Source organism: Rhopilema esculentum, chromosome 15 (genome assembly GCF_057945365.1).
Source record: "Rhopilema esculentum isolate cy_ngs chromosome 15, ASM5794536v1, whole genome shotgun sequence".
Taxonomy (NCBI): domain Eukaryota; kingdom Metazoa; phylum Cnidaria; class Scyphozoa; order Rhizostomeae; family Rhizostomatidae; genus Rhopilema; species Rhopilema esculentum.
Genome location: NC_142829.1, coordinates 10,392,441 through 10,464,529, shown reverse-complemented (window position 1 = coordinate 10,464,529; position 72,089 = coordinate 10,392,441). Strand labels below are relative to the sequence as shown.

Sequence of the window (72,089 nt, the reverse complement as noted above, 5' to 3'; positions counted from 1 at the left end):
ATTGGTATATACAATAAATTGATTAAAGCCGTAGAAGTAGATAAATGTGACGTAAAATCATTCATTTTGATTGTTCTGAAAGGTATATACAATAAATTGATTAAAGCCGTAGAAGTGGATAAATGTGACGTAAAATCATTCATTTTGATTGTGATGATTGGTATATACAATAAATTGATTAAAGCCGTAAAAGTAGATAAATGTGACGTAAAATCATTCATTTTGATTGTTCTGATCGGTATATACAATAAATTGATTAAAGCCGTAGAAGTAGATAAATGTGACGTAAAATCATTCATTTTGATTGTTCTGATTTGTATATACAATAAATTGATTAAAGCTGCGGAAGTAGATAAATGTGACGTAAAATCATTCATTTTGATTGTTCTGATAGGTATATACAATAAATTGATTAAAGCTGCGGAAATAGATAAATGTGACGTAAAATCATTCATTTTGATTGTTCTGATAGGTATATACAATAAATTGATTAAAGCCGTAGAAGTAGATAAATGTGACGTAAAATCATTCATTTTGATTGTGATGATTGGTATATACAATAAATTGATTAAAGCCGTAGAAGTAGATAAATGTGACGTAAAATCATTCATTTTGATTGTGATGATTGGTATATACAATAAATTGATTAAAGCCGTAAAAGTAGATAAATGTGACGTAAAATCATTCATTTTGATTGTTCCGATAGGTATATACAATAAATTGATTAAAGCCGTAGAAGTAGATAAATGTGACGTAAAATCATTCATTTTGATTGTTCTGATTTGTATATACAATAAATTGATTAAAGCTGCGGAAGTAGATAAATGTGACGTAAAATCATTCATTTTGATTGTTCTGATCGGTATATACAATAAATTGATTAAAGCTGCGGAAGTAGATAAATGTGACGTAAAATCATTCATTTTGATTGTTCTGATAGGTATATACAATAAATTGATTAAAGCCGTAGAAGTAGATAAATGTGACGTAAAATCATTCATTTTGATTGTGATGATTGGTATATACAATAAATTGATTAAAGCCGTAGAAGTAGATAAATGTGACGTAAAATCATTCATTTTGATTGTGATGATTGGTATATACAATAAAATCATTAAAGCCATAGAAGTAGATAAATGTGACGTAAAATCATTCATTTTGATTCTTCTGATAGGTATATACAATAAAATCATTAAAGCTGCGGAAGTAGATAAATGTGACGTAAAATCATTCATTTTGATTGTTCTGATAGGTATATACAATAAAATCATTAAAGCTGCGGAAGTAGATAAATGTGACGTAAAATCATTCATTTTGATTGTTCTGATCGGTATATACAATAAATTGATTAAAGCCGTTGAAGTAGATAAATGTGACGTAAAATCATTCATTTTGATTGTTCTGATTGGTATATACAATAAATTGATTAAAGTCGTGGAAGTAGATAAATGTGACATAAAATCGTTCATTTTGATTGTTCTGATTGGTATATGCAATAAATTGATTAAAGCCGTTGAAGTAGATAAATGTGACGTAAAATCATTCATTTTGATTGTTCTGATTGGTATATGCAATAAATTGATTAAAGCCGTTGAAGTAGATAAATGTGACGTAAAATCATTCATTTTGATTGTTCTGATAGGTTTATACAATAAAATCATTAAAGCTGCGGAAGTAGATAAATGTGACGTAAAATCATTCATTTTGATTGTGATGATTGAAAATCATTAAAGCTGCGGAAGTAGATAAATGTGACGTAAAATCATTCATTTTGATTGTTCTGATTGGTATCTACAATAAATTGATTAAAGCCGTAGAAGTAGATAAATGTGACGTAAAATCATTCATTTTGATTGTTCTGATAGGTATATACAATAAAATCATTAAAGCTGCGGAAGTAGATAAATGTGACGTAAAATCATTCATTTTGATTGTGATGATTGGTATATACAATAAATTGATTAAAGTCGTGGAAGTAGATAAATGTGACGTAAAATCATTCATTTTGATTGTTCTGATTGGTATATACAATAAATTGATTAAAGCCGTAGAAGTAGATAAATGTGACGTAAAATCATTCATTTTGATTGTGATGATTGGTATATACAATAAAATCATTAAAGCTGCGGAAGTAGATAAATGTGACGTAAAATCATTCATTTTGATTGTGATGATTGGTATATACAATAAAATCATTAAAGCTGCGGAAGTAGATAAATGTGACGTAAAATCATTCATTTTGATTGTTCTGATTGGTATAAACAATAAATTGATTTAAAGCCGTAGAAGTAGATAAATGTGACGTAAAATCATTCATTTTGATTGTTCTGATTGGTATATGCAATAAATTGATTAAAGCCGTTGAAGTAGATAAATGTGACGTAAAATCATTCATTTTGATTGTTCTGATAGGTATATACAATAAAATCATTAAAGCTGCGGAAGTAGATAAATGTGACGTAAAATCATTCATTTTGATTGTGATGATTGAAAATCATTAAAGCTGCGGAAGTAGATAAATGTGACGTAAAATCATTCATTTTGATTGTTCTGATTGGTATCTACAATAAATTGATTAAAGCCGTAGAAGTAGATAAATGTGACGTAAAATCATTCATTTTGATTGTTCTGATAGGTATATACAATAAAATCATTAAAGCTGCGGAAGTAGATAAATGTGACGTAAAATCATTCATTTTGATTGTGATGATTGGTATATACAATAAATTGATTAAAGTCGTGGAAGTAGATAAATGTGACGTAAAATCATTCATTTTGATTGTTCTGATTGGTATATACAATAAATTGATTAAAGCCGTAGAAGTAGATAAATGTGACGTAAAATCATTCATTTTGATTGTGATGATTGGTATATACAATAAAATCATTAAAGCTGCGGAAGTAGATAAATGTGACGTAAAATCATTCATTTTGATTGTGATGATTGGTATATACAATAAAATCATTAAAGCTGCGGAAGTAGATAAATGTGACGTAAAATCATTCATTTTGATTGTTCTGATTGGTATAAACAATAAATTGATTTAAAGCCGTAGAAGTAGATAAATGTGACGTAAAATCATTCATTTTGATTGTGATGATTGGTATATACAATAAATTGATTAAAGCCGTAGAAGTAGATAAATGTGACGTAAAATCATTCATTTTGATTGTTCTGATTGGTATATACAATAAATTGATTAAAGCCGTAGAAGTAGATAAATGTGACGTAAAATCATTCATTTTGATTGTTCTGATAGATATATCAATAAAATCATTAAAGCTGCGGAAGTAGATAAATGTGACGTAAAATCATTCATTTTGATTGTGATGATTGGTATATACAATAAATTGATTAAAGCTGCGGAAGTAGATAAATGTGACGTAAAATCATTCATTTTGATTGTTCTGATTGGTATATACAATAAATTGATTAAAGCCGTAGAAGTAGATAAATGTGACGTAAAATCATTCATTTTGATTGTTCTGATTGGTATATACAATAAATTGATTAAAGCCGTAGAAGTAGATAAATGTGACGTAAAATCATTCATTTTGATTGTTCTGATAGATATATCAATAAAATCATTAAAGCTGCGGAAGTAGATAAATGTGACGTAAAATCATTCATTTTGATTGTGATGATTGGTATATACAATAAAATCATTAAAGCTGCGGAAGTAGATAAATGTGACGTAAAATCATTCATTTTGATTGTTCTGATTGGTATATACAATAAATTGATTAAAGCCGTAGAAGTAGATAAATGTGACGTAAAATCATTCATTTTGATTGTTCTGATTGGTATATACAATAAATTGATTAAAGCCGTAGAAGTAGATAAATGTGACGTAAAATCATTCATTTTGATTGTTCTGATTGGTATATACAATAAATTGATTAAAGCTGCGGAAGTAAATAAATGTGACGTAAAATCATTCATTTTGATTGTTCTGATAGGTATATACAATAAAATCATTAAAGCTGCGGAAGTAGATAGATGTGACGTAAAATCATTCATTTTGATTGTGATGATTGGTATATACAATAAAATCATTAAAGCTGCGGAAGTAGATAAATGTGACGTAAAATCATTCATTTTGATTGTTCTGATTGGTATATACAATAAATTGATTAAAGCCGTAGAAGTAGATAAATGTGACGTAAAATCATTCATTTTGATTGTTCTGATTGGTATATACAATAAATTGATTAAAGCCGTAGAAGTAGATAAATGTGACGTAAAATCATTCATTTTGATTGTTCTGATTGGTATATACAATAAATTGATTAAAGCCGTAGAAGTAGATAAATGTGACGTAAAATCATTCATTTTGATTGTTCTGATTGGTATATACAATAAATTGATTAAAGCCGTAGAAGTAGATAAATGTGACGTAAAATCATTCATTTTGATTGTTCTGATTGGTATATACAATAAATTGATTAAAGCCGTAGAAGTAGATAAATGTGACGTAAAATCATTCATTTTGATTGTTCTGATTGGTATATACAATAAATTGATTAAAGCTGCGGAAGTAAATAAATGTGACGTAAAATCATTCATTTTGATTGTTCTGATAGGTATATACAATAAAATCATTAAAGCTGCGGAAGTAGATAGATGTGACGTAAAATCATTCATTTTGATTGTGATGATTGGTATATACAATAAAATCATTAAAGCTGCGGAAGTAGATAAATGTGACGTAAAATCATTCATTTTGATTGTTCTGATTGGTATATACAATAATTTGATTAAAGCCGTGGAAGTAGATGAATGTGACGTAAAATCATTCATTTTGATTGTGATGATTGGTATATACAATAAAATCATTAAAGCTGCGGAAGTAGATAAATGTGACGTAAAATCATTCATTTTGATTGTTCTGATTGGTATATACAATAAATTGATTAAAGCCGTGGAAGTAGATAAATGTGACCTAAAATCACTCATTTTGATTGTGATGATTGGTTTATACAATAAAATCATTAAAGCTGCGGAAGTAGATAAATGTGACGTAAAATCATTCATTTTGATTGTTCTGATTGGTATATACAATAAATTGATTAAAGCCGTGGAAGTAGATAAATGTGACGTAAAATCATTCATTTTGATTGTGATGATTGGTATATACAATAAAATCATTAAAGCTGCGGAAGTAGATAAATGTGACGTAAAATCATTCATTTTGATTGTGATGATTGGTATATACAATAAATTGATTAAAGCCGGTGAAGTAGATAAATGTGAAGTAAAATCAATCATTTTGATTGTTCTGATAGGTATATACAATAAAATCATTAAAGCTGCGGAAGTAGATAAATGTGACGTAAAATCATTCATTTTGATTGTTCTGATTGGTATATACAATAAATTGATTAAAGCCGTTGAAGTAGATAAATGTGACGTGAAATCATTCATTTTGATTGTTCTGATCGGTATATACAATAAAATCATTAAAGCTGCGGAAATAGATAAATGTGACGTAAAAAAATTCATTTATATTGTGATGATTGGTATATACAATAAATTGATTAAAGCCGTGGAAGTAGATAAATGTGACGTAAAATCATTCATTTTGATTGTGATTATTGGTATATACAATAAAATCATTAAAGCTGCGGAAGTAGATAAATGTGACGTAAAATCATTCATTTTGATTGTTCTGATTGGTATATACAATAAATTGATTAAAGCCGTGGAAGTAGATAAATGTGACGTAAAATCATTCATTTTGATTGTAATGATTGGTATATACAATAAAATCATTAAAGCTGCGAAAGTAGATAAATGTGACGTAAAATCATTCATTTTGATTGTGATGATTGGTATATACAATAAATTGATTAAAGCCGCTGAAGTAGATAAATGTGAAGTAAAATCAATCATTTTGATTGTTCTGATAGGTATATAAAATAAAATCATTAAAGCTGCGGAAGTAGATAAATGTGACGTAAAATCATTCATTTTGATTGTTCTGATTGGTATATACAATAAATTGATTAAAGCTGCGGAAGTAGATAAATGTGAAGTAAAATCATTCATTTTGATTGTGATGATTGGTATATACAATAAAATCATTAAAGCCGCGGAAGTATATAAATGTGACGTAAAATCATTCATTTAGATTGTGACGATTGGTACATACAATAAATTGATTAAAGCCGCGGAAGTAGATAAATGTGACGTAATATCCTTCATTTTGATTGTGATGATTGGTATTTACAATAAATTGATTAAAGCCGTTGAAGTAGATAAATGTGACGTGAAATCATTCATTTTGATTGTTCTGATTGGTATATACAATAAATTGATTAAAGTCGTGGAAGTAGATAAATGTGACGTAAAATCATTCATTTTGATTGTTCTGATTGGTATATACAATAAATTGATTAAAGCCATAGAAGTAGATAAATGTGACGTAAAATCATTCATTTTGAGTGTTTGGATTGGTATATACAATAAATTGATTAAAGCTGCGGAAGTAGATAAATGTGACGTAAAATAATTCATTTTGATTGTTCTGATCGGTATATACAATAAAATCATTAAGGCTGCGGAAGTAGATAAATGTGACGTAAAATCATTCATTTTGATTGTGATGATTGGTTTATACAATAAATTGATTAAAGCCATAGAAGTAGATAAATGTTACGTAAAATCATTCATTTTGATTGTTCTGATCGGTATATACAATAAAATCATTAAAGCTGCGGAAGTAGATAAATGTGACGTAAAATCATTCATTTTGATTGTGATGATTGGTTTATACAATAAATTGATTAAAGCCATAGAAGTAGATAAATGTTACGTAAAATCATTCATTTTGATTGTTCTGATCGGTATATACAATAAAATCATTAAAGCTGCGGAAATAGATAAATGTGACGTAAAAAAATTCATTTATATTGTGATGATTAGTATGTACAATAAATCGATTACAGCTGCGGAAGTAGATAAATAAGACGTAAAATCATTCATTTTGATTGTTCTGATCGGTATATACAATAAAATCATTAAAGCTGCGGAAGTAGATAAATGTGACGTAAAAAAATTCATTGATATTGTGATGATTGGTATGTACAATAAATCGATTAAAGCTGCGGAAGTAGACAAATGTGACGTTAAATCATTCATTTTGATTGTGATGATTGGTTTATACAATAAATTGATTAAAGCCGTAGAAGTAGATAAATGTGACGTAAAATCATTCATTTTGATTGTTCTGATTGGCACATACAATAAATTGATTAAAGCCGTGGAAGTAGATAAATGTGACGTAAAATAATTCATTTTCATTGTGATGATTGGTTTTTACAATAAATTGATTAATGCCGCGGAAGTAGACAAATGTGACGTTAAATCATTCATTTTGATTGTGATGATTGGTTTATACAATAAATTGATTAAAGCCGTAGAAGTAGATAAATATGACGTAAAATCATTCATTTTGATTGTTCTGATTGGCATATACAATAAATTGATTAAAGCCGTGGAAGTAGATAAATGTGACGTAAAATAATTCATTTTCATTGTGATGATTGGTTTTTACAATAAATTGATTACAGCTGCGCAAGTAGATTAATGTGACGTAAAATCATTCATTTTGATTGTGATGATTGGTTTATACAATAAATTGATTAAAGCCGTAGAAGTGGATAAATGTGACGTAAAATCATTCATTTTGATTGTTCTGATCGGTATATACAATAAAATCATTAAAGCTGCAGAAGTAGATAAATGTGACGTAAAATCATTCATTTTGATTGTGATGATTGGTTTATACAATAAATTGATTAAAGCCATAGAAGTAGATAAATGTGACGTAAAATCATTCATTTTCATTGTTCTGATCGATATATACAATAAAATGATAAAGCGGCAGAAGTAGATAAATGTGACGTAAAATCATTCATTTTCTTTGTTCTGATCGGTATATACAATAAAATCATTAAAGCTGCGGAAGTAGATAAATGTGACGTAAAATAATTCATTTACATTGTGATGATTGGTATCTACAATAAAATCATTAAAGCGGCGGAAGTAGATAAATGTGACGTAAAATCATTCATTTTCATTGTTCTGATCGATATATACAATAAAATCATTAAAGCTGCGGAAGTAGATAAATGTGACGTAAAATCATTCATTTTGATTGTTCTGATAGGTATATACAATAAAATCATTAAAGCTGCGGAAGTAGATAAATGTGACGTAAAATAATTCATTTACATTGTGATGATTGGTATCTACAATAAAATCATTAAAGCCGTAGAAGTAGATAAATGTGACGTAAAATCATTCATTTTCATTGTTCTGATCGATATATACAATAAAATCATTAAAGCGGCGGAAGTAGATAAATTTGACGTAAAATCATTCATTTTCATTGTGATGATCGATATCTACAATAAAATCATTAAAGCGGCGGAAGTAGATAAATGTGACGTAAAATCATTCATTTTGATTGTGATGATTGGTATATACAATAAATTGATTAAAGCCGGTGAAGTAGATAAATGTGAAGTAAAATCAATCATTTTGATTGTTCTGATAGGTATATACAATAAAATCATTAAAGCTGCGGAAGTAGATAAATGTGACGTAAAATCATTCATTTTGATTGTTCTGATTGGTATATACAATAAATTGATTAAAGCCGTTGAAGTAGATAAATGTGACGTGAAATCATTCATTTTGATTGTTCTGATCGGTATATACAATAAAATCATTAAAGCTGCGGAAATAGATAAATGTGACGTAAAAAAATTCATTTATATTGTGATGATTGGTATATACAATAAATTGATTAAAGCCGTGGAAGTAGATAAATGTGACGTAAAATCATTCATTTTGATTGTGATTATTGGTATATACAATAAAATCATTAAAGCTGCGGAAGTAGATAAATGTGACGTAAAATCATTCATTTTGATTGTTCTGATTGGTATATACAATAAATTGATTAAAGCCGTGGAAGTAGATAAATGTGACGTAAAATCATTCATTTTGATTGTAATGATTGGTATATACAATAAAATCATTAAAGCTGCGAAAGTAGATAAATGTGACGTAAAATCATTCATTTTGATTGTGATGATTGGTATATACAATAAATTGATTAAAGCCGCTGAAGTAGATAAATGTGAAGTAAAATCAATCATTTTGATTGTTCTGATAGGTATATAAAATAAAATCATTAAAGCTGCGGAAGTAGATAAATGTGACGTAAAATCATTCATTTTGATTGTTCTGATTGGTATATACAATAAATTGATTAAAGCTGCGGAAGTAGATAAATGTGAAGTAAAATCATTCATTTTGATTGTGATGATTGGTATATACAATAAAATCATTAAAGCCGCGGAAGTATATAAATGTGACGTAAAATCATTCATTTAGATTGTGACGATTGGTACATACAATAAATTGATTAAAGCCGCGGAAGTAGATAAATGTGACGTAATATCCTTCATTTTGATTGTGATGATTGGTATTTACAATAAATTGATTAAAGCCGTTGAAGTAGATAAATGTGACGTGAAATCATTCATTTTGATTGTTCTGATTGGTATATACAATAAATTGATTAAAGTCGTGGAAGTAGATAAATGTGACGTAAAATCATTCATTTTGATTGTTCTGATTGGTATATACAATAAATTGATTAAAGCCATAGAAGTAGATAAATGTGACGTAAAATCATTCATTTTGAGTGTTTGGATTGGTATATACAATAAATTGATTAAAGCTGCGGAAGTAGATAAATGTGACGTAAAATAATTCATTTTGATTGTTCTGATCGGTATATACAATAAAATCATTAAGGCTGCGGAAGTAGATAAATGTGACGTAAAATCATTCATTTTGATTGTGATGATTGGTTTATACAATAAATTGATTAAAGCCATAGAAGTAGATAAATGTTACGTAAAATCATTCATTTTGATTGTTCTGATCGGTATATACAATAAAATCATTAAAGCTGCGGAAGTAGATAAATGTGACGTAAAATCATTCATTTTGATTGTGATGATTGGTTTATACAATAAATTGATTAAAGCCATAGAAGTAGATAAATGTTACGTAAAATCATTCATTTTGATTGTTCTGATCGGTATATACAATAAAATCATTAAAGCTGCGGAAATAGATAAATGTGACGTAAAAAAATTCATTTATATTGTGATGATTAGTATGTACAATAAATCGATTACAGCTGCGGAAGTAGATAAATAAGACGTAAAATCATTCATTTTGATTGTTCTGATCGGTATATACAATAAAATCATTAAAGCTGCGGAAGTAGATAAATGTGACGTAAAAAAATTCATTGATATTGTGATGATTGGTATGTACAATAAATCGATTAAAGCTGCGGAAGTAGACAAATGTGACGTTAAATCATTCATTTTGATTGTGATGATTGGTTTATACAATAAATTGATTAAAGCCGTAGAAGTAGATAAATGTGACGTAAAATCATTCATTTTGATTGTTCTGATTGGCACATACAATAAATTGATTAAAGCCGTGGAAGTAGATAAATGTGACGTAAAATAATTCATTTTCATTGTGATGATTGGTTTTTACAATAAATTGATTAATGCCGCGGAAGTAGACAAATGTGACGTTAAATCATTCATTTTGATTGTGATGATTGGTTTATACAATAAATTGATTAAAGCCGTAGAAGTAGATAAATATGACGTAAAATCATTCATTTTGATTGTTCTGATTGGCATATACAATAAATTGATTAAAGCCGTGGAAGTAGATAAATGTGACGTAAAATAATTCATTTTCATTGTGATGATTGGTTTTTACAATAAATTGATTACAGCTGCGCAAGTAGATTAATGTGACGTAAAATCATTCATTTTGATTGTGATGATTGGTTTATACAATAAATTGATTAAAGCCGTAGAAGTGGATAAATGTGACGTAAAATCATTCATTTTGATTGTTCTGATCGGTATATACAATAAAATCATTAAAGCTGCAGAAGTAGATAAATGTGACGTAAAATCATTCATTTTGATTGTGATGATTGGTTTATACAATAAATTGATTAAAGCCATAGAAGTAGATAAATGTGACGTAAAATCATTCATTTTCATTGTTCTGATCGATATATACAATAAAATGATAAAGCGGCAGAAGTAGATAAATGTGACGTAAAATCATTCATTTTCTTTGTTCTGATCGGTATATACAATAAAATCATTAAAGCTGCGGAAGTAGATAAATGTGACGTAAAATAATTCATTTACATTGTGATGATTGGTATCTACAATAAAATCATTAAAGCGGCGGAAGTAGATAAATGTGACGTAAAATCATTCATTTTCATTGTTCTGATCGATATATACAATAAAATCATTAAAGCTGCGGAAGTAGATAAATGTGACGTAAAATCATTCATTTTGATTGTTCTGATAGGTATATACAATAAAATCATTAAAGCTGCGGAAGTAGATAAATGTGACGTAAAATAATTCATTTACATTGTGATGATTGGTATCTACAATAAAATCATTAAAGCCGTAGAAGTAGATAAATGTGACGTAAAATCATTCATTTTCATTGTTCTGATCGATATATACAATAAAATCATTAAAGCGGCGGAAGTAGATAAATTTGACGTAAAATCATTCATTTTCATTGTGATGATCGATATCTACAATAAAATCATTAAAGCGGCGGAAGTAGATAAATGTTACGTAAAATCATTCATTTTCTTTGTTCTGATCGGTATATACAATAAAATCATTAAAGCTGCGGAAATAGATAAATGTTACGTAAAATCATTCATTTTCATTGTTCTGATCGATATATACAATAAAATCATTAAAGCGGCGGAAGTAGATAAATGTTACGTAAAATCATTCATTTTCATTGTTCTGATCGATATATACAATAAAATAATTAAAGCGGCGGAAGTAGATAAATGTTACGTAAAATCATTCATTTTCATTGTTCTGATCGATATATACAATAAAATCATTAAAGCGGCGGAAGTAGATAAATGTTACGTAAAATCATTCATTTTCTTTGTTCTGATCGGTATATACAATAAAATAATTAAAGCGGCGGAAGTAGATAAATGTTACGTAAAATCATTCATTTTCATTGTTCTGATCGATATATACAATAAAATAATTAAAGCGGCGGAAGTAGATAAATGTTACGTAAAATCATTCATTTTCTTTGTTCTGATCGATATATACAATAAAATCATTAAAGCGGCGGAAGTAGATAAATGTTACGTAAAATCATTCATTTTCTTTGTTCTGATCGGTATATACAATAAAATCATTAAAGCTGCGGAAATAGATAAATGTGACGTAAAATCATTCATTTTCATTGTTCTGATCGATATATACAATAAATCGATTACAGCTGCGGAAGTAGACAAATGTGACTTTAAATCATTCATTTTGATTGTGATGATTGGTTTATACAATAAATTGATTAAAGCCGTAGAAGTAGATAAATGTGACGTAAAATAATTCATTTTCACTGTGATGATCCGTATTTACAATAAATTGATTAAAGCTTTGGAAGTTGATAAATGTGACGTAAAATCATTCATTTTCACTGTGATGATCCGTATTTACAATAACTTGATTAAAGCTATGGAAGTTGATAAATGTGACGTAAAATCGATAATTTTCATTGTGATGATTGGTATTTAAAAAAAATTGATTAAAGCCGCGGAAGTTGTTAAATGTGACGTAAAATTATTCATTTTCATTGTGAAGATTGGTTTATACAATAAATTGATTAAAGCCGCGGAAGTAGATAAATGTGACGTAAAATCATTCATTTTCACTGTGATGATCCGTATTTACAATAAATTGATCAAAGCCTTGGAAACAGATAAATGTGACGTAAAATAATTCATTTTCACTGTGATGATCCGTATTTACAATAAATTGATTAAAGCCGCGGAAGTAGATAAAGGTGACGTAAAATCATTCAATTTCACTGTGATGATCCGTATTTACAAGAATTTGATTAAATCCTTGGAAGTTGATAAATGTGACGTAAAATCATTATTTTCATTGTGATGATTGGTATATACAATAAATTGATTAAAGCCTTGGAAGTTGATAAATGTGACTTAAAATCATTCATTTTCACTGTGATGATCTGTATTTACAATAAATTGATTAAAGCTATGGAAGTTGATAAATGTGACGTAAAATCAATAATTTTCATTGTGATGATTGGTATTTAAAATAAATTGATTAAAGCCGCGGAAGTTGTTAATAGTGACGTAAAATCATTCATTTTCATTGTGATGATTGGTATATACAATAAAATCATTAAAGCTGCAGAAGTAGATAAATGTGATGTAAAATAATTCATTTACATTGTGATAATTGGTATGTACAATAAAATCATTAAAGCGGCAGAAGTAGATAAATGTGACGTAAAATCATTCATTTTCATTGTTCTGATCGATATATACAATAAAATCATTAAAGCGGCGGAAGTAGATAAATGTGACGTAAAATCATTCATTTTCTTTGTTCTGATCGGTATATACAATAAAATCATTAAAGCTGCGGAAGTAGATAAATGTGACGTAAAATCATTCATTTTGATTGTTCTGATTGGTATATACAATAAAATCATTAAAGCTGCGGAAGTAGATAAATGTGACGTAAAAAAATTCATTTTCTTTGTTCTGATCGGCATATACAATAAACTGATTAAAGCCTTGGAAGTAGATAAATGTGACGTAAAATCATTCATTTTGATTGTTCTGATTGGTATATACAATAAATTGATTAAAGAGGTAGAAGTAGATAAATGTGACGTAAAATCATTCATTTTCATTGTGATGATTGGTATTTACAATAAATTGATTAAAGCCTTGGAAGTAGATAAATGTGACGTAAAATAATTCATTTTGATTGTTCTGATTGGTATATACAATAAACTGATTAAAGCCTTGGAAGTAGATAAATGTGACGTAAAATAATTCATTTTGATTGTTCTGATTGGTATATACAATAAACTGATTAAAGCCTTGGAAGTAGATAAATGTGACGTAAAATCATTCATTTTCACTGTGATGATCCATATTTACAATAAATTGATTAAAGCCGCGGAAGTAGATAAATTCGAAGTAAAATCATTCATTTTCATTGTGATGATCCATATTTACAATAAATTGATTAAAGCCTTGGAAGTAGATAAATGTGACGTAAAATCATTCATTTTCATTGTGATGATCCATATTTACAATAAACTGATTAAAGCCTTGGAAGTAGATAAATGTGACGTAAAATCATTCATTTTCACTGTGATGATCCGTATTTACAATAAATTGATTAAAGCCTTGGAAGTAGATAAATGTGACGTAAAATCATTCATTTTCACTGTGATGATCTGTATTTACAATAAATTGATTAAAGCTATGGAAGTTGATAAATGTGACGTAAAATCAATAATTTTCATTGTGATGATTGGTATTTAAAATAAATTGATTAAAGCCGCGGAAGTTGTTAAATGTGACGTAAAATCATTCATTTTCATTGTGATGATTGGTATATACAATAAAATCATTAAAGCTGCGGAAGTAGATAAATGTGATGTAAAATAATTCATTTACATTGTGATAATTGGTATGTACAATAAAATCATTAAAGCGGCAGAAGTAGATAAATGTGACGTAAAATCATTCATTTTCATTGTTCTGATCGATATATACAATAAAATCATTAAAGCGGCGGAAGTAGATAAATGTGACGTAAAATCATTCATTTTCTTTGTTCTGATCGGTATATACAATAAAATCATTAAAGCTGCGGAAGTAGATAAATGTGACGTAAAATCATTCATTTTCATTGTGATGATCCATATTTACAATAAATTGATTAAAGCCTTGGAAGTAGATAAATGTGACGTAAAATCATTCATTTTCACTGTGATGATCCGTATTTACAATAAATTGATTAAAGCCTTGGAAGTAGATAAATGTGACGTAAAATCATTCATTTTCATTGTGATGATTGGTATATACAATAAATTGATTAAAGCCGCGGAAGTAGATAAACGTGACGTAAAATCATTCATTTTCACTGTGATGATCCGTATTTACATTAACTTGATTAAAGCTATGGAAGTTGATAAATGTGACGTAAAATCAATAATTTTTATTGTGATGATTGGTATTTAAAATGAATTGATTAAAGCCGCGGAAGTTGTTAAATGTGACGTAAAATCATTCATTTTCATTGTGATGATTGGTTTATACAATAAATTGATTAAAGCCGCGGAAGTAGATAAATGTGACGTAAAATCATTCATTTTCATTGTTCTGATTGGTATACACAATGAATTGATTAATGCCGCGGAAGTTGTTCAATGTGACGTAAAATCATTCATTTTGATTGTGATGATTGGTATATACAATAAATTGATTAAAGCCGTTGAAGTAGATAAATGTGACGTAAAATCATTCATTTTCATTGTGATGATTGGTATATACAATAAATTGATTAAAGCTTTGGAAGTAGATAAATGTGACTTAAAATCATTCATTTTCATTGTGATGATTGGTTTATACAATAAATTGATTAAAGCCGCGGAAGTAGATAAATGTGACGTAAAATCATTCATTTTCATTGTTCTGATTGGTATACACAATGAATTGATTAATGCCGCGGAAGTTGTTAAATGTGACGTAAATTCATTCATTTTCATTGTGATGATTGGTTTATACAATAAATTGATTAAAGCCGCGGAAGTAGATAAATGTGACGTAAAATCATTCATTTTCATTGTTCTGATTGGTATACACTATGAATTGATTAATGCCGCGGAAGTTGTTAAATGTGACGTAAAATCATTCATTTTCATTGTGATGATCCATATTTACAATAAATTGATTAAAGCCGTGGAAGTAGATGAATGTGACGTAGAATCATTCATTTTCACTGTGATGATCCGTATATACAATAAATTGATTCAAGCCGCGGAAGTTGATAAATGTGACGTAAAATCATTCATTTCCATTGTGATGATTGGTATATACAATAAATTGATTAAAGCCGCGGAAGTTGTTAAATGTGACGTAAAATCATTCATTTTCACTGTGATGATCCGTATTTACAATAAATTGATTAAAGCTTTGGAAGTAGATAAATGTGACATAAAATCATTCATTTTCACTGTGATGATCCGTATTTACAATAAATTGATCAAAGCCTTGGAAGCAGATAAATGTGACGTAAAATAATTCATTTTCACTGTGATGATCCGTATTTACAATAAATTGATTAAAGCCGCGGAAGTAGATAAAGGTGACGTAAAATCATTCAATTTCACTGTGATGATCCGTATTTACAAGAAATTGATTAAATCCTTGGAAGTTGATAAATGTGACGTAAAATCATTAATTTTCATTGTGATGATTGGTATATACAATAAATTGATTAAAGCCTTGGAAGTTGATAAATGTGACTTAAAATCATTCATTTTCATTGTGATGATTGGTATATACAATAAATTGATTAAAGCCGCGGAAGTAGATAAATGTGACGTAAAATCATTTATTTTCACTGTGATGATCTGTATTTACAATAAATTGATTAAAGCTATGGAAGTTGATAAATGTGACGTAAAATCAATAATTTTCATTGTGATGATTGGTATTTAAAATAAATTGATTAAAGCCGCGGAAGTTGTTAAATGTGACGTAAAATCATTCATTTTCATTGTGATGATTGGTATATACAATAAAATCATTAAAGCTGCGGAAGTAGATAAATGTGACGTAAAATAATTCATTTACATTGTGATGATTGGTATGTACAATAAAATCATTAAAGCGGCGGAAGTAGATAAATGTGACGTAAAATCATTCATTTTCTTTGTTCTGATCGGTATATACAATAAAATCATTAAAGCGGCGGAAGTAGATAAATGTGACGTAAAATCATTCATTTTCTTTGTTCTGATCGGTATATACAATAAAATCATTAAAGCGGCGGAAGTAGATAAATGTGACGTAAAATCATTCATTTTCTTTGTTCTGATCGGTATATACAATAAAATCATTAAAGCGGCGGAAGTAGATAAATGTGACGTAAAATCATTCATTTTCTTTGTTCTGATCGATATATACAATAAAATCATTAAAGCGGCGGAAGTAGATAAATGTGACGTAAAATCATTCATTTTCTTTGTTCTGATCGATATATACAATAAAATCATTAAAGCGGCGGAAGTAGATAAATGTGACGTAAAATCATTCATTTTCTTTGTTCTGATCGGTATATACAATAAAATCATTAAAGCGGCGGAAGTAGATAAATGTGACGTAAAATCATTCATTTTCTTTGTTCTGATCGATATATACAATAAAATCATTAAAGCGGCGGAAGTAGATAAATGTGACGTAAAATCATTCATTTTCTTTGTTCTGATCGGTATATACAATAAAATCATTAAAGCGGCGGAAGTAGATAAATGTGACGTAAAATCATTCATTTTCTTTGTTCTGATCGATATATACAATAAAATCATTAAAGCGGCGGAAGTAGATAAATGTGACGTAAAATCATTCATTTTCTTTGTTCTGATCGGTATATACAATAAAATCATTAAAGCGGCGGAAGTAGATAAATGTGACGTAAAATCATTCATTTTCTTTGTTCTGATCGGTATATACAATAAAATCATTAAAGCGGCGGAAGTAGATAAATGTGACGTAAAATCATTCATTTTCTTTGTTCTGATCGATATATACAATAAAATCATTAAAGCGGCGGAAGTAGATAAATGTGACGTAAAATCATTCATTTTCTTTGTTCTGATCGGTATATACAATAAAATCATTAAAGCGGCGGAAGTAGATAAATGTGACGTAAAATCATTCATTTTCTTTGTTCTGATCGATATATACAATAAAATCATTAAAGCGGCGGAAGTAGATAAATGTGACGTAAAATCATTCATTTTCTTTGTTCTGATCGGTATATACAATAAAATCATTAAAGCGGCGGAAGTAGCAAAATGTGACGTAAAATCATTCATTTTCTTTGTTCTGATCGGTATATACAATAAAATCATTAAAGCGGTGGAAGTAGATAAATGTGACGTAAAATCATTCATTTTCTTTGTTCTGATCGATATATACAATAAAATCATTAAAGCGGCGGAAGTAGATAAATGTGACGTAAAATCATTCATTTTCTTTGTTCTGATCGGTATATACAATAAAATCATTAAAGCTGCGGAAGTAGATAAATGTGACGTAAAATCATTCATTTTCATTGTTCTGATCGACATATACAATAAAATCATTACAGCTGCGGAAGTAGATAAATGTGACGTAAAATCATTCATTTTGATTGTTCTGATTGGTATATACAATAAAATCATTAAAGCTGCGGAAGTAGATAAATGTGACGTAAAAAAATTCATTTATATTGTGATGATTGGTATGTACAATAAATCGATTACAGCTGCGGAAGTAGACAAATGTGACGTTAAATCATTCATTTTGATTGTGATGATTGGTTTATACAATAAATTGATTAAAGCCGTAGAAGTAGATAAATGTGACGTAAAATCATTCATTTTGATTGTTCTGATCGGTATATACAATAAACTGATTAAAGCCTTGGAAGTAGATAAATGTGACGTAAAATCATTCATTTTCACTGTGATGATCCGTATTTACAATAAATTGATTAAAGCCGCGGAAGTAGATAAATGTGACGTAAAATCATTCATATTCACTGTGATGATCCGTATTTACAATAAATTGATTAAAGCCTTGGAAGTAGATAAATGTGACGTAAAATCATTAATTTTCACTGTGATGATCCGTATTTACAATAAATTGATTAAAGCCTTGGAAGTAGATAAATGTGACGTAAAATCATTCATTTTCATTGTGATGATTGGTATATACAATAAATTGATTAAAGCCGCGGAAGTAGATAAATGTGACGTAAAATCATTCATTTTCACTGTGATGATCCGTATTTACAATAAATTGATTAAAGCTATGGAAGTTGATAAATGTGACGTAAAATCAATAATTTTCATTGTGATGATTGGTATTTAAAATAAATTGATTAAAGCCGCGGAAGTTGTTAAATGTGACGTAAAATCATTCATTTTCATTGTGATGATTGGTATATACAATAAAATCATTAAAGCTGCGGAAGTAGGTAAATGTGACGTAAAATAATTCATTTACATTGTGATGATTGGTATGTACAATAAAATCATTAAAGCGGCGGAAGTAGATAAATGTGACGTAAAATCATTCATTTTCATTGTTCTGATCGATATATACAATAAAATAATTAAAGCGGCGGAAGTAGATAAATGTGACGTAAAATCATTCATTTTCATTGTTCTGATCGATATATACAATAAAATCATTAAAGCTGCGGAAGTAGATAAATGTGACGTAAAATCATTCATTTTGATTGTTCTGATTGGTATATACAATAAATCGATTACAGCTGCGGAAGTAGACAAATGTGACGTTAAATCATTCATTTTGATTGTGATGATTGGTTTATACAATAAATTGATTAAAGCCGTAGAAGTAGATAAATGTGACGTAAAATCATTCATTTTCTTTGTTCTGATCGGTATATACAATAAAATCATTAAAGCTGCGGAAGTAGATAAATGTGACGTAAAATCATTCATTTTCATTGTTCTGATCGATATATACAATAAAATCATTAAAGCTGCGGAAGTAGATAAATGTGACGTAAAATCATTCATTTTGATTGTTCTGATTGGTATATACAATAAAATCATTAAAGCTGCGGAAGTAGATAAACGTGACGTAAAAAAATTCATTTATATTGTGATGATTGGTATGTACAATAAATCGATTACAGCTGCGGAAGTAGACAAATGTGACGTTAAATCATTCATTTTGATTGTGATGATTGCTTTATACAATAAATTGATTAAAGCCGTAGAAGTAGATAAATGTGACGTAAAATCATTCAATTTCACTGTGATGATCCGTATTTACAATAAATTGATTAAAGCCTTGGAAGTAGATAAATGTGACGTAAAATCATTCAATTTCACTATGATGATCCGTATTTACAATAAATTGATTAAAGCCTTGGAAGTAGATAAATGTGACGTAAAATCATTCATTTTCACTGTGATGATCCGTATTTACAATAAATTGATTAAAGCTTTGGAAGTAGATAAATGTGACGTAAAATCATTTATTTTCACTGTTCTGATCGATAGATACAATAAAATCATTAAAGCGGCGGAAGTAGATAAATGTGACGTAAAATCATTCATTTTCATTGTTCTGATCGATATATACAATAAAATCATTAAAGCTGCGGAAGTAGATAAATGTGACGTAAAATCATTCATTTTGATTGTTCTGATTGGTATATACAATAAAATCATTAAAGCTGCGGAAGTAGATAAATGTGACGTAAAAAAATTCATTTATATTGTGATGATTGGTATGTACAATAAATCGATTACAGCTGCGGAAGTAGACAAATGTGACGTTAAATCATTCATTTTGATTGTGATGATTGGTTTATACAATAAATTGATTAAAGCCGTAGAAGTAGATAAATGTGACGTAAAAAAATTCATTTATATTGTGATGATTGGTATGTACAATAAATCGATTACAGCTGCGGAAGTAGACAAATGTGACGTTAAATCATTCATTTTGATTGTGATGATTGGTTTATACAATAAATTGATTAAAGCCGTAGAAGTAGATAAATGTGACGTAAAATCATTCATTTTGATTGTTCTGATCGGTATATACAATAAACTGATTAAAGCCTTGGAAGTAGATAAATGTGACGTAAAATCATTCATTTTCATTGTGATTATCCATATTTACAATAAATTGATTAAAGCCTTGGAAGTAGATAAATGTGACGTTAAATCATTCATATTCACTGTGATGATCCGTATTTACAATAAATTGATTAAAGCCTTGGAAGTAGATAAATGTGACGTAAAATCATTAATTTTCACTGTGATGATCCGTATTTACAATAAATTGATTAAAGCCTTGGAAGTAGATAAATGTGACGTAAAATCATTCATTTTCATTGTGATGATTGGTATATACAATAAATTGATTAAAGCCGCGGAAGTAGATAAATGTGACGTAAAATCATTCATTTTCACTGTGATGATCCGTATTTACAATAAATTGATTAAAGCTATGGAAGTTGATAAATGTGACGTAAAATCAATAATTTTCATTGTGATGATTGGTATTTAAAATAAATTGATTAAAGCCGCGGAAGTTGTTAAATGTGACGTAAAATCATTCATTTTCATTGTGATGATTGGTATATACAATAAAATCATTAAAGCTGCGGAAGTAGGTAAATGTGACGTAAAATAATTCATTTACATTGTGATGATTGGTATGTACAATAAAATCATTAAAGCGGCGGAAGTAGATAAATGTGACGTAAAATCATTCATTTTCATTGTTCTGATCGATATATACAATAAAATAATTAAAGCGGCGGAAGTAGATAAATGTGACGTAAAATCATTCATTTTCATTGTTCTGATCGATATATACAATAAAATCATTAAAGCTGCGGAAGTAGATAAATGTGACGTAAAATCATTCATTTTGATTGTTCTGATTGGTATATACAATAAATCGATTACAGCTGCGGAAGTAGACAAATGTGACGTTAAATCATTCATTTTGATTGTGATGATTGGTTTATACAATAAATTGATTAAAGCCGTAGAAGTAGATAAATGTGACGTAAAATCATTCATTTTCTTTGTTCTGATCGGTATATACAATAAAATCATTAAAGCTGCGGAAGTAGATAAATGTGACGTAAAATCATTCATTTTCATTGTTCTGATCGATATATACAATAAAATCATTAAAGCTGCGGAAGTAGATAAATGTGACGTAAAATCATTCATTTTGATTGTTCTGATTGGTATATACAATAAAATCATTAAAGCTGCGGAAGTAGATAAACGTGACGTAAAAAAATTCATTTATATTGTGATGATTGGTATGTACAATAAATCGATTACAGCTGCGGAAGTAGACAAATGTGACGTTAAATCATTCATTTTGATTGTGATGATTGGTTTATACAATAAATTGATTAAAGCCGTAGAAGTAGATAAATGTGACGTAAAATCATTCAATTTCACTGTGATGATCCGTATTTACAATAAATTGATTAAAGCCTTGGAAGTAGATAAATGTGACGTAAAATCATTCAATTTCACTATGATGATCCGTATTTACAATAAATTGATTAAAGCCTTGGAAGTAGATAAATGTGACGTAAAATCATTCATTTTCACTGTGATGATCCGTATTTACAATAAATTGATTAAAGCTTTGGAAGTAGATAAATGTGACGTAAAATCATTTATTTTCACTGTTCTGATCGATAGATACAATAAAATCATTAAAGCGGCGGAAGTAGATAAATGTGACGTAAAATCATTCATTTTCATTGTTCTGATCGATATATACAATAAAATCATTAAAGCTGCGGAAGTAGATAAATGTGACGTAAAATCATTCATTTTGATTGTTCTGATTGGTATATACAATAAAATCATTAAAGCTGCGGAAGTAGATAAATGTGACGTAAAAAAATTCATTTATATTGTGATGATTGGTATGTACAATAAATCGATTACAGCTGCGGAAGTAGACAAATGTGACGTTAAATCGTTCATTTTGATTGTGATGATTGGTTTATACAATAAATTGATTAAAGCCGTAGAAGTAGATAAATGTGACGTAAAATCATTCATTTTCTTTGTTCTGGTCGGTATATACAATAAAATCATTAAAGCTGCGGAAGTAGATAAATGTGACTTAAAAAAATTCATTTATATTGTGATGATTGGTATGTACAATAAATCGATTACAGCTGCGGAAGTAGACAAATGTGACGTTAAATCATTCATTTTGATTGTGATGATTGGTTTATACAATAAATTGATTAAAGCCGTAGAAGTAGATAAATGTGACGTAAAATCATTCATTTTCTTTGTTCTGATCGGTATATACAATAAAATCATTAAAGCTGCGGAAGTAGATAAATGTGACGTAAAATCATTCATTTTGATTGTTCTGATCGATATATACAATAAAATCATTAAAGCTGCGGAAGTAGATAAATGTGACGTAAAAAAATTCATTTATATTGTGATGATTGGTATGTACAATAAATCGATTACAGCTGCGGAAGTAGACAAATGTGACGTTAAATCATTCATTTTGATTGTGATGATTTGTTTATACAATAAATTGATTAAAGCCGTAGAAGTAGATAAATGTGACGTAAAATCATTCATTTTCTTTGTTCTGATCGGTATATACAATAAAATCATGAAAGCTGCGGAAGTAGATAAATGTGACGTAAAATCATTCATTTTCATTGTTCTGATCGATATATACAATAAAATCATTAAAGCTGCGGAAGTAGATAAATGTGACGTAAAATCATTCATTTTGATTGTTCTGATCGATATATACAATAAAATCATTAAAGCTGCGGAAGTAGATAAATGTGACGTAAAATCATTCATTTTCTTTGTTCTGATCGATATATACAATAAAATCATGAAAGCTGCGGAAGTAGATAAATGTGACGTAAAATCATTCATTTTGATTGTTCTGATCGATATATACAATAAAATCATTAAAGCTGCGGAAGTAGATAAACGTGACGTAAAATCATTCATTTTCTTTGTTCTGATCGGTATATACAATAAAATCATGAAAGCTGCGGAAGTAGATAAATGTGACGTAAAATCATTCATTTTCATTGTTCTGATCGATATATACAATAAAATCATTAAAGCTGCGGAAGTAGATAAATGTGACGTAAAATCATTCATTTTGATTGTTCTGATCGATATATACAATAAAATCATGAAAGCTGCGGAAGTAGATAAATGTGACGTAAAATCATTCATTTTCTTTGTTCTGATCGGTATATACAATAAAATCATGAAAGCTGCGGAAGTAGATAAATGTGACGTAAAATCATTCATTTTCATTGTTCTGATCGATATATACAATAAAATCATTAAAGCTGCGGAAGTAGATAAACGTGACGTAAAAAAATTCATTTATATTGTGATGATTGGTATGTACAATAAATTGATTAAAGCCTTGGAAATAGATAAATGTGACGTAAAATCATTCATTTTCATTGTGATGATCCATATTTACAATAAATTGATTAAAGCCGCGGAAGTAGATAAATGTGACGTAAAATCATTCATTTTCACTGTGATTATCCGTATTTACAACAAATTGATTAAAGCTTTGGAAGTAGATAAATGTGACGTAAAATCATTTATTTTCACTGTGATGATCCGTATTTACAATAAATTGATGAAAGCCTTGGAAGCAGATAAATGTGACGTAAAATAATTCATTTTCATTGTGATGATCGGTATATACAATAAAATCATTAAAGCGGCGGAAGTAGATAAATGTGACGTAAAATCATTCATTTTCACTGTGATGATCCGTATTTACAATAAATTGATGAAAGCCTTGGAAGCAGATAAATGTGACGTAAAATCATTCATTTTCACTGTGATGATCCATATTTACAATAAATTGATTAAAGCCGCGGAAGTAGATAAATGTGACGTAAAATCATTTATTTTCATTGTGATGATCCATATTTACAATAAATTGATTAAAGCCGCGGAAGTAGATAAATGTGACGTAAAATCATTTATTTTCACTGTGATGATCCATATTTACAAAAAATTGATTAAAGCCGCGGAAGTAGATAAATGTGACGTAAAATCATTTATTTTCACTGTGATGATCCGTATTTACAATAAATTGATTAAAGCCGCGGAAGCAGATAAATGTGACGTAAAATCATTCATTTTCACTGTGATGATCCGTATTTACAATAAATTGATGAAAGCCTTGGAAGCAGATAAATGTGACGTAAAATCATTCATTTTCACTGTGATGATCCATATTTACAATAAATTGATTAAAGCCGCGGAAGCAGATAAATGTGACGTAAAATCATTTATTTTCACTGTGATGATCCGTATTTACAATAAATTGATCAAAGCCTTGGAAGCAGATAAATGTGACGTAAAATCATTCATTTTCACTGTGATGATCCATATTTACAATAAATTGATTAAAGCCGCGGAAGTAGATAAATGTGACGTAAAATCATTTATTTTCACTGTGATGATCCGTATTTACAATAAATTGATGAAAGCCTTGGAAGCAGATAAATGTGACGTAAAATCATTCATTTTCACTGTGATGATCCATATTTACAATAAATTGATTAAAGCCGCGGAAGCAGATAAATGTGACGTAAAATCATTTATTTTCACTGTGATGATCCGTATTTACAATAAATTGATGAAAGCCTTGGAAGCAGATAAATGTGACGTAAAATCATTCATTTTCACTGTGATGATCCATATTTACAATAAATTGATTAAAGCCGCGGAAGCAGATAAATGTGACGTAAAATCATTTATTTTCACTGTGATGATCCGTATTTACAATAAATTGATGAAAGCCTTGGAAGCAGATAAATGTGACGTAAAATCATTTATTTTCACTGTGATGATCCGTATTTACAATAAATTGATTAAAGCCGCGGAAGCAGATAAATGTGACGTAAAATCATTTATTTTCACTGTGATGATCCGTATTTACAATAAATTGATGAAAGCCTTGGAAGCAGATAAATGTGACGTAAAATCATTCATTTTCACTGTGATGATCCATATTTACAATAAATTGATTAAAGCCGCGGAAGCAGATAAATGTGACGTAAAATCATTTATTTTCACTGTGATGATCCGTATTTACAATAAATTGATCAAAGCCTTGGAAGCAGATAAATGTGACGTAAAATCATTCATTTTCACTGTGATGATCCATATTTACAATAAATTGATTAAAGCCGCGGAAGTAGATAAATGTGACGTAAAATTATTTATTTTCACTGTGATGATCCGTATTTACAATAAATTGATTAAAGCCGCGGAAGCAGATAAATGTGACGTAAAATCATTCATTTTCACTGTGATGATCCATATTTACAATAAATTGATTAAAGCCGCGGAAGTAGATAAATGTGACGTAAAATCATTTATTTTCACTGTGATGATCCGTATTTACAATAAATTGATTAAAGCCGCGGAAGCAGATAAATGTGACGTAAAATCATTTATTTTCACTGTGATGATCCGTATTTACAATAAATTGATCAAAGCCTTGGAAGCAGATAAATGTGACGTAAAATCATTCATTTTCACTGTGATGATCCGTATTTACAATAAATTGATTAAAGCCGCGGAAGCAGATAAATGTGACGTAAAATCATTTATTTTCACTGTGATGATCCGTATTTACAATAAATTGATGAAAGCCTTGGAAGCAGATAAATGTGACGTAAAATCATTCATTTTCACTGTGATGATCCATATTTACAATAAATTGATTAAAGCCGCGGAAGTAGATAAATGTGACGTAAAATCATTCATTTTCATTGTGATGATCCATATTTACAATAAATTGATTAAAGCCGCGGAAGTAGATAAATGTGACGTAAAATCATTCATTTTCACTGTGATGATCCGTATTTACAATAAATTGATTAAAGCTTTGGAAGTAGATAAATGTGACGTAAAATCATTTATTTTCACTGTGATGATTGGTATTTAAAATAAATTGATTAAAGCCGCGGAAGTTGTTAAATGTGACGTAAAATCATTCATTTTCACTGTGATGATCCATATTTACAATAAATTGATTAAAGCCGCGGAAGTAGATAAATGTGACGTAAAATAATTCATTTTCACTGTGATGATCCGTATTTACAATAAATTGATTAAAGCTTTGGAAGTTGATAAATGTGACGTAAAATCATTCATTTTCACTGTGATGATCCGTATTTACAATAAATTGATTAAAGCTTTGGAAGTTGATAAATGTGACGTAAAATAATTCATTTTCACTGTGATGATCCGTATTTACAATAAATTGATTAAAGCTTTGGAAGTAGATAAATGTGATATAAAATCATTCATTTTCACTGTGATGATCCGTATTTACAATAAATTGATCAAAGCCTTGGAAGTAGATAAATGTGACGTAAAATCATTTATTTTCACTGTGATGATCCGTATTTACAATAAATTGATTAAAGCTTTGGAAGTTGATAAATGTGACGTAAAATCATTCATTTTCACTGTGATGATCCGTATTTACAATAAATTGATGAAAGCCTTGGAAGCAGATAAATGTGACGTAAAATAATTCATTTTCACTGTGATGATCCGTATTTACAATAAATTGATTAAAGCTTTGGAAGTTGATAAATGTGACGTAAAATCATTCATTTTCACTGTGATGATCCGTATTTACAATAAATTGATTAAAGCTTTGGAAGCAGATAAATGTGACGTAAAATAATTCATTTTCACTGTGATGATCCGTATTTACAATAAATTGATTAAAGCTTTGGAAGTAGATAAATGTGACGTAAAATCATTTATTTTCACTATGATGATCCGTATTTACAATAAATTGATTAAAGCTTTGGAAGCAGATAAATGTGACGTAAAATAATTCATTTTCACTGTGATGATCCGTATTTACAATAAATTGATTAAAGCTTTGGAAGTAGATAAATGTGACGTAAAATAATTCATTTTCACTGTGATGATCCGTATTTACAATAAATTGATTAAAGCTTTGGAAGTAGATAAATGTGACGTAGAATCATTTATTTTCACTGTGATGATCCGTATTTACAATAAATTGATTAAAGCTTTGGAAGCAGATAAATGTGACGTAAAATAATTCATTTTCACTGTGATGATCCGTATTTACAATAAATTGATTAAAGCTTTGTAAGTTGATAAATGTGACGTAAAATCATTTATTTTCACTGTGATGATCCGTATTTACAATAAATTGATTAAAGCTTTGGAAGCAGATAAATGTGACGTAAAATAATTAATTTTCACTGTGATGATCCGTATTTACAATAAATTGATTAAAGCTTTGGAAGCAGATAAATGTGACGTAAAATAATTCATTTTCACTGTGATGATCCGTATTTACAATAAATTGATTAAAGCTTTGGAAGTAGATAAATGTGACGTAAAATCATTTATTTTCACTGTGATGATCCGTATTTACAATAAATTGATTAAAGCTTTGGAAGCAGATAAATGTGACGTAAAATAATTCATTTTCACTGTGATGATCCGTATTTACAATAAATTGATTAAAGCTTTGGAAGTAGATAAATGTGACGTAAAATCATTTATTTTCACTGTGATGATCCGTATTTACAATAAATTGATGAAAGCCTTGGAAGCAGATAAATGTGACGTAAAATCATTCATTTTGATTGTTCTGATGGGTATATACAATAAATTGATTAAAGCCTTGGAAATAGATAAATGTGACGTAAAATCATTCATTTTCATTGTGATGATCGGTATATACAATAAATTGATTAAAGCCGCGGAAGTAGATAAATGTGACGTAAAATCATTTATTTTCACTGTGATGATCCGTATTTACAATAAATTGATTAAAGCTTTGGAAGCAGATAAATGTGACGTAAAATAATTCATTTTCACTGTGATGATCCGTATTTACAATAAATTGATTAAAGCTTTGGAAGTAGATAAATGTGACGTAAAATAATTCATTTTCACTGTGATGATCCGTATTTACAATAAATTGATTAAAGCTTTGGAAGTAGATAAATGTGACGTAGAATCATTTATTTTCACTGTGATGATCCGTATTTACAATAAATTGATTAAAGCTTTGGAAGCAGATAAATGTGACGTAAAATAATTCATTTTCACTGTGATGATCCGTATTTACAATAAATTGATTAAAGCTTTGTAAGTTGATAAATGTGACGTAAAATCATTTATTTTCACTGTGATGATCCGTATTTACAATAAATTGATTAAAGCTTTGGAAGCAGATAAATGTGACGTAAAATAATTCATTTTCACTGTGATGATCCGTATTTACAATAAATTGATTAAAGCTTTGGAAGCAGATAAATGTGACGTAAAATAATTCATTTTCACTGTGATGATCCGTATTTACAATAAATTGATTAAAGCTTTGGAAGTAGATAAATGTGACGTAAAATCATTTATTTTCACTGTGATGATCCGTATTTACAATAAATTGATTAAAGCTTTGGAAGCAGATAAATGTGACGTAAAATAATTCATTTTCACTGTGATGATCCGTATTTACAATAAATTGATTAAAGCTTTGGAAGTAGATAAATGTGACGTAAAATCATTTATTTTCACTGTGATGATCCGTATTTACAATAAATTGATGAAAGCCTTGGAAGCAGATAAATGTGACGTAAAATCATTCATTTTGATTGTTCTGATGGGTATATACAATAAATTGATTAAAGCCTTGGAAATAGATAAATGTGACGTAAAATCATTCATTTTCATTGTGATGATCGGTATATACAATAAATTGATTAAAGCCGCGGAAGTAGATAAATGTGACGTAAAATCATTCATTTTCACTGTGATGATCCGTATTTACAATAAATTGATTAAAGCTGCGGAAGTAGACAAATGTGACGTTAAATCATTCATTTTGATTGTGATGATTGGTTTATACAATAAATTGATTAAAGCCGTAGAAGTAGATAAATGTGACGTAAAATCATTCAATTTCACTGTGATGATCCGTATTTACAATAAATTGATTAAAGCCTTGGAAGTAGATAAATGTGACGTAAAATCATTCAATTTCACTGTGATGATCCGTATTTACAATAAATTGATTAAAGCCTTGGAAGTAGATAAATGTGACGTAAAATCATTCATTTTCATTGTGATGATCCATATTTACAATAAATTGATTAAAGCCGCGGAAGTAGATAAATGTGACGTAAAATCATTCATTTTCACTGTGATGATCCGTATTTACAATAAATTGATTAAAGCTTTGGAAGTAGATAAATGTGACGTAAAATCATTTATTTTCACTGTTCTGATCGATATATACAATAAAATCATTAAAGCGGCGGAAGTAGATAAATGTGACGTAAAATCATTCATTTTCATTGTTCTGATCGATATATACAATAAAATCATTAAAGCTGCGGAAGTAGATAAATGTGACGTAAAATCATTTATTTTCACTGTGATGATCCGTATTTACAATAAATTGATCAAAGCCTTGGAAGCAGATAAATGTGACGTAAAATAATTCATTTTCACTGTGATGATCCGTATTTACAATAAATTGATTAAAGCTATGGAATTTGATAAATGTGACGTAAAATCAATAATTTTCATGGTGATGATTGGTATATACAATAAATTGATTAAAGCCTTGGAAGTAGATAAATGTGACGTAAAATCATTCATTTTCATTGTGATGATTGGTATATACAATAAATTGATTAAAGCCGCGGAAGTAGATAAATGTGACGTAAAATCATTCATTTTCACTGTGATGATCCGTATTTACAATAAATTGATTAAAGCTATGGAAGTTGATAAATGTGACGTAAAATCAATAATTTTCATTGTGATGATTGGTATTTAAAAAAAAATTGATTAAAGCCGCGGAAGTTGTTAAATGTGACGTAAAATCATTCATTTTCATTGTGATGATTGGTATTTACAATAAATTGATTAAAGCCGCGGAAGTAGATAAATGTGACGTAAAATCATTCATTTTCACTGTGATGATCCGTATTTACAATAAATTGATTAAAGGTTTGGAAGTAGATAAATGTGACGTAAAATCATTCATTTTGATCGTTCTGATTGGTATATGCAATAAATTGATTAATGCCGTGGAAGAAGATAAATGTGACGTAAAATTATTCATTTTGATTGTGATGATTGGTATATACAATAAATTGATTACAGCCGCGGAAATAGATAAATGTGACGTAAAATCATTCATTTTCATTGTGATGATTGGTATATACAATAAAATGATTAAGGCCGCGGAAGTAGATAAATGTGACGTAAAATCATTCATTTTCACTGTGATGATCCGTATTTACAATAAATTGATTAAAGCTATGGAAGTAGATAAATGTGACGTAAAATCATTCATTTTCACTGTGATGATCCGTATTTACAATAAATTGATTAAAGCCTTGGAAGTTGATAAATGTGACGTAAAATCATTAATTTTCATTGTGATGATTGGTATATACAATAAATTGATTAAAGCCTTGGAAGTAGATAAATGTGACGTAAAATAATTCATTTTCATTGTGATGATTGGTATATACAATAAATTGATTAAAGCCGCGGAAGTAGATAAATGTGACGTAAAATCATTCATTTTCACTGTGATGATCCGTATTTACAATAAATTGATTAAAGCTATGGAAGTTGATAAATGTGACGTAAAATCAATAATTTTCATTGTGATGATTGGTATTTAAAATAAATTGATTAAAGCCGCGGAATTTATTTTCACTGTGATGATCCGTATTTACAATAAATTGATTAAAGCTATGGAAGTTGATAAATGTGACGTAAAATCAATAATTTTCATTGTGATGATTGGTATATACAATAAATTGATTAAAGCCTTGGAAGTAGATAAATGTGACGTAAAATCATTCATTTTCACTGTGATGATCCGTATTTACAATAAATTGATTAAAGCTATGGAAGTTGATAAATGTGATGATTGGTATATACAATAAATTGATTAAAGCCGCGGAAGTAGATAAATGTGACGTAAAATCATTCATTTTCACTGTGATGATCCGTATTTACAATAAATTGATTAAAGCTATGGAAGTTGATAAATGTGACGTAAAATCAATAATTTTCATTGTGATGATTGGTATTTAAAAAAAAATTGATTAAAGCCGCGGAAGTTGTTAAATGTGACGTAAAATCATTCATTTTCATTGTGATGATTGGTATTTACAATAAATTGATTAAAGCCGCGGAAGTAGATAAATGTGACGTAAAATAATTCATTTTCACTGTGATGATCCGTATTTACAATAAATTGATTAAAGCTATGGAAGTTGATAAATGTGACGTAAAATCAATAATTTTCATTGTGATGATTGGTATATACAATAAATTGATTAAAGCCTTGGAAGTAGATAAATGTGACGTAAAATCATTCATTTTCATTGTGATGATTGGTATATACAATAAATTGATTAAAGCCGCGGAAGTAGATAAATGTGACGTAAATCATTCATTTTCACTGTGATGATCCGTATTTACAATAAATTGATTAAAGCTATGGAAGTTGATAAAAGTGACGTAAAATCATTCATTTTCACTGTGATGATCCGTATTTACAATAAATTGATTAAAGCTATGGAAGTAGATAAATGTGACGTAAAATCATTCATTTTCACTGTGATGATCCGTATTTACAATAAATTGATTAAAGCCTTGGAAGTTGATAAATGTGACGTAAAATCATTAATTTTCATTGTGAAGATTGGTATATACAATAAATTGATTAAAGCTTTGGAAGTAGATAAATGTGACGTAAAATCATTTATTTTCACTGTGATGATCCGTATTTACAATAAATTGATTAAAGCTATGGAAGTTGATAAATGTGACGTAAAATCAATAATTTTCATTGTGATGATTGGTATATACAATAAATTGATTAAAGCCTTGGAAGTAGATAAATGTGACGTAAAATCATTCATTTTCACTGTGATGATCCGTATTTACAATAAATTGATTAAAGCTATGGAAGTTGATAAATGTGACGTAAAATCAATAATTTTCATTGTGATGATTGGTATTTAAAAAAAAATTGATTAAAGCCGCGGAAGTTGTTAAATGTGACGTAAAATCATTCATTTTCATTGTGATGATTGGTATTTACAATAAATTGATTAAAGCCGCGGAAGTAGATAAATGTGACGTAAAATAATTCATTTTCACTGTGATGATCCGTATTTACAATAAATTGATTAAAGCTATGGAAGTTGATAAATGTGACGTAAAATCAATAATTTTCATTGTGATGATTGGTATATACAATAAATTGATTAAAGCCTTGGAAGTAGATAAATGTGACGTAAAATCATTCATTTTCATTGTGATGATTGGTATATACAATAAATTGATTAAAGCCGCGGAAGTAGATAAATGTGACGTAAATCATTCATTTTCACTGTGATGATCCGTATTTACAATAAATTGATTAAAGCTATGGAAGTTGATAAAAGTGACGTAAAATCATTCATTTTCACTGTGATGATCCGTATTTACAATAAATTGATTAAAGCTATGGAAGTAGATAAATGTGACGTAAAATCATTCATTTTCACTGTGATGATCCGTATTTACAATAAATTGATTAAAGCCTTGGAAGTTGATAAATGTGACGTAAAATCATTAATTTTCATTGTGATGATTGGTATATACAATAAATTGATTAAAGCCTTGGAAGTAGATAAATGTGACGTAAAATCATTTATTTTCATTGTGATGATTGGTGTATACAATAAATTGATTAAAGCCGCGGAAGTAGATAAATGTGACGTAAAATCATTCATTTTCACTGTGATGATCCGTATTTACAATAAATTGATTAAAGCTATGGAAGTTGATAAATGTGACGTAAAATCAATAATTTTCATTGTGATGATTGGTATTTAAAATAAATTGATTAAAGCCGCGGAAGTTGTTAAATGTGACGTAAAATAATTCATTTTCACTGTGATGATCCGTATTTACAATAAATTGATTAAAGCTATGGAAGTTGATAAATGTGACGTAAAATCAATAATTTTCATTGTCATGATTGATATATACAATAAATTGATTAAAGCCGCGGAAGTAGATAAATGTGACGTAAAATCATTCATTTTCACTGTGATGATCCGTATTTACAATAAATTGATTAAAGCTATGGAAGTTGATAAATGTGACGTAAAATCAATAATTTTCATTGTGATGATTGGTATTTAAAATAAATTGATTAAAGCCGCGGAAGTTGTTAAATGTGACGTAAAATCATTCATTTTCATTGTGATGATTGGGTTTTTACAATACATTGATTAAAGCCGCGGAAGTAGATAAATGTGACGTAAAATCATTCATTTTCACTGTGATGATCCGTATTTACAATAAATTGATTAAAGCAATGGAAGTTGATAAATGTGACGTAAAATCAATAATTTTCACTGTGATGATCCGTATTTACAATAAATTGATCAAAGCCTTGGAAGCAGATAAATGTGACGTAAAATCATTCATTTTCACTGTGATGATCCGTATTTACAATAAATTGATTAAAGCTATGGAAGTTGATAAATGTGACGTAAAATCAATAATTTTCACTGTGATGATCCGTATTTACAATAAATTGATAAAAGCTATGGAAGTTGATAAATGTGACGTAAAATCATTCATTTTCACTGTGATGATCCGTATTTACAATAAATTGATTAAAGCTTTGGAAGTAGATAAATGTGACGTAAAATCATTCATTTTCACTGTGATGATCCGTATTTACAATAAATTGATTAAAGCTATGGAAGTTGATAAATGTGACGTAAAATCAATAATTTTCACTGTGATGATCCGTATTTACAATAAATTGATCAAAGCCTTGGAAGCAGATAAATGTGACGTAAAATCATTCATTTTCACTGTGATGATCCGTATTTACAATAAATTGATTAAAGCTATGGAAGTTGATAAATGTGACGTAAAATCAATAATTTTCATTGTGATGATTGGTATATACAATAAATTGATCAAAGCCTTGGAAGCAGATAAATGTGACGTAAAATCATTCATTTTCACTGTGATGATCCGTATTTACAATAAATTGATTAAAGCTATGGAAGTTGATAAATGTGACGTAAAATCATTCATTTTCACTGTGATGATCCGTATTTACAATAAATTGATTAAAGCCGCGGAAGTAGATAAATGTGACGTAAAATCATTCATTTTCACTGTGATGATCCGTATTTACAATAAATTGATTAAAGCTTTGGAAGTAGATAAATGTGACGTAAAATCATTTATTTTCACTGTGATGATCCGTATTTACAATAAATTGATCAAAGCATTGGAAGCAGATAAATGTGACGTAAAATAATTCATTTTCACTGTGATGATCCGTATTTACAATAAATTGATTAAAGCTATGGAAGTTGATAAATGTGACGTAAAATCAATAATTTTCATTGTCATGATTGGTATATACAATAAATTGATTAAAGGCTTGGAAGTAGATAAATGTGACGTAAAATCATTCATTTTCATTGTGACGATCGATATCTACAATAAAATCATTAAAGCCTTGGAAGTAGATAAATGTGACGTAAAATAATTCATTTTCACTGTGATGATCCGTATTTACAATAAATTGATTAAAGCTATGGAAGTTGATAAATGTGACGTAAAATCAATAATTTTCATTGTCATGATTGATATATACAATAAATTGATTAAAGCCGCGGAAGTAGATAAATGTGACGTAAAATCATTCATTTTCATTGTGATGATTGGGTTTTTACAATAAATTGATTAAAGCCGCGGAAGTAGATAAATGTGACGTAAAATCATTCATTTTCACTGTGATGATCCGTATTTACAATAAATTGATTAAAGCAATGGAAGTTGATAAATGTGACGTAAAATCAATAATTTTCATTGTCATGATTGGTATATACAATAAATTGATTAAAGCCTTGGAAGTAGATAAATGTGACGTAAAATCATTCATTTTCATTGTGACGATCGATATGTACAATAAAATCATTAAAGCCTTGGAAGTAGATAAATGTGACGTAAAATAATTCATTTTCACTGTGATGATCCGTATTTACAATAAATTGATTAAAGCTATGGAAGTTGATAAATGTGACGTAAAATCAATAATTTTCATTGTCATGATTGATATATATAATAAATTGATTAAAGCCGCGGAAGTAGATAAATGTGACGTAAAATCATTCATTTTCACTGTGATGATCCGTATTTACAATAAATTGATTAAAGCTATGGAAGTTGATAAATGTGACGTAAAATCAATAATTTTCATTGTGATGATTGGTATTTAAAATAAATTGATTAAAGCCGCGGAAGTTGTTAAATGTGACGTAAAATCATTCATTTTCATTGTGATGATTGGGTTTTTACAATAAATTGATTAAAGCCGCGGAAGTAGATAAATGTGACGTAAAATCATTCATTTTCACTGTGATGATCCGTATTTACAATAAATTGATTAAAGCAATGGAAGTTGATAAATGTGACGTAAAATCAATAATTTTCACTGTGATGATCCGTATTTACAATAAATTGATCAAAGCCTTGGAAGCAGATAAATGTGACGTAAAATCATTCATTTTCACTGTGATGATCCGTATTTACAATAAATTGATTAAAGCTATGGAAGTTGATAAATGTGACGTAAAATCAATAATTTTCACTGTGATGATCCGTATTTACAATAAATTGATAAAAGCTATGGAAGTTGATAAATGTGACGTAAAATCATTCATTTTCATTGTGATGATCCGTATTTACAATAAATTGATTAAAGCTTTGGAAGTAGATAAATGTGACGTAAAATCATTCATTTTCACTGTGATGATCCGTATTTACAATAAATTGATTAAAGCTATGGAAGTTGATAAATGTGACGTAAAATCAATAATTTTCACTGTGATGATCCGTATTTACAATAAATTGATCAAAGCCTTGGAAGCAGATAAATGTGACGTAAAATCATTCATTTTCACTGTGATGATCCGTATTTACAATAAATTGATTAAAGCTATGGAAGTTGATAAATGTGACGTAAAATCAATAATTTTCATTGTGATGATTGGTATATACAATAAATTGATTAAAGCCTTGGAAGTAGATAAATGTGACGTAAAATCATTCATTTTCACTGTGATGATCCGTACTTACAATAAATTGATTAAAGCTATGGAAGTTGATAAATGTGACGTAAAATCAATAATTTTCATTGTGATGATTGGTATTTAAAAAAAAATTGATTAAAGCCGCGGAAGTTGTTAAATGTGACGTAAAATCATTCATTTTCATTGTGATGATTGGTATTTACAATAAATTGATTAAAGCCGCGGAAGTAGATAAATGTGACGTAAAATAATTCATTTTCACTGTGATGATCCGTATTCACAATAAATTGATTAAAGCTATGGAAGTTGATAAATGTGACGTAAAATCAATAATTTTCATTGTGATGATTGGTATATACAATAAATTGATTAAAGCCTTGGAAGTAGATAAATGTGACGTAAAATCATTCATTTTCATTGTGATGATTGGTATATACAATAAATTGATTAAAGCCGCGGAAGTAGATAAATGTGACGTAAATCATTCATTTTCACTGTGATGATCCGTATTTACAATAAATTGACTAAAGCTATGGAAGTTGATAAAAGTGACGTAAAATCATTCATTTTCACTGTGATGATCCGTATTTACAATAAATTGATTAAAGCTATGGAAGTAGATAAATGTGACGTAAAATCATTCATTTTCACTGTGATGATCCGTATTTACAATAAATTGATTAAAGCCTTGGAAATTGATAAATGTGACGTAAAATCATTAATTTTCATTGTGATGATTGGTATATACAATAAATTGATTAAAGCCTTGGAAGTAGATAAATGTGACGTAAAATCATTTATTTTCATTGTGATGATTGGTATATACAATAAATTGATTAAAGCCGCGGAAGTAGATAAATGTGACGTAAAATCATTCATTTTCACTGTGATGATCCGTATTTACAATAAATTGATTAAAGCTATGGAAGTTGATAAATGTGACGTAAAATCAATAATTTTCATTGTGATGATTGGTATTTAAAATAAATTGATTAAAGCCGCGGAAGTTGTTAAATGTGACGTAAAATAATTCATTTTCACTGTGATGATCCGTATTTACAATAAATTGATTAAAGCTATGGAAGTTGATAAATGTGACGTAAAATCAATAATTTTCATTGTGATGATTGGTATATACAATAAATTGATTAAAGCCTTGGAAGTAGATAAATGTGACGTAAAATCATTCATTTTCATTGTGATGATTGGTATATACAATAAATTGATTAAAGCCGCGGAAGTAGATAAATGTGACGTAAATCATTCATTTTCACTGTGATGATCCGTATTTACAATAAATTGATTAAAGCTATGGAAGTTGATAAAAGTGACGTAAAATCATTCATTTTCACTGTGATGATCCGTATTTACAATAAATTGATTAAAGCTATGGAAGTAGATAAATGTGACGTAAAATCATTCATTTTCACTGTGATGATCCGTATTTACAATAAATTGATTAAAGCCTTGGAAGTTGATAAATGTGACGTAAAATCATTAATTTTCATTGTGATGATTGGTATATACAATAAATTGATTAAAGCCTTGGAAGTAGATAAATGTGACGTAAAATCATTTATTTTCATTGTGATGATTGGTATATACAATAAATTGATTAAAGCCGCGGAAGTAGATAAATGTGACGTAAAATCATTCATTTTCACTGTGATGATCCGTATTTACAATAAATTGATTAAAGCTATGGAAGTTGATAAATGTGACGTAAAATCAATAATTTTCATTGTGATGATTGGTATTTAAAATAAATTGATTAAAGCCGCGGAAGTTGTTAAATGTGACGTAAAATCATTCATTTTCACTGTGATGATCCGTATTTACAATAAATTGATTAAAGCTATGGAAGTTGATAAATGTGACGTAAAATCAATAATTTTCATTTTGATGATTGGTATTTAATATAAATTGATTAAAGCCGCGGAAGTTGTTAAATGTGACGTAAAATCATTCATTTTCATTGTGATGATTGGTATTTACAATAAATTGATTAAAGCCGCGGAAGTAGATAAATGTGACGTAAAATCATTCATTTTCACTGTGATGATCCGTATTTACAATAAATTGATTAAAGCTATGGAAGTTGATAAATGTGACGTAAAATCAATAATTTTCACTGTGATGATCCGTATTTACAATAAATTGATCAAAGCCTTGGAAGCAGATAATTGTGACGTAAAATCATTCATTTTCACTGTGATGATCCGTATTTACAATAAATTGATTAAAGCTATGGAAGTTGATAAATGTGACGTAAAATCATTCATTTTCACTGTGATGATCCGTATTTACAATAAATTGATTAAAGCCGCGGAAGTAGATAAATGTGACGTAAAATCATTCATTTTCACTGTGATGATCCGTATTTACAATAAATTGATTAAAGCTTTGGAAGTAGATAAATGTGACGTAAAATCATTTATTTTCACTGTGATGATCCGTATTTACAATAAATTGATCAAAGCATTGGAAGCAGATAAATGTGACGTAAAATAATTCATTTTCACTGTGATGATCCGTATTTACAATAAATTGATTAAATCTATGGAAGTTGATAAATGTGACGTAAAATCAATAATTTTCATTGTCATGATTGGTATATACAATAAATTGATTAAAGCCTTGGAAGTAGATAAATGTGACGTAAAATCATTCATTTTCATTGTGACGATCGATATCTACAATAAAATCATTAAAGCCTTGGAAGTAGATAAATGTGACGTAAAATAATTCATTTTCACTGTGATGATCCGTATTTACAATAAATTGATTAAAGCTATGGAAGTTGATAAATGTGACGTAAAATCAATAATTTTCATTGTCATGATTGATATATACAATAAATTGATTAAAGCCGCGGAAGTAGATAAATGTGACGTAAAATCATTCATTTTCATTGTGATGATTGGGTTTTTACAATAAATTGATTAAAGCCGCGGAAGTAGATAAATGTGACGTAAAATCATTCATTTTCACTGTGATGATCCGTATTTACAATAAATTGATTAAAGCAATGGAAGTTGATAAATGTGACGTAAAATCAATAATTTTCATTGTCATGATTGGTATATACAATAAATTGATTAAAGCCTTGGAAGTAGATAAATGTGACGTAAAATCATTCATTTTCATTGTGACGATCGATATCTACAATAAAATCATTAAAGCCTTGGAAGTAGATAAATGTGACGTAAAATAATTCATTTTCACTGTGATGATCCGTATTTACAATAAATTGATTAAAGCTATGGAAGTTGATAAATGTGACGTAAAATCAATAATTTTCAGTGTCATGATTGATATATACAATAAATTGATTAAAGCCGCGGAAGTAGATAAATGTGACGTAAAATCATTCATTTTCACTGTGATGATCCGTATTTACAATAAATTGATTAAAGCTATGGAAGTTGATAAATGTGACGTAAAATCAATAATTTTCATTGTGATGATTGGTATTTAAAATAAATTGATTAAAGCCGCGGAAGTTGTTAAATGTGACGTAAAATCATTCATTTTCATTGTGATGATTGGGTTTTTACAATAAATTGATTAAAGCCGCGGAAGTAGATAAATGTGACGTAAAATCATTCATTTTCACTGTGATGATCCGTATTTACAATAAATTGATTAAAGCAATGGAAGTTGATAAATGTGACGTAAAATCAATAATTTTCACTGTGATGATCCGTATTTACAATAAATTGATCAAAGCCTTGGAAGCAGATAAATGTGACGTAAAATCATTCATTTTCACTGTGATGATCCGTATTTACAATAAATTGATTAAAGCTATGGAAGTTGATAAATGTGACGTAAAATCAATAATTTTCACTGTGATGATCCGTATTTACAATAAATTGATAAAAGCTATGGAAGTTGATAAATGTGACGTAAAATCATTCATTTTCACTGTGATGATCCGTATTTACAATAAATTGATTAAAGCTTTGGAAGTAGATAAATGTGACGTAAAATCATTCATTTTCACTGTGATGATCCGTATTTACAATAAATTGATTAAAGCTATGGAAGTTGATAAATGTGACGTAAAATCAATAATTTTCACTGTGATGATCCGTATTTACAATAAATTGATCAAAGCCTTGGAAGCAGATAAATGTGACGTAAAATCATTCATTTTCACTGTGATGATCCGTATTTACAATAAATTGATTAAAGCCGCGGAAGTAGATAAATGTGACGTAAAATCATTCATTTTCACTGTGATGATCCGTATTTACAATAAATTGATTAAAGCTTTGGAAGTAGATAAATGTGACGTAAAATCATTTATTTTCACTGTGATGATCCGTATTTACTATAAATTGATCAAAGCCTTGGAAGCAGATAAATGTGACGTAAAATACTTCATTTTCACTGTGATGATCCGTATTTACAATAAATTGATTAAAGCTATGGAAGTTGATAAATGTGACGTAAAATCAATAATTTTCATTGTGATGAGTGGTATATACAATAAATTGATTAAAGCCGTAGAAGTAGATAAATGTGACGTAAAATCATTCATTTTGATTGTGATGATTGGTATATACAATAAATTGATTAAAGCCGCGGAAGTAGATAAATGTGATATAAAATCATTCATTTTTATTGTGATAATTGGTATGTACAATAAATCGATTAAAGCCGTGGAAGTAGATAAATGTGACGTAAAATCATTCATTTGATAGTCCTTTTTTAGATAAACAATAATTTTAATTCAATCGTGGAACTCGTTAGATTTGTCGTAAAATCGTTATTTTCGATAGTTCTGATTGATATAAACAATTAATGTCTGCAGAAAATATTCAAAAAATATATAATGACGCATTTCAAGAGATTACTGACAAGAATATTAGAAATAAACTTGCCAGAAACATTATACGAGCAATTCCTTTTGCAATAATTTCGAAAACCAAGAAATGAGGCGAGAAAATGAGAAAAGTTTTCCATTTTTCTCTACTGATAATAAACCATTTAGCAAAATAATAAAGAGGAACGGTGGTTGAAGTTCAGCTGGAAAATGAAACTTTACAGAGAAATGTTTGAAAATCTTTGTCTTCTAGAGATTTTGAATTTGCCTATTATTAAAAAACTTGATTCTATTTGGCCGTTCTTGAAAATAGTTTTTGCTTTGATGTCTGGAAGCAATCTATCAATACCGAACCCGAATTAACTAACTTGACATTGACGGCACACCAGGGATGTAGTCGTAATACTTCAACAAGATGGGTTCTATGAAATGTCCATTTTGTTCTTGTCATGTAATCATTGCAATTTGAACATGACGAGGTTAATGTTTCTCCGATCTTTGGTTGAGCATTCACTACTTGGGCTAAAAACAACGATACCATTGGAAGGGCCAGGGTGGCTGGAGGGAAACTTTTTTGAACATTGAAGGTGATGGGTCAACATGTTTATATTACTCTGGGAATCAGTGAAAGCCACCACCCGGATTGTGGCGAGAAAAACTCTTAGATATGACATTCTAAGGATAGCCAGAAAATTAATGTTCGCAGTATCGATATGGAAGAACTTTCTTTCTAATAGTAATGACTCATTGGTTGAAAAGTGAATTGACACATTTTATCTTGCTACTACTGTAATAACTATTAAAGAAAAACTTAATGTTTGAATCTCTGGCGGCCAAAACATCAACAATGAAGGAACGCAATATAAAGTTTTGTGAATTATTCTATCCTATATCAAGAAGAAAGTATTAAGCTTGGTATCCACAAAGTCTCTTATTCAGACAAACAATAGCAAGTCATCCCAAGTTTAAACAAAGGTATTTTTTAATAGGAAGTTCAACTCTCATTCAAAAATATCTAGCAAAAGTTCAAACAGTTTAATTTCCAGACTCTAGTTTTTCTTTATGTATTCTTCAAAAGGTACTAGTCTGCTATAGAAATAAGTGAATACTAGGATAAAAAGTGATAAAATAGAAGCAATCGTAATAAATACATATCTGGGTCCCAAATGTTCGTAAATATACGCCAGTAGCAATGGTGATATGATCCCTGATAGACACGAATTGGCAGACATAGCAGCAATATAAAAACCCTGTGGGAAAACAACATTTGTTTGTATAAGTCTTCTATTGTCTTTAAGATTTTTTGTAAAAAGACTATAATGAAAAATGATATCTGAAAAGTTTGTCCTTAAAGTTAAAAAGGCAAAAGTAAATAATATCAATATCCTATGTTGATCTTTTGTTTCATAGCAAAACAAAACAAGAAGGTCTAGGTAGACGATAGACAGAAAATGCCTCTAATGATTTTTATTTTGTAGAAGAATGTCATTGAAAAATTGAATATATTATGCTCAGAGGAAACTTTTTCTGCTCATTTTCACCATAAACTAATTGAAACACAATGAAAAAGAAATTTTGAAGTTAAAAGATAGTACCTGTTTTCTTGGACCAATAACTTTTGAATACAATCCATATATTATTAGTAATGTCAGCATGAAGCCAATCATGGTTATCAATTCAGCAGTTATTAATTGCCAAAATTGTATTTTAGGTGTATTTTTACACCAATGGTATTTAGCTGGACATCCTTCTTTCAAAAGAATTTTGGTCAGATTACCAGCTCTGATAAGCTCTAAAATTGAAAAGACGGCATATGATTATTCTGGAATTAGGTTGGGAATTTTTTATGCATAGGATACTTACTTAAATCGTATATTTTATTAAAAAGCAATTTATAATCATCTTACTATTATATCATGTCAGTAAACCGTATTGGAGCTCACCGTTTGTTTGAAGAGTTGGATATGTGTTTCCCCACGGTAAAAATGTGACAACGCCTAACAGTGCAATTGTACATCCTACCAAAACCATTTGTCTTTCATCCATTCTTAATCAAAACAGAAGTTAGAAAATCATTTTGAAAAACAATTCAATAACTTGAATAGGAAAGTTGGTTTGAATTAATAAAGCATTTTAACATTCATATTTTAATAGGGAGAATCTTTAGAGACGTCTTTTGGGCGAATCGGTTTAATTTAGTTCGCTACAAGCAATTAAAGATGAAAAGAATGTCATAAACTGTTTGCCAAAGTCATAATAAGGGGCATGTTGAAATGTAAATTATTTTCCTTGATTAATTGAATGCAAGGGTATATTTTGAATCTATAGCATGTATTGGGTAATTGAATAATAACCAAAGCATCACCTTTGTGATGTGCACTTAATGAATCCAAGCGATAGAAATGCAATAGGTCCAAGAGAAGACAGCAAGATGCCAGCATTGAAAACTGCCGTTTGTTTGGTAAAGGCTAATTCATCTAACATGAGTGGAGCGGTCAGCCTTAAAGGTAATATGAGCAACAAATATTTGAATTTTCGTCAAGAATGCTGAAGTTTGCCAAAAAGCTAATGGAGTTTGATTTACAAAAATTTTCTTTGATATAAATACTGTTATGAACAGAGAAAAATTGAAAAAAGAAAGTCATTTTCAGAAATCAGAACTGTAAGTAACAGGAAACGATGACTGCAGCCCGAAATTTTTGAGTAATACAATCTTTGAAATAACGGAAACAGCTTCTTTGTAAACAGTCTCAACGTCCAAAGCAATGCATTTGAGGGGATTCTCTCCTATTTTAAGGCACATATTTATCAAGGAATGTGCTTGCTGTAAGTAATTGTTACCAGAAAGTTACATGCATGTCTTTTGCTATCAAAGGTTTGTCGAGGTATAATGGAATTGCTATAAATTGTTTATACATAATCTAATATAATGCGGCTAGTGAGATAGTTGGTTGTTACAGAATTGCCAAGAAAAGTAAGTTAGAGCAATAGAAATGTATTATTATTCATTAATCTTAGTAACTGATAATGATTTCTTACGTCTCGAGTGCTGAAAAAACAACATAGATAACAAAATAGGAAATTGCGACCAAAATCATTGCAAAAGTGTCCGGTTTTGGCAATTCACCTGAAATGATGAATGACAAAAATTTGAGTTTTTGAATATTTAGCGGATAAAGACGTTGAATGAAGTAACATATCTAATTTGATATTCATAGTAAACAAATAATATCATCAATTTCAGTATTCGTCATGATGAAAATATGACATTCTATCAAATTGTTGCAGACGTTACGTTTAGTTCAAAAAACCGAAAAGTTTTGCATAGGTTAAGGAATATATATGATTATATTTAAAAATCACATGTTTTATTTTCTTTGTCTCTTTGTAGGTTGTACTCCTTAAACCAGATCAATACTGAAGGATAACAAATAGTCTGCATAAACATTCCGAGCCATCCAGGAGCGTTGAAGACGTCAAGGATGATAAACGAATGACGGTATTCACTTTTGAGAACGATTGCCAGAAAAGCTGAAAGCCCTGAAACAGGAACGTTATCATAATTGAGTCTGCATTCGTTGCTCATCATAGTTTATTAAAACTGAGCAGATTTTAATGAGATAGTCAGACTTGAAAAAGCTTAAATATGCAAAATTTTAATTGTATTAGACACCAGATATTATTGACAAATTTTTTTGTTAATTTCAAACCCCTTTTATGTGACGGTTTCCTTTAGCTAATTTTGCAATGCGGTATTTTCTAAACAACGCAAAATCGGGGGCAGGTTCCACGGCAAATTTGTATGAAACTTATTTGAGGTATTATTAATGCTATTCATATTCATTTTATTCATGATAGTCCTTAAATAACAGATTTACTAAATTAAATAGAGCTAGTTAAACATGAGACAAAAAAAGAAACAAATCGAAACAAGCCTTAAACTGGACTACCAGGAGGTCATATTAGGGATATCTTAAATCTGTATAGATTTTACTTAATTGGCCTAAGAAATAGGATTTTCATTCTGTGCTTAAAAAGGTCAGTAGATTCAAAATTTTAAATGTCATTTGGGATATCATTCCAGACTTTGCAACGCCGTAAAAAACCTTTCTTTGAAAGTTCCAGCTGTAGTTTAGGTATTTGGAGATCGTTTATTCTCGTATTTTGAGATCTGAGTTCTCCTTAAAAACTTCTCCTTGAGAATTTCTGGGCACATTTCCTTGAGAATTTTGAGTACAATTGTGGCCCGGCCATTTGTCATAACCTTCTCAACAATTAATCGTGTGGTTGGTATCTGACCTTAATAGGGGCTGATTCAATAAGGTAAAATGCCCTGTTCTGTATCATTTGTATTATCTGTGTGCGTATGTGGTTGAAAAAAATTAAATTTTATTGCATCAGAATTTAAACGTCATTCTTTTAACGGAGAATGGTAAAAATGTATCTTGTTCGGCTTTGGCCAAAGTTTCTTCACACTTGCTGGGTCTGTGATTGGCTCATAGGCGAGAGAGGCCACGTGATTTGACGCTAGCTCTCAGCAAATCAAGAGTTGAGCCTTATGCTCCATTTGAATAGATGCAATTATAGATATAATCATGGTTTCTGGTAAAATATATCGAAATCTCTTCATTCACAAAACATCTTGCTTTGCTAACTTTGCTCCTTACCTTCATTTATTTCCACTAAAATTTGCAAGCAGCAGCAAGAGGTTTTGCCATTTTTTAAAGTACAACAATTTAATATTTTTAGGATACGAAGTGCAACAGGGATGTAACCGCTTTTGTTTTGAATATGAATAAAATATCTGATACAAACATAATAAATCAAAACTTAAAAAAATGTTTTTTGGTCTTTAAAGCATAATGTTAGAAATGAAATTAAGCAATAGAAAATTATCTTTCTGCAGTTATAATTCTCTCACCATTTTCAGAAACTTTAAACAAGAGACATTCATAAGAAATTAGTTAATTGTACATGCAATAAAGTTTTCTAACAGTCTTTAAGAGAAAATCCTTGTTTACATTTCTGACTGCCATCATTCTCTCTGTTACCTGTTGTTTGGAATTTATTAACTTTGACATGTTATGGTTTGTGAAAGAAAATAGGAAATGTCCACGCATAGCTGCAGACAATTCTTACCATTTTGTGGCAGTATCATGACACGCCGAGCTGAGAAGAGCTAGTTTAATTTCAGCTCATCATTAAAAGATCAGCTATTGTAACCTTATTCCACTTTTTTCAGATGTGTATTTGTCAGTTTATAAAAATATATTTTTGCTATTTCCTTTAGATATTCCTAGTTCAAATCAGCACAGACAGATTCCCGTAATTTTGAATTTTCCTTTCATCAATGTGTAATAAGGGCATTCTTTATAAATGAAAAACAATAGTGCATTTCCCTCCTATATTTCCAAAACAAAGCTCGTCATATTAATTCAATTCGGAGGAATTTCTCAAGATTAATGGTTACCTGGTCCAATTGCAAATCCTAAAGCCTCAAATGTAGAAAGAAAAGCAAAGCTCATCTTTTTCTCCTTCACAGTCGTTGAATGTGCCAAGACTGTACGACAAACAACCACTTGACCTAGTAAGAATAGCACAGAAGAAAGGATAATTAATTGACCATACCTAAATAGAGAGCATTTGAGGCTATCACAGTGATATGCCATGATGGGTCAGTACTTAGAGTTGTAGACTTCAGCTGAAAGATTCGTGCGTAGGTTAACTGACATGAGGTTAATAAGTCTTAAGTAAGGTTAGTAAGCAGCTCCTAGCGATTTTAGGTTTAAGAGACAAGAGGTGTGTCTCGATCGAGAAGAAGGGCCATGGCACTGCTTCATAAAAACTATATCTCATAGTCGTAAAAACTACCTTCGGAAGTTTGGAATTGTGCCAGCAAACAGGTGATAATTTGTTAAATACCTATTCAATACCAGGCAAAAATGATTTTCGTACCGCTAGAAAAACCAGTTGAAAATTTTGCCACTATAAGCATGGTTAGACCATTGCTTCCAGGAAATGCTGCTGCAAGAGCATACAGACAAGCTGCAGAGAACTTGAGCAGAATGCAGGCAAGAAGAGGCGCCCGGGCTCCATGGATTTTATGCCATGCATAAAAAGCAGGCAAACCCATCAGCTGCCCGAGACAATAACCACCATTTGCTATGCCAAGATGGCTTGGTTTCACCAGCTGATCAATCTAAAAAGATGAGAACGAGAAATATATCGAGCGTACCGTAATTTTTAAAACTAATCAAAATGTAGAAAATATAGTAATAATCTTTAGCTGTCTGGAAGGAATAAAAAGATTATGGAGTTTGTTTGAGAAATATGTTCTGAATGACTTCTGCAAGGCAACGCAGATGCAAGGCAATTTTCATGCTATAACCTCTTAAAATTCATTTTTTTGGCTTTTTTGTATTTTTTGAAGTGGAATCCGCAAGTATTTCTCTCTTAGACGAAAATTCCAGGACACAACTATTTCTTGAATGAGTTGATGCAATTAAAATTTTATATTTAAAGTCTCGCCAAATCACTAACGTTTCCGAAAAACTACAGCTTTTCGAAACGATAACTCAGAATAAAAACGCCTACAGCTGAAAATGATCAGGATACATCTATTTCTGACATGCAATGATGACTTTGGTAAAAGAATTGAGTCAAGATCATTTAAGTAGTTAAAGATTTACTTACAATGTATTCTTTGAATGTAGCTGCTATTATTTAGCTGCTGAGTATGAATGACAAAAAATTTAGAGCCAAAAAGTTCAAAGAAAGACAAATGTCTTGCATGAATTAAATTTGGCATCAAAGGCAAAAATGCATGCTGGGAGGCGATTTTTCCTGGGATTTTTTGGCTACGGAACATTTTTAATCGGCCAGGTCTTTTAAATATAGCATTTCCACACTAAAAACATTTTAAGATATTTAACCTTTTTTATTGTGATAATAATTGGTCATCAACGGCGTTAATGCATTTTATGAATTGATGTTTCCTTGAATTTTTGGGCATAAAATTTATCTTCTTATCAAACACCTAGAATATAGTTTCTTTTTTGGCTTGTAAACAGCACTTTTTGGATTAAGCTTAAAAATTGCGAAAAGGACTTTGTTGAAAAATCAATTTTACCAATAAAGAAACTAAAAGGTGAAAAGTGCTAATCTAAGATTAATTTAATTTAATCTAATAACAAAAAACAACTTTAAACTTAATCATACCTTTTTCATATAAGGCCAGAGTGATGGCATTGTGATTGCATAGTCTGTAATTGGTGAAAGAAACTCATTGTCCATTCTGAAAATCTCAATCATTGTTTAATCACAAATTCAATAATTGATACCATAGCAAATTATCTTCTCATATGATTTCGCTCCCAGAAGAAGAAGGAGAACTCTTGATATCAACGCCAATTACATTTTCCGCTGCATTATATAACTGTATAAAGAATTTAAGTTTTGTTGTTTTCCTTCTTCTTTAAGATTTTGTTGAAAAAGCTTGTAATGTTTGAGAAATATGAACAGAATGGCACAAATACTCTTACCCGTTGAACTGAAGAGGGTAATCAAGAAGATGACATAGATTGATCTTCTTCTTAGTTTGCGATCCTCTGGCAACTCAACATCTTCAAAGGTAGACATTTTACTCTTTTGGGAATCGTCATTTGAATGTCTGAATAAGGTAAGTAAGAAAAATTCGCATGAAAAAGGTAAAACCATAAAGCTTTTATAAAGCTTGTTTCAGAGAACAGACTGTCTGTTCTTTGACAGATACATTTCATTCTCAAAACTTCCGTAATAATTTTACTGTCCACTGTGACAATACTTGATTTTTATTAAAAGTACGAAATGAAAAGCCGATAAAATATGGTTGCACGGTGCAGGCTCCAAAACAAAGCCGTCCTGAGATGGGATAATTCCTTATCGAGCGGTTAGTTAAGTCAAAATCTTGCAAACAATCGTAAAAACTGATAACAGCATTGGAATTAACATTTCATCATTATGCCTTTTACTAAGAACAAGTTCTACAAGCCTTATTGCTTGCCATGACATTTAACACTTCATCTAGTGTATGATTACCAAATTTTTGTATATATGCACCCGTTGTATGGCTCACAGGTGACTGTTTTCCTTTTGAGGATTGGGACCAAGTTAAATGTTGGGAAGGGGGGTCTTTGTGAGTGATGGAAAATCATTTTTTACCAACAAAAGTTTTTTTAAACATGTAAATTTACCGCCGAGTTATCTTAAGGTTTCAGGGGGTGTGACACCCCTATACACCCCCGCACGTGCTTGGATCTTATATAATTATAGGCACACAGTTTATGGACAACCTTCAAACAAGCTCTTAAATAACATTTCCACGGAAATAGATCATCTTGCGATTTTTAAAATAAAAATACCAGCAAACGACACTTATCCAGGATAACAATTAGAAATGATGTTTAATTGGAAAATACATTTGCAGCTCATATGCAAAGGCTGCATCTGATTGAAAAAATAATGTTGAAGTTTTTAGCAAAATATCTGTCTAGAAATACATTAAAGAAGCTGAATAAATTATACTCAAGCTCCAATCTTCTGTGTGAAACCAATAATATAACACTTGGTAAAGTACGTCCTTATTTTCCAGGGGGGCTCAGCCGCCCCTCGGTTTTTGTCAGGAGGGGCTGAAGCCCCAGAGCCCCCCTGACTTTACGCCTATGCCTGATTACATAAGAGACCCTATTCCAGTACTGCAGTGACCTAGTTCATTTTTTAGAAACAGCCGGTAGTAGGGCATTCGAGATGCTAATTTTTGAATTTCATATTAAAGTATTTTTCTTAAAACTAAACGCTTCGATTAAAGATCAGTCATATCTCCTCACAAACCATGTCACACATTCCCTTGTATTTTTGAGTATTTCTATGTAAGAGGCTGTTTTTCTTTTATGTTAAGGTCTAGGTGTAATCTGGGTATCTTTTCTGCAGTGTATGTAACGTAGCTTGCATTTAGTAATATTTTATTTTAGTAACGTGATGTCTTGAAACTTCATGTAATTTATCTGGATAAAAAAATGTCTAAAGAAAATGATATTCTTAATTATGAACTTCCAATCACAATGATAACAAGAACATCTTATTTCAAAACTTTCATGACTCTGTAGTTTTCAAAATGTCATGAACATTCCAACACAAACATAATTAATGAAAAATAATATTAAGTGCAATTACCAGAGTCGTCCAATCAGCTCACATTCAGTGATCAAATATTGTTTATCCAAGAGCATTAGCCGCCATTCAGAAACTTGTTTTTTTTCGTGCAAGCAAGGTGGGCACCTTTCAGAAAAAGCAACTCGATTATTGTTAACTGCTTTTCTGGACACTAGAAGGCTCGAAGTTCTCCTGATTCTAAAGGAACCAAACCACGACGCATATCGATGATCGATTGGTTAGACCTACATAAAAGGCCTTTTGTTAACAATCCAATCAGCAACATTAGAATATTCTTATGGGTTTTTGAATTCTAAACAGGTCACAGCGTTTATTGTAAACTATAATATATTGACTTGCCCCGAAACGATTTCCTCCAGGAATGTCTGTTTTGAAAGGGCTGTGAATGAAAACATCTAACTTTAAATTTAAGCTGTTGGCAGTGTGCTTATATTTGATTATTTTATCACACACCTTTGGAGCTAAAATAAGAGTGCTAGGCATGGACTGTTGATCATTTTTTACACAAAGCAAGATATGGAGCAAAATGGAAAGTATGCTGTTCACATATGAAAGCCCTGTTTTTCCATATCGATTTGATACAATTAAATACATAAAAGGAGATCTGAGATGGGACCAAAGATGGAAGAAGAAAGTATTTTTCTTACCTTAGGACAATTGTTGTCTAAAAGTGCAATACGTGGTCGAAACAGCTCAAGATAAAAACGTGTCCTGAAAATAGGATAATTTACATATTGGTACAAGAAATGGTTCAAAGCGACGAAGAATATTATTTCAATCAATTTCTATATTTATCTACTTTCAAAATATGATTTCCCTAGAATCGGATGAAACGTAGCGAGATTGCGAAAATCAGGAAGCCTATTTGAAACCCTCCACAAATTCTTCTCTTTTTTCTCTCTTTGCCAAGTTGTTTTGACTTTGCCTTTATTTTTCCTGAGAACTACTAGTGACTCGAAATGTTGCGCAATTTTACTCTTACACCTTATTTTCCAAACTCGTACAAATTGTGCAATGTGGATTATTCTTGTCATCGTTTGACAGCAATTCATTCTATCCCTGTACATTTCCTGTACTTGTTTTTCCTTGTCCATTGTTTATTTCATGCGGCAATACCTTTCCCCATGTCGTGTTTCATACTCAGCAGTCAAGCTCAAGCTAAAATCTAAATTGTTTGGGAGGCGAATCGCGACACCGCAGTGACGCCCGTCGAACAGTCATTGCACGTTCGCATTGCATCATGTTACTGTTATGACTTGAGTCAAAGAAATTGTTACCATCAAGTTTGTATTGGACTCAACTGCTGAATCAAAATAGTTTTTGTTGCTGCTTGCTTTGGTTCGATCATCAACATTGCCGAAGATCTTGGTTAACTTTGCAACTCCAAGGGAACTGTTTGCCTAATGCCGTTCAGATCAACTGAACCTGGAACTAACAAAAATCTAAAAACCTGAAAAACATTTACTTTAAAAAACCCCAAATCAAGAAAATCTCCCATTACCTTCAATTGAATGAAATCCTCACGAATTTAGCCGCCGTTGTCAGCAGAGGATAGTCCAATATATCGCTTGAAAACTTTTACTAGTGCGTAGGTGCCATGACGCTGAGCGCTGATACGTTGAAAATGGAAGAGAAAATGGTTTAAATCAACCAATTCTTTGGGTATGTGTCAGTAAGGAGTTTTTCTTGATAGAAACACCAACTCCTTTTTACAATTACATATAATAGTTTTAATGTGATTCAAGATGTTCATTATTTGTAATGAAACATCAAAATACAAGTCAGATGAGGCCCTTTTTGGAACAAATGGTTTCACTGTATCAGATTTCGAGGGGACCTTCCGGCCACGAACTGGTAGGCCGGTGTGCCCGTCGACCATTGCATAAGATGCTAGATTTTAGTTTCTGGTAGGCCCCTGGAAAAGTTTAGTGTTTCGCTATTTATTTTTTCGCACTTGGCTCAATAACTAGGCTTCAGCCTTCTCACATTCTTACACTGATATCCCCCTTTGGCAAAATTACAGGCCTAAAAAGTGCTTACATAATTTATAATTACATCTGAAAAACAGAAATAGCAATTTTTGATATCTCCCACTTTGCTTTAGAATTCGATATTTTATTTTCCAGCTGCCAAGCGAAGCAGCTCCTACGTGAGCTTTGACATGAACAATGGATAACAAAATAAACAAAACGTTTCATGGTAAAAATATCATTTGCAAGTAAGATCCATATCAATCTTGCTTATTGCAAGATTCTCTGTCGTCTAGAGTCAATTATTGTACAGAAGTATCAAAATATTCTCCTTTTCTTTTTACTTAAGGATTTCTATCACCCATATTTTACAGACACATTTTTCGTTTGCAGCTGCTTCCCCCCAAATATTCTACATTTTAAGAGTAAGTATCTTACCGCAAGAAAACATCCTTTTGTTCCATTTTTGTTCATATCATTAAATTTTTGCTTCTTAATATCATTTGTTTAAAACCGATCTCGAAAAACTATGCTTTTATTTCAGAAATAATTAATTTCCTTATGTGCATGTGATCGGCTGACTTTTTGTTTTGCTTTATATCTTGCTTCATGTCAGAATTTTTTAGCAGTCGAAGCTTGCTTTGCTTATTACCAGCCCTTCAAATTTTTCTTGCATCACCTTTTTGCTTTAGAATCGAGAAATAGACTCGTGTTTAGGCACATTGCTTACTTATTTGCAGCTCTAGTCAATTGTTGAATATTGACACATTGGCAATTAAGCTTCTTGTATGTTGAAAGAAAAAAGATGATTCTTGCATGGTCTCAATAAAGAAGTTGCTGTAAGTGCTCTTGATAAAATTGTTCCTGCAATGATATTATTAAATAAAGAATTAAATTGAGCAAATTAATCTGGAGATTGTTGCAAGAATGCCGTGTGAAATGATCGAAGTTAATTAGTTCAACGCACAGCGCAGAGCATAGCATCACAAAGAATTTGCAAGGTTTTGATACATCGAGTCAGCATACGAAGAGAAACAACTACTGAATTTATTTCAACCAATTAATTTTTTGAGTGATACAACATTTTTTTTCAAATAGCCTGACAGTTATCGAAATCAGTTGTCATCATCTCAAGTCATGTTCTGTGAGGTACAGAAGGAGAGATTCGGCGGAGAGTCCCTTTTTATACGCCCATTGATTCTGTTGTATGGTATCTTCAAGATGTTTGTCAAGTGATATACCTTTTTTGGAACGATTCGAAAGCGAAGCCATTTGGATTCGTACCTTCATCGTCGCCGTGTAAACGGGAAGATACGGATCCGCAAAGGCACGGCAGTAAAACGAGACTGTTGCTGGGGTCAATGGAGGCTATTTCAATTGCAGCACTCATCGTACAACGAAGAAAGTACTCTCCCACCCCAACTCTTTTTTCCACAGTCGACAGCCTTTCTAAACCCTGTCTTCATCTTGTTTTTTTTCTTTTCTCCTTTTCTCTTGTAATTTTTTCTTTATCTTGACTATTTGGAAAGTCCTTTGTTGCTGTTTGGAAAGTCCTCTGTTGGATAGGCCTCGATAAATTTAAGTAGAATGTCTTCGTATTTCAACATAACAGTCCCCCAGTCTTCTCTATTTTGCATTTTAGCAGCATTGTAACCCAAATCTAATTTCATCAACAAAGCTGTCTCCTCGTCTGTCGATGTAAAAATGAACGCTTATCGTTGCTTGCAAATGACGTCATTTTAGATATTCTCCAGCCAAAATGAAAATCAACAACTACCTTGTCATTGCGCATGCTTAAAAAACGATTGGATTTTGTTCCGTTTCCGTGTAAACACTTTATAGTTTAGGATCCGATCTCGTGTAAACGCTTGTGGACCGTACCCATATCGTACCTAAAAGGTCCGGATCTTTTGGATCCGTTCCTTTTTTTCTCGTGTAAACGGGGCCTAAGAAAATTTCGATGGTGCTGTAACATGCTTTCATTGTCCTTCTCATTGGTAGAAATTTTCAGACCTTCAGCTTGGATATTGTTATCCTATTCACATACTACTGCTCTTATCTGGGGATGTACACCAAAATCCTGGCTCATTGAGTGATAAAAGCCTAAAGTTTTTTCATTGGAATCTAGATAGCTTATGTGCGATAAACAGAATTAAGACACCCTTGATTGAGACTCACGACTTCTTTATCTTCAAATATGATTCTATCCTCTCTAACAAGAAAGATGCCGTTATCATGCAGCCCCACTTTATTTGAGAGAAAGGGTTTGAAAAGATTCCAAGTGTCTTGGTTTGAAAGTAGACAAATCTTGGTTGCATTTTTAAAGTGATTTCTGATCGCTTTCTTTCTTAGTGAAACGCACAGGTTTATGCTTTATTTCATTTGAAGGGTGCCACTTTAGATTCTTACAAAGCCGAGATCAGGTATAAATTGCTTTCTGTAGATCCCGCTTCGAAAATGGGGCAATGTTTCCTTTGCCCCATGGAAGACTAAGAAACTCAGTTCACCCAAAACAATAACGTTGTTGTATTTCTCTAGAGCCGAATTCACAGAGCTAGAAAATTCATTGAAAATTTACTTAGATTTCCTGACTCTGGGGATCGAAAGACTGCACAAATTATTCACATTTTTCTGCAGATAGTGAGTTCTAAAAATATCCATTCAACATTCGGTGTCATTTATCAAATCACCAAAACAATAGCGTTGTCGTATTTCTCCAGAGCCAGATACACAGAGCTAGAATAATCTTTGAAGAAATTTAGATTTACAAATTCTGGGGGTCAAATGATTACAGTAATTTGCCACATTTTCTTGCAGATAGTGAGTTTTGAAAATTTCGATTCGACATTCGGTGTCATTTTTTAGAACACCTAAAACAATTACGTTGTCGTATTTTTCCAGAGCTGAATTCACAGAGCTCGAAAATTCTTTGAAGAAGGTATTTAGATTTCTTCACTCTGGGGGTCAAAAGACTGCACAAAGTAGCCACATTTTCTTGCAAATAGTGAGTTCTTAAAATGTCGATTCGACTTTCGGTGCTTCGTAGGCGGTAATGCGATTACAAATTACCCCCTTTCTTAAATATTTCCTTAATCGCTTTCACGACCATTGAGGGAACTTGTGTCGCTAGAGTAGATAGCTGATTTGCATTTAAATCGCGAGGTAGAATCGATATGTTCAGCTGAGCTGTGATAGACCCTAGAATGTGATGATTTTCCCATTTTTTTGTTTTGCTTTGGTTTGCAACTTATTTAATCAGTAACTAAAGATTAAAACACTTCTCTTTTGAATTTACACGCAAAGACCGTAGACTAATAAAATACACACATGTTCATCATAAAAGTAAAACGTTAATCCTTAGGCATACAATGAATTTACTTGTATTTATTTGAAGTATAAATACATACTTAGAACAAAACGTTGATGGGAAATTTGCTATGTAGTTTATTGCTGCGTGGCCACATCCCCTTAAATGAAAGAAATGGTGGTGGTATGAAGATTGAATAATTTTCCGGTCTAAGAAACAATTTGTTGGAAAATTTAGTACATGTCCTAGAGAAAAGGCTCCCTAATCCAAAGCAAACAACAAACAGCTTAACCCGTACTTTTACGCTTCCCGTCGAGATAAGTTGAATTCTAGATATGAGAAGAACCTTCATAACGTGACACCTTGGAGAATTCCTTTTAGGTAAATCGACTAATTAATCATGTTAAGCGTTACGAATCTCAAAAATTTTCGTCAAAAATATAAAAACTCTAGAGATAAAATCTAGTAAGAAATTGGATTGTGAAAAGTCCTGCGAAAACAATCATGCTGCCATGGTAGTTCAACTTGAGGAGAAAGAAAAAAATTTGCAAGCGCGGATCGAATTTTGAAGCTTTTCTGTAACTATTGTCCTAAATCTGCCCAGACCTTGCATAACTCCTGTTTCAGAAACTTTTTTACTCCAAGATTAGAAAAAAAAGAATTATTAATCTTTTCAGTTCTACTGATACCTAAGGAGCTCCTGATTTGCAAGTTTTGTAAGCGATAATGATAATTTACCGAAAAAGGGTTGCTGACCGATACAAAATAGACAGTTATTTTTGGCTTTAACAAATAGATGGTCCAGGAAAAAGATAGAGTCTACCAGGTATATAGACAGTTTCTTCTGTAATTACATTTACATCGAACGAAATTTATTTTCCGTTTTATGGAAAACCTATACTGTATAAAGGATCTATCGATCGAAATGCCATTTATTTAGTGCATTCAGATGAAATTAATTCGTCTTCGTGTTCGTGTCTTCCTCCTTAAGAAGTAAGGGATAAGCAAATCTTGATTTAATTTTTGTCTATTATAATTATGAATAAAGTTTTTCAAAGAAAAATAGGATTGATAACTAAAGCATTTCGTTCTATTCAATAACAGTGGATTTATTCAACTTATGGATGACGTTGAAAAATATATTTTTTCTCAAGGACACGTGTAAGTTTCTAAATTAAAATTGTATAGCTTAGGGAAGCTCTTATGTTGCATGTTATTTAATCAAATAATATTCAAAAAACAACTTTATAAAAAGTGTCGAACAAGCTTTGAAAAGCTAAACAGTTTTTTATTCCTTTAATGCTACATATTATCTTAGCTTATGCGCGCTTGCCGATACGTCAATCTATTGGCGAAAAGATCTTGATTAGCTGACAGGAGTTTGTTTTGCATAAGTTAGTCACTCTAAGGATTCTTAAGTTTTGAAAATTTTTATTTCTAAAGCACATTTGCACTTGTAAACCATCCTTTCCCTCAGGGCTTTGTTCTAGTTGCTTTGCTTTTTGACATCACATGCATGAAGACATAATTCGCTCGACAAACACAAAGTGTCGATTAAAAACAGCTCAAGTAAGCAATCTAATTGGAACAGCATTGCTGAAAGTCTATTGAGAGAAATTATTTCAGAATGAAATGAAAATGAAAAGATAAAATGTTTGCTTCAAAAACAGAGTATTGACTACATAAGCATAGTTGCAAAAATTAAATATGTTGAAATGCTGAAAGCGATATTGTAATTTAAAAGACCCTGTTGTTAATGAAAAATAGTACGCTAAAACAGTTTTATTAACACAAATTTATTTTTCTTTACATTCTTTACCATCCTCTTCTCTCTTTGAGTCCCAAGAAACTGTTAATGGAACCAATCTTTTGTAGAAACCAGCGATCAATGCGACGAAAGTTGCGGTGATAAGTGTTAAGGTGACAAAAAGCCATCTAGGGCCATAATTGAAAAATAATGGTACCATTGACACTGGTCCAAGAAACCTTGACAAGGATCCAGAAGCTGATAGAAAGGCCATAAACAAACCCTGTTTAAGAGAGAAAATAATAAAGGAATTGATATAATCAAGTATTTGAAATTCAACTGCAATAATGAAAAACAGGATTTTCACTTACAAGTTTATAATTTTTTTGAATACATGTAAGGAAGTAATTCTTTTTATAAGGGCCTAAAATATGGGTTTGTTGCAATACAGTTAAGTTCACAATATTGTGGGTTTTAAAATAAGTAAACCTCATTCGTTCGATAATCAAATTGTGACGGAAGTTTTATAAGTTTAAGATTATTATGCATTCTTTGTTGCAGCATTATGCAAACAAAACATAGCATTAGCCAATTTTATTCGTTGATTGGCATTATAATTACAAAATGCGATACCTCAAGAACAAGTATAAAAACAGCAAAAAGCATTTGGCGCCAGACCTGCTTTCTTGGCCCAATAACTTTAGAGTACAGCGATGCAGCGACCAAGATTGCAATGCAAATGCCCATGTTGTAGACAAAACTTACAACCAGATATTGTGAAAGGTATATCTTTGGTGTGGATTTGCACCAGCTGTATTTAATCGAGCAGCCTGAGGACAAGACTGTCTTTGTTGCATTTCCAACTTGGAAAACTTCTGCAAATCAAGTACAGGCTATTTAGGCATTTTTGTTTGTGTTTATATATTTGCAGCAATGCATTATGCCAGAGAGGACTTTTTAAACAAAATCAGGGGGCACGGGGGCTTATTTGCTGGGTACAAAAAATCCTCGATGTAGCACAGGGCCAAACAACTGTAAGAATTTCTATATTTGTCTAAGGCAAGGTAGCTTTTACAAAATTAGATAAAGCTGCCCTAAAACTCAACTTTTAGCTAAAAAACTGTGCGAATTTGGATTTTTCTATGGTGTGTTGATATAGCCTCAAGTGGGTCTTAATCGAGGCGAGGTGAGGCGGGAGATTATTAACAATAAACCATTCAGTATAAAAGCTGATTCAAGGGGAGATTTTATAAAAATAGTCCATTATTGGCTTCTTTAAGTCTCTGCTACGTTACATTTACCTCTTACAGAAAGCAAACGGCAGAAATCATAGCATCTGGAAATGAAAAAAAAGAATTCAAGCACATGGAAATTAAATCTTCTATCCCTAAACTGTGTTCTTGAGACAACCTTTAAGCTTTAGTTTTTGAAAGGATAGGCTCAGTCATATTTCAGCTGTTCATCTACAGTCTTTCCCGATACTTAGGATCTTAGTGCAGAAGCCGTATGATTTGAGGACTTGATTATATCTAAAGAAGCTATCTTGGGACCGTATTGCAAGGAATACATTGAATAATGAGTTAGAATCAATACAATTAAATAACGACTTTATACAAAATTGAAATATAAGTACGAAATATTGAACATTACTCTTCATCAGTTAATTGATGACTCAAACTTGGAAGAATTTATCTATGTTCCAAACACAACTTGAGGTAGCTTTGGTGATTCTTTATTAAAAAAAAAATTGAAAAAAACTTGGTCATTTTTCAAACACTCTGTGACTCTGGATTTGTATAAAACTTCAATAAATTCTCAAATTCTCGAGAAAATGTTTTTTTACTTGCAACAACCTAAAAAGTTATTCTTGATACGACGTACTCATCTTTCATTCGTGGACAATATCATTATCTAATTGTACTAGCTTTTGCACATTATCAATCGACGTACAACGCGCTGAACTACATTGATTATAAATGTTTTGGATACTCTAAATCATACATGCAATTCGATACAGAAGATAGATATTCAGCTTTGCAAAATGTTCTCTGCAAACATACCTTCTCTTTGGAGCTTTGGAATATTACTTCCCCAGGGCAATGCAATAAAAAACGAAAGCATCAACAATACAAATCCGAGCAAAAGAATCAATCGTTCTTGGAATCTACGTAGAAAAAAACTTGATGGCTATAAGATTATTCAAGGCTTTTGAATCAGTCAGGTAAATACATTTTTACAGAGAAAGAACCTTTGTCCCTGAAGAGAAACCTTTACATCTTGAGGAAATGAAAATACACATTTATCAAATTGCAAAAGAAATATATGATGTTGGCTTACGTATCACCATTATAATATTATAATGACAAAGAGCAACCATTCATTATCCACAATCTTATTAGCTTGCAATCCCAGCTAGTGATATAACCGTTTTGGATGGTAAGTGATAAACTATGCATTTAAAAATGTTTTCAAAGGACCCTAAAAGCTGTCATCTGATTCTAAAACTATGAAGAGGTATTTTCTTTGACCATCTAATGGAAAGGAAAATTTAAATTCTGATTAGATGTCATCTTATTATTGGAATAATTCATAGTAGCAATGTTTAATATTGCAAATCAAATGGCAGAAACAGTGTCCAGAAACAATTGAAGTACAACATACACTTACTTTCTCATGGCATATCTAACAATCAATAGTGCAATGAGGGCGAAAATACCAGATCCGGACAGAACCATCCCGGCGTAAAAGACCGCTTGAGCTTTGTTCCAGCCAAACTCTGCTTGCATCAGTGGTGTTGATACCCTAAAGGTGAGTAATTGAACAAAATAGTGATTTAAAGTGCATTATTTACAGTTCGTTATAAAGGATAGTTCTAGTTTGAACTAATTGAGACCAACTATTTACACAAATTAAAACAAATTACAATCACTAGATAAAAAGCATTATAGGCTTTGCAGATGGAGCATTTTTTATTTCCATGTACAAAAGATCATTTGAAACCCTAAACTTTGCAATCAAGTTGCTTTCAATGCAATGCTAAGAGCACTTTATGCATTAAGAAAGTATTCTAGTTATCGGAGGTAGGTGATTGAGATTTGTTGAATGCCTTTAAGAATCCTTTAAGAATGTAAGATGCCTATTTCGTAAAATTCATAGCATTATCTATGTTACAGCGTTATCTATGTATCAGCTTTTATGGTACAGAACAAGATAATTCTAAGTTGCAAGGTTAATGCAATCACTAAGCAAGGTTAAATGTGAGCATCTGGTGTTCTGTACAATAAAACCAAATGCACCTCTGTCTGTAAGCCATCGAACATTATTGATGGACCGGCAAACAGTAATTATTGTTTCCTTGAGCATGTAAAGAAAAAACTACCAAATAAATGTTTAATTAAAAAACTTTGTTAAAATGATGAAAATTATTGAAAGTTTTTGCAATGTGGTGGAGTTAAAAAGTATTCAGAAGTTAAATAACTGCTACATGCTTTTTCATTTTATTGGGCTGGCTGTTCCTTTTTGGTTACTTTGAGACTAGATGTCATTTGCAGGACCCTTTTAATATTACAGTTTATTTGGATGATGAAATATTAAATTTTTGATTAGGTATGAGAAAAATTTCAAAATGAAATCCGACCAACAGCTTCAAAGAACCTTTTGGCAGCTAAGAAAGTATTCCGTTTTTTCGATAAAGTGAAGTTATCACAATTAGGTTAAAACAGGAAACGGACAAATACAAAAAGGTAAAACAATTGATGTTCAAAAAGGAGAAAGTTTACAGACAGGTGCTAATTGAATATTTCAACAGAGTTGGTTAAGAAGAGAAAAAAGGAATATCATCAAATGCCTACGTTTCAACGAGGGAAAAGGCATAGAAGAGGAAGGAACACGCGGCAACCGTCACAATCAAAGCACCCATATCTGGTTTTGGAAGTTGACCTAAAAAATAAATATTTGGATAGCAAATATTCTGCTTGCTAAACATAATATATTCATTTGCTATACTTTATAATCATAGTTTGCTTTTTTGAAACTAGGTCGTTTGCTGCTATGTCCTCAGCTACTAGTTCGTTGGAAAGTTTCTTCAAAATCACAAATTTCAGAAAAAAATTTCCATTTCAAGACAATAATTTTCAAGAAACCCTGAAAAATGGCTTTTAAAAAAGAAACATTACGTCATAACATTGATCGAAAACTCTACACTAGGAAATATATATACCCAGTTGTTGATCGAAATAGGCAAATCAGAAACGCGAGCACATGACTGTTGAGGTTACCCAATTAGTGCCGCTTGCATTTATAGAATGTTACCAATGGAGTCCTAAGGTGAAAACGAATTCCTGTTGCTTACATAATGGCAGTTTTTTCGTGCTTATGTAGATAGATTCCAAAACTGCTAGATGGAAAGAAGATCGGGCTTTACCAATAACTCAAAACATGTCGCCATTATAGTTTTTTGCACAATCAGGGTTTTCCAGTAAATGTTACCCTATAGCAGAATCGCAGGTTTTAGTTGCACTTTAAGATCGGCAAGACCGAGGTGGCTGTTTTTGTGAGTTTCGTTTCGTTTCTAATAATAGAAGAAATATGCTGTTTTATTCTATCTTCTAACCTTCGGGAAGTGCGTCCTACCTAGCCAGAATCACACTTGCACGTAAACTCAAAGATAACGGAACACTTTTTGGTGTTAGGAACGCAATCCTTATGGTGGACGCACTTTTGGTGGAAGTGACTTTTTGTACCAAAACAATATGGAGATTAACAGCAAAGAAACATTTTCTAATGACTTGTTTTATCTGACTTACAAATCGCAAATAACTGTTACCGAAACCGGGCGCTTTTGCGGATAAAATTATACTTCAGCCAAGAAATTTGCTATTTTCACTTTATGTAAACTGAAAAGACATTCTCTATATAACTTTTCTCCAGAAGAATCCTTGTTAGTTATTCATGTTCCGGGTCGAGTTTAGACTAAGAACAAATCATCAGTGCCCTATAGGTTGGTGTTTTGATAAGGTTCATTTTTCTTTGTTTTGGAAGAAACAAATGATACCCTAAAAATTAACAAAAGAGAAATGTCTAAGTTTATAGTCTTTGAAACTGTGCAGTCATTAAAAAATCCCTAAAATATTGTCTGTACAATTGCTAAAAAATGCATTCAGTAAATGGTAAAAAATAGGAAGATAGATGATCTATGTTGGTGGGATACCTGCTTTGGAACCCTTGTTAATTTCTATGTTGTATTCTTTCAAAAAAAGCAGAAATAGAAGCAAAATGAAGATCTCGATGATAATTCCAATCCAGCCAGCTACGTTGTATATGTCGATGCTCAATAACGAAGAATGACCCTTTTCCCCGATGATAGGGACTGCAACAGACTGCAAAGCTGTTCGAAAACAACTGAAATTTAGAAAAATGTTATAAATATAATCCTACTTAAAGTATCCTTAATGCTTCCCATGCCATTGAAATGAGATTTTGACTCCGAACCGCTCTTGGTCGGAGTCGAAATCCAGTTTGCTGCTTCAAAAACCCACGCTCATTCCACTGAGCTAAACAGCCCAATGAAATGAGCAAAGAATCTCCGAAGCCAACACTGGAGATCTCACCGTAGCCAAGGCAGTTTTTGTTTATTCTGTTTTGGCTTTAAGCGTTCGTCAGAGCTATTTTAACCGTAGTTATAAAATCACAAGGCAAAGGCTAATATATATACATTTACCATAAAATTTAATGGTTTGAATAGGATAATCGGATTCCAGGAAGAAAATCTAGTCTTTCTTATCTAACTAATATCTTGGTCTAGATTGATCCATGAACATCAAAGTCAAAATATATACAGTTTCCCTTTTAATTGGAAAATTTGATTTCCTTGTGGACATCGATTTTTTGGAAACTTTTTGGCTAAGACATAGTCATGGTTAGGAGGTCTTTAGAATGGTTAAATTCGGTTTTTTGCTTTATTTTAAAGAAAAAATGAAAATGGCATTTTACCTGTACCAATTGCGTAACCAGCAAGCATCAAGAAAGTGATGACAGCGAAAGCATTTCTTCTTTCAGATGTTGTTGTTGACTGAGGAATGATAGCACGGCAGACAGCTTTGTCACCTAAGCAGACAAATGTAAACCTAAATGATTTCTATACCAGACACAAAAAAGTTGCAAGTATGCTTTTGATTTTACATGAAATCATATCACTAAGAAAATTAAAAATATATATATACCTAATTTACAATTATTACCTCTGTAAGATTTTGACTACATTATATGTAAAAACATTTTCTAAACTGTGCTAAAGGATTTCAGGGTATACTCAGTTTATACTTCTTGAGATATATAATGAAATAAGTACTGCAATGTTAAAGATGGCTAACATTCTTATCAATTTATCAAAATTGGTATAGCCAAAGTCAATAGAAAAACTTTTGTTTTTTGTTCTGATCTAGAACTTGAAAACACTTTTATCCTAATCATGTGACAATATGAAACACCCTCGCATCTTGCAATAGCAGTTGCAGGCAGTTTCGTTTAGCCCAGCGCACACAGGCGACCCACGTGTTTAAAAAACAATGATATTTGGGCTTTTGAAAAATTGCTCATTTCCACGGGTCAGTGACAAAGATTTTTCCGTTTCAAAGTCTGTCTTCGCGGTTAAAATACTTACTTTTAAAAAATCATTTCTCAAACGCAGGAAAAAGAAGAATTGAAACCAATTAAGCTATTGCTTTTTCATCTATCGACTTTCAAATTAATGTCCTTTCGTTGAATATCTGTTCTGTCCAAACAAAGACCGATATTTAACTTTTTGTTTCTTTTTTTTGGGGGGGGGGGGGCAGCATGCGAAACATGGAAAGCATGCAAAATATTTTCCTTGACAGTTACATGGTATTTGCTAATGTCTCTCACGAATTTCAAACCTATAGGGACCTTCCCTACTGACAGCTTGTGCTGTTAAAGAAAGCCAGCCACGGAAATTTTATTATTTACCTGTCGACAGGCCAATTATAAGCTTTGCAGATAGAATCAACATTTTCCCATGAAAACCATTATATTTTTCAGGAAGCAGATAAAGAAAGTTTCCAACAATGCGAATAAGGGCACATGCTACCAGTGGCTCTATTGCCGGTCGGTACTGGCACCAGGCACCAAAGAGAAATGAACCAGCTACTTGGCACAAGCTGAAACCACCATTTGTCCAAGCAAGAAATTGGGGAGTGACCGTAGGATCAATCTATAAAATTAAGACACTTATAATAAACCTTCATAAAACGGGTTGCATTTCATGGCCCTATTTGCAAAATGGTTGTTTGGAAAAAGAAGCTCACTTAATAACAAATGCTATTAATATTACAGCTTTGGTTTATGAAATATCAAAAATGATATTCACGCCAAGGCTTATAAGGATAATTGACCTTGCAAAGACTATTATACAACATAATACACCTCTATTATATATATACCTTGTCGTTAATATTCTTTGTAACTGCATCGAGCATTAGGTATACCATTTTACTTTTCCGTTACTGCTTAAGAACTGTTTGCTTTTCACACAAACGAAAATGGCATTGCTGTTTTCAATCATTTTGAGCTTTGAGTTCCAAAAAAAAACATCTATTCTGCTAATACAAATCAAAGCTCTTTTATTGCTAATGAAAATCATGGCAATGTTCTAGCTGTTGATTTTACATGAAATAATATCACTAAGAAAATTAAAATCGAAGATATGCTTTAAAAGAATATAAAAGAATCTTGCCTTCTGCAGATAGGGCCATAATGACGGCAGGGTGATTGAAAACTCTAGAAAAAATGGTGACAAATATACTTTGAAAAATTGTTTTGGTAATCAAGTTTTTATGGCCTGGTTTGTTTAACATCCTTAAGTTGATTTAAATTTTTGAAATATGTTTTCCTAAACCCTTTTTTTAAAGCAAAGCCAAGAAGAGGCTTAATGTTGAAAATTAACGTGGGCTGTAAAAGGAATAGTTTTTCACAGTGAAATTTCTAAACCTCCACCTAGACGTTGCCAAATCTACGCATATAGCTGTGCAACTCTATCGCAAAAAGAAATTTCGAAAGAATATTGGCTTCATTTATTCAGATCAGATTTCATTTGATCTTACATTATTTTGCTTTTGTTTGAATCATCATATAACAAAAATAGATAGTATTTACAAAGAACCAAATAATTTTATATTTTTTATAACAGGAATAGAGTCAAGGTTTTGCTCTTACATCTGAATGCAGATTTGGGAAATATTCCATCGTTTATTCTTTTTAAGCTAAGCAAATGATACTTACCCATTGCACTGAGTAAGACGGCTAAGTAAATGACACGAATTGATCTCCATCTAGCTTTGTATTCTTTTGCAGATTCGTGGTGACCACAATCTTCTACGTCACTTTCTTCTGAATCTCTGTAGTAGAATTAAAAGCAGATATGAAAGATTGTGCTTTAAAAAATCATATACAATGGATTAACAGATAAGCGAAAGGATTAAAGGAAACGATCATTCAAATCTTTGCATCTGTCTCTAATTTTTGTTCTTTTATTAATATATAAATTGTATTTAGAAAAGTTGAAGCATAACAACCCACGAGTTTCATTTGATCGTAATAACTAAATAAATAGATAACTTGGTAGGGAAAGGGTCAACCCTCCCCAAGGCAGAAATTTAACAAGCTGTCATTATTTTTAAAATTTCTAAAGGTTGTAATTGTGTCTTAGGGTGGCGTAGCTCAAATGGTCCGCTTCTATTATGTGAGCGAAATAATGAAATATTCTAAAAAGTGTAAACTACCTTTCAGCCTCAAGAAGTTTTTTTGTTTCCATGATAATAACTTTTCCTTTTCTTCAACTCTATCTCCGAAAATAATCTTGTGTTAAAACCATAATTTCTTCAAAAAATGATTTCCATTAAGAATATGTTTAACTGATAGTGATGATGCAAATGCTGACTAAAGATACTTCCTGTCAAAAGATTAAAACAGAATATTAGTGAATATTTAGAAAATATCATATTACGGTAAAGAGTTGTTAAAACTGCGGGATCACTGAAGCATGCGCACCCCGATGCTTGCTGGGTAGAAAAATTCACGAATTTCCATTAACTGAGAAAAAAATTACTTATGACGATCATGTTACCGTACGGAAGGAGTTAGGAAGGCTGGGAGGAGTTAGGAAGACTGGGAAGTAATACAAAGTTTATTGACCTTTGTTTTTTATAAGCACAAGATAGAATAGTTTGGGAGCAGGGAAAGGGTAGGCTGTATAAAAGTTTACAAGAAAAACATATAAATGGATAGACAGACTTAAACAGAAGCATTCACGTGCAGAAGAGAAGAACTCGTGTGCTTAGAAGAATGTTTATCATTATAAAAATTGAGATTTTCAGTTAAGCCTGGGCGACACCAGGTCTAGTTTTGAGTAAAAAGAAAATATCCCAATCAATACCATAATATTGAACAAAAGGAAAATAATGGTTTACCTTACGTGAAAAAGACAACCTGTATGGATTTAGTTTGGTCAAACTTGTGTATTTGTTTTTTACCTGACATATTACAGTTTACTACGACAGAATTGAAAACTACGACATATTTCTGAATATACGAAATGTCATAAATCGGCCGAGATATGCCCAGTGAAAGTTTTGTCGTTTCCTTACAGATTACTCGTTTCAAAAAGTTATAGAGGTTTGAGATTTGAGGCTCGATTTGAGTCTGATAGAGAAAGAGCCTCTAATTTTTTTGGCCATATCTCAGCCACTTCCTACAATTTATTTTTGTGGGTATTTTGCATGGAAAAAGCTGCAAGTATTTCCCGAGCGCTTTCTGGTTATGGGATCAAAATTTCGAACATTCTTGAAATAGACTTCTTTTATATCAATAAATAATATTTCAACAATACTTACCGCGGATACAGCTGCAAGTAAAGAATTAATACCTTGCAAGGCAATGCATACGTCCCACAAACATGTGCAGAGATCATGGGTAGGCACAGAGCATACAGCCTTCTTTGAAAACCCCGTTTTTGAAGCTGGGAAGTTGCCATAACAATGTCTATTATTTTTCTAAAATGAACGTACTTGAAAATTAGGGCTCATCCGTGGGCATTACCATTGTCATTTTATCTAAAAAAAATTGAGAAGCTGTTTTTAAGCCACATTGTCTTTTGATGATATGATTGTGGCGTGTTTTCAATCCGAAGAAAAGACGTTGAACTATTGATTTGACAGGGCACAATCAATTTGTAAAACGGGTGGAAAAAGCTTTGTTAGAAAAACAAAACAAAGCAATTACGATAGAGAATTTTGATCATAATGGTCACAATTGCAGGTTTTTGATTTAAAATTTTTTATAAGAATGTTGCATTGAGAAATCATTATCATGGTACTGATAATTATTTTCAAATTTTTTGTTTTTTTATCTTTTTTTTAACAAATTTGTTGATTTAGCTTGCAAGTAATTTTTTTCAAAAATTTTTTAAAAATGTGTTAAAGCCCTGCAGGGATAGCCACGCGTAAAGAAAATTTACCAATGTAAAATAAATGAAAACATTGATAAAAACAAATTCACGGCAATGCAAAAGTTAAAATTGGTTTTCAAAAATCAAACATTTTGTAGCATGCAAAAGCTTTTCGTCGGACACTCATCAGTAAATAGGCAAATTAATCTTCGAATCCCTAAAACGCAACTTACGAAAAGCTCTTAGAGTAACTGACCTTGCTCCGTATACTGCACCCAGTGACCTCATTTTTAAATGCCAAGACTATTGAACTTTGACAAACCATACAAACTTGAGACAGTTGGCTACCATGACCCCCCAACTATCCCTATCCTCAGAATATCGTTTAGCTCTTCCAATGCTCTCACACCCGCTCCATTCTTAAACATAGTCTCGCCATGTTCTTCTTTGTCTTCCTCTGTCTCTTTTTCCATCAATCATACCTTCTAAAGCAAACCTGGCCAAGAACACTTATTTGTATATAAGATTGTTTATTCAATAATGTTCTTATTGTAATTTGGGATTAAATGATTGAATTTTGAAAAACTAACTTAATTGACGTAAGTTGTAATTAATTTTTTTTGACTTTCAGTTTCTTTACAACACAAGTTTATAAACCTTCCAAAATGGACGTAAAACCTCAGTTTGTAAACACTTTCTCTCCAAAACAAGGAAGAAGTTTTGTTGTCTTAGATCGCAGACGTTTGTCTAAGTCTAAGTGAATAGCCTACTCAAATCTACTGTTTTGTATGTCGACAAAGAAATGGGGCAGATAAATTATCATTTCTAGAAAGGCCTGATAATACCAGTGGCGGCTCGTGGGGTAAATTTTTGGTGGGGCTGATGACGTAATATTCGAAAGTTAAAGCCATAGATACGGAACGCCAAGAATAATAAAAAGCTTTTCCATTCCTTACTACCTCTAATCAACAAGGCTGTCATCATTTTGAAAGTTTCGATTGAAAAAAAATGCCACTATTAATCATGTATAATTTTTTAATAAGCAAAATAATAAACTATGTGAAATGTTGGTGTGCCAACTTTATTCATTCAAGTCCACTGGACCGTTTCTCTCTTCACAAAAAGATGGGGGATGTCCATAAAATGTTCATGGGGGATGTTCATGGGGGATGTCCATAAAACATAGACAACTTGAATATGGCCAACCCTTTCAAGTTATCCTTAGACGATATCCTTTGCATTGCATATCATGGCAATTAAAAAAATTTTAAAGAACAAAAAGTTCAAACTGTTAATTGATTAATTTTCATATGACGTGAAGCTAAAATTGTTCAAGTTGAAAGCCTGCATTGGAAATATGCTTTATGCCATTAGAAGGCCTACGGCCTAGCCTTCATTAATAGAAAGTGCGGGAAAATAACCGACCCGAGCGAGGCTCGAACTCACGACCCCTGACTTTGTACGTCAGGTGCTCTACCGCTGAGCTATCATGAGCTTATTTGAAGATCGGCAAAATTAATTCTGATAAAGATTTAACTTGTATGCTTTATTTCAAAGTTTACAGGCTGATGATTCGAGTCATTGAATACACGCCACTCTGCTGCGTTCCACTTCAAGATCAACATTGCCTATCACAACAACAAAAATCCAGCTACCATTGAATTGAATTATTTGGGGCTAGTCTCAACTAGCCCCAAAGGAATGCAGATTCGAGGAGAATTGGCCAATCAGAAGGTAGTCATCAATTGAATAGTAGAGTCATGAGAGGCACTTGATTGGTGCATTCTCTGCTAGTTTCGGGCTAGCCCCAAAAGTTCGGGACATGGTTTCTGATACGCGTGTTTGTTCAGTTTTCGAAACCGCGGGCAGTGGGACCTAAACAAACTAGAGAATGGACAAACAGTGAAACTCGAAGCAACTAAATTAGATAGCAGTGCTAAATTAGTAATGGACGTTGAATTAATTTACGTTTATAAATCTAAAACCTATTTTTGGAAATCTTTGGTGGGGCTGAGCCCCACTAGCCCCAATACATGAGCCGCCACTGGATAATACTAATGCTGTTTTGCGCGCAAAACATCACACATACCACAACTTGCTTGTGGTGCCATGACCCACTGCACACTTTATACTCACTCGTTCTGATGACCCTCCCCCCCCCCCCCCCCCAATTCACATGACAGATTTACGGCAATGTAAAGTTTCTCTTTTCTAAAGCATCCGTTGTTAAGTCGATAAAATGAAGATTGCTGCAGCACAGGATCCCTATACTCAGGTGCGTTGGTAGCGGGGGGTGTGGGGGATGTAACACCCCCCAATACTTATCACCCCCCAAGAATTTATCGGTAAATCTTCAGTTTGTCTACGAAATCCTTAGTTTATCGGTAAAATCATCTATCAGTAGGTGAAATAGCACGACGTTGCTAAAACGAGGAACTAGCGGAACGTGCGCGGAACTAGCGGAACCACTAAAGAATGACCGCGGAACGAGCGGAACGACTAAGGAATGAGGCGATAACTAGCGGAACGACCAGGGAATGACCGCGGAACAACCCATTAATCTCAACAGGAAGACATTTTGATGGAACAACTGTCAGGGAACTTCGTAGGCGCACATTATTTTGATGTCATGTTTTGGTTTATTATTCATTAAGCTTCTAAGAGATGTATTCGCACTAGACTAATTGAAGTTTTTCCCTTTTAATCTTTCGACGCACATCTATTGTCACATTTGTAAGGAGTAAACGCACTACACCCATTTTTATAAGATCTCGCATTTTGATTGGTTAATTTGTGATAATCTTGTAACGGTTTTTCTTGAGAATATTTCAGTTCGGTAATTTTAGAATATCGGCATAATCACTGCGTTGATATTGAGAGCTGGACGCAACTTGACTTGATTTGCCTTCATATAAACTTGGGAAACATCTCACTTTTGTTTTGATTCCTCTAAAATGCTGTTCTGTATAAAAATGCTGTCAGCAAGGTTAAGCCAAATTCCCAGTGGGGCTCAAGTTTCCAAGGACCTGGTTATTTTGCCTCTAAGAATACTGATAGTATTTTGTTATCTCTGCTGTTCTTTAATCCACGACGAAATTTTATAACGACGATATTCTGAATGTTGAGCCTAATGTGCTACAGATCAGAAACAGTGCAAATTGAACTCCCATATCAAAAGATTTTGTTGCAAAGAAATTTCGAAGGCCCTGACAGAACTTGATCAGAACTTGATCATTCCAGCATGATTTCTTTTATATATCTTACGTCTCATATTTATTTTCGAAGCTATTTTTTTTATTTTGATCATTCCATACTCTAATTAGACTTACGGTCTGGTTTTGGAAATTTCTCCAAACTTCATTTCATGGCTTTTTAAGCTAAGATTTGGTTTTATCGCCATAATTTTAGGTTGGATACAATCCTTCATATTGTTTGTGCTTGTATTTTAGGTTTTACAGAGAAATGAAGTTTGCAAACCTGTAAGGGATTTGACCGCAAAAATCATTCTGGGGGAAACTTTACAGTACACCCATGGTCGGCAATCACGGTAAAATCCCTTAGAAAATGTTTATCTTAATGTCGTCATAAAATCAATATCGTGAGCAATACATTAAGCCTGA

General features: G+C 31.0%; 2 protein-coding genes across 7 annotated transcripts; both read right to left on the bottom strand.

Annotated features, from left to right (window-relative positions):
* Nucleotides 1-42,670: 42,670 nt before the first annotated feature.
* On the bottom strand, nucleotides 42,671-51,439 carry LOC135685273 (major facilitator superfamily domain-containing protein 8). Its single transcript, XM_065201154.2, has 11 exons — nucleotides 50,987-51,439; nucleotides 49,318-49,445; nucleotides 48,995-49,038; nucleotides 47,732-47,975; nucleotides 47,247-47,360; nucleotides 45,140-45,316; nucleotides 44,816-44,903; nucleotides 44,142-44,276; nucleotides 43,720-43,823; nucleotides 43,372-43,568; nucleotides 42,671-43,026 (listed from the first exon to the last, which is right to left on the bottom strand). Exons 2-11 carry the CDS (start codon nucleotides 49,412-49,414, stop codon nucleotides 42,826-42,828), a joined length of 1,401 nt encoding a protein of 466 aa, XP_065057226.2. The 5' UTR covers nucleotides 49,415-49,445; nucleotides 50,987-51,439; the 3' UTR covers nucleotides 42,671-42,825.
* Nucleotides 51,440-55,985: 4,546 nt separating this feature from the next.
* Nucleotides 55,986-69,556, bottom strand: LOC135685275 (major facilitator superfamily domain-containing protein 8). 6 transcript variants are annotated; one of them, XM_089112745.1, is made up of 13 exons: nucleotides 68,726-69,552; nucleotides 67,916-68,074; nucleotides 66,806-66,864; nucleotides 66,306-66,421; nucleotides 65,761-65,804; nucleotides 64,995-65,238; nucleotides 64,002-64,115; nucleotides 63,220-63,396; nucleotides 61,862-61,949; nucleotides 60,678-60,812; nucleotides 60,071-60,174; nucleotides 58,689-58,885; nucleotides 55,989-58,293 (listed from the first exon to the last, which is right to left on the bottom strand). In XM_089112745.1, the coding sequence occupies exons 3-13, from the start codon at nucleotides 66,835-66,837 to the stop codon at nucleotides 58,060-58,062; spliced, it is 1,485 nt and encodes a 494-aa protein (XP_088968871.1). In that variant the 5' UTR covers nucleotides 66,838-66,864; nucleotides 67,916-68,074; nucleotides 68,726-69,552; the 3' UTR covers nucleotides 55,989-58,059. The 6 variants fall into 6 exon arrangements, with proteins under 6 accessions (XP_065057232.2, XP_088968871.1, XP_065057230.2 ...); XM_065201160.2 differs by lacking the exon at nucleotides 60,071-60,174 and adding an exon at nucleotides 59,312-59,346 and having other exon boundaries at nucleotides 55,986-58,293; nucleotides 67,916-69,554; XM_065201158.2 differs by having other exon boundaries at nucleotides 66,806-66,975; nucleotides 67,916-69,552.
* Nucleotides 69,557-72,089: the final 2,533 nt, after the last annotated feature.

Coding starts and splice junctions, on each gene's coding strand:
- LOC135685275 (XM_065201158.2), bottom strand. CDS start 66,837: ATGGAAACAAAAAAACTTCTTGAGGCTGAAAG. Junction 66,422..66,805: donor AAACTTCTTGAGGCTGAAAG/GTAGTTTACACT, acceptor ATTCTACTACAG/AGATTCAGAAGAAAGTGACG. Junction 58,886..60,070: donor TCCAAAGCTCCAAAGAGAAG/GTATGTTTGCAG, acceptor CTTGATTTGCAG/AAGTTTTCCAAGTTGGAAAT.
- LOC135685273 (XM_065201154.2), bottom strand. CDS start 49,414: ATGTCTACCTTTGAAGATGTTGAGTTGCCAGAGGATCGCAAACTAAGA. Junction 43,824..44,141: donor ATTAAGTGCACATCACAAAG/GTGATGCTTTGG, acceptor GTTTTGATTAAG/AATGGATGAAAGACAAATGG. Junction 43,569..43,719: donor TCCAACTCTTCAAACAAACG/GTGAGCTCCAAT, acceptor TTTCAATTTTAG/AGCTTATCAGAGCTGGTAAT.